Here is a 60,948-nt window from a genome sequence, read left to right as displayed (position 1 = left end):
AGATATAAATCGGTTGGAGAGCAAGAAGTCATACCGTTAGTCTTTGCACCTCTTTAGGATTCCGAGGTGGGTGTAAGCGCTTATTGCCTTAACTCCGAGCAGATTCACTTCAATTCCTCGGTGAGTCACCATATATCCTAGAAACTTGCCCGACCCCACACCGAAAGAGCATTTAGAGGCATTCGAGCCGCAATTTATACTCTCTTAGCTTCGAAAAGTGTTGCTCGAGATCTTCCGTATGTGCGTAAACTTCTTTACTCTTTACTACCATATCGTCCACGTATACCTCAATATTTTTTCCTAGTGTGCCTCAAACATCCTCGTCATCATCCTTTGGTAGGTAGCCCCTGCGTTTTTCAAGCCAAAAGGCATTACCTTATAATGATAATTTCCCGTAGGAGTGACGAATGCGTCTTCTCCTCGGTCCTCAACGCTAAAGGTATCCGGTGATAACCTTGGAAAGCATCAAGAAAACTCATCCGAGGATGTCCAACAAGAGCGTCAACCGGCCTTGATCAATCCGAGGCATCGGGAATGAGTCCTTTGGGCAAGCCTTGTTTAAATCCGTGAAATCTACACATACTCTCCACTTCCCATTCTTCTTTTTCACCACCACGGTACGGGCTAACCATTCGTGATAAAACACTTCTTTGATAGCCCCCGCCGCTTTCGAGTTTCGAGCACTTCCTCTTTGACGGCTTCCGAATGTTCCTTTGAGGACCTCCGAGGTGGTTGCCTCCTCGGCACTACATTTGGATTGACCTCAAATGATGACATATGAAGTTCGGATCAACCCCGGGGCCTCATACGCGTTCCAAGCAAATACATCCATATTTTTCTTTAAAAATAAAATCGGCTCTCGTCTTCTCTTCCGCGGCAATTGAACTCCAACCCGGAAGAACTTTTCAGATCATTGTCTATGATAATTTTCTCCAATTCTTCACACGTTGCTTCATCTACCTCGGCTACGGGAAGAGACTTTGATTGCTATGCTTCACCGTTAGCCGAGGACGGGGAGTCGTTCCAGTCGACGCGGAATTGCACTGTACCGTGACACACCGTCGAGCCACGAGCTGACTCCCAAGTAACTCCACCACCGATCTCCAGAATGAAATTTGATTTTGACATGCAAGGCCGAGGAAACAGCCCCTAACGCATGCAGCCAAGGTCTCGCCACAATAGCCGTATAGGGAGAGTAGGCATCGACCACGATGAAATCTACGTCTACTACCTCGGACTCGATTGCACTGCAGCCTAATCCGTCCCCGGAACGACCGCTCTCCCTTCGAAGCTTATCAAGGGTGAGTCATATGGCATAAGATCTTCAACTCTTAACTTCAAGCCTCTAAATAGGTCCGGGGTACATGATATCTCGCACCACTACCTTGATCAACCATTACCCTCTTTACATCATAGTTCCCAATTCCGAGGGTTACCACTAAGGCATCATCACGAGGCCGGATGGTCCCCATCTTGTCCTCTTCGGAGAAACTTAGATCGGCAGGATACTTGCCTCGATCCTCTTCGCCGATCCCGTGACTCCTCGGCCAATGTTCGAGCAACCGACATTACCCCGAAAGGAGCCGAGCCGGTCCTACTGTGTGCCGCAAAAATGACGTTGATAGTGCCTAGAGGAGGTCTCGGATGAAGGACCGTCGTGGTTTGCCACTCCCGATTGGTTTCCTCGCCGTTGGGTTGGTACAGAAACCGGCTTCAGCTTTCCCTCTTTAACCAATTGTTCCGTATGATTCCACAAAGTGCGACAAGTCCTCGTGGTATGACTCTCTCGGTGATAATGGCAAAGTGGAGATTTTGGTTGCGTCTCAAAGGGTCCCCCGCCATTTTATTTGGCCATTTGAAAAAAGGCTCATGCCTTATTTTCTCCAACGGCTCGCCGCACCGGCTCCCCGAAGACGTGTTGACCACTTGTGCGGGGTATGTGGCCAGCCCGCTCTCGGAAAAATCCCGCGTAGGCCTATTGTTGTTGTATCGGTCCGACCCGAAATCCCTCCTTTCTTGTGGGATAACCTTCGCCTTGCCTCTTTCCCCGCCGCCGATCTTCCTCAACCCTTTTGTACTCGTCGATGCGATCCATCGGGCCGACGTACGCTTCGACAGTTTCTTCGTTAAGGATTTCCTCAAGTCATGCTCTCGTTGGTAGGCCGACCTTGAAGGTCCTTATTGCTACATCGTCAAAGTCTCCGTCAATTTCGTTGAACATTTCCCGCACCGGTCCGAATATGTTTTCGTGGTTTCCCCTTCCCTCATGGCCATGGATAGTAAAGAATCCAATGGACGAGGAACTCTTACCGCACGTGATAAAGCGAGAACCAAATGCCCTAGTAAGCTCTTTGAAAGAATCAATGGAGCTCGCCCTTAAGCCGTCAAACCATCTCATGGCTACGGGCCCTAGGCTAGAAGGAAAATCTTGCATAACAAAGTTTCATTCCCGGAATGCACCGCCATTCTCTCGAAGTGGCTTACGTGCTCTACAGATCCGTCCGACCATTGTAAAGAGTGAAGGCCGGTTGTGTGAAGCGCCGAGGCAACCTTCCTTCTTCCAATCTGCGCGCGAAGGGTGACCTGGAGATTTGGTGCAATGCTCTTCCCATTGCGTCATTTCCTAAGCCCCTGTGGGGGTAGTCTCTCGCCACGTCTCCCATGCATTGTCTTCTTCTGGAAGAGGCATATTCACTCCGGGGGAGTTCGGATCTTTGCCCCGTAATTGTCATCCTCGGATCCTTCCGAAGAAAGAGGGTCGCAGGCCTTGGAGGAGTTCTCCTTCGCCTCTCGTGGCGCAATCTCCTCTTTAGGCCGTCAATCTCCTTCGCATGGCCCCGGCATTTCTTTCATAAGGAGCTCGCCTTCCTCCTTGCGAATGACTTGCACTTCGATGGTATGTGTAGTATGTACACTTCCCTCTGCTTCTCTCCGTGATCGGATGCAAGGAGAGATCCTCACGCCGAGAGCCCACTCGACTCCGCACCGCGTTGTGGTCCCGATCCTACCATGATGTCCTAAACTTCCTTAAAGACTAAATTCCCACGTACGGCGCCAATTGTAAGGACACAATTCAAGTTCCCAAACTACGACCGGGAGAAAAATGGGCTTGAAAGACCTTTCTTTACAATGAATTTGTAGAGGATGGGCTTGTAATTTAGATTTCAAGGATGGTTTAGACAATTACAAAAAGAACGGGCTTGGGCCCAATAGAACGAACAAAGAATCGTTTGCAAAGAGTAAGACTGAGAAATCGTCCTCGGATTGTGTCCGAGGATGGTTTCGAATGATATTTCTCAAGTTTGGATACAAGTGTTGATTATCATTTACTATTGGCTCTATCTCTTTTACTCGAAAAGTCCCCCTTCTTCGTATGCCTTTCCTCCTATTTATATCCTTTCCTTTCCCTTCATCACCTTCCACTTTTCTCGGTTGCAATCCCCCTTTTTGGATACTTGTCCCATCCATTCTTCCCTAAAGCCCGCCGGGATTGGGACCAAGTTCCAAGCTCGATGTCTGTGTCCCATCCTTCCATCTATAGTTGCTGTATCAATTTACGTAGCTTTTAATGTATGGGCGGTGGTAGCAGCTTTATTTTTAGACATTCCACCGTTCTTTCTCTCGCCCTCCACGTATACCGTGCATCCCCATAATTGTAGGACTCATTATAATATAACCCAGGGATACCAAACTTCTCTTTCTATGTCCTCGGCCTTGAAATCCGAGGACAAATCTACTCCTCGGACGTGTTTGGATATGTAAATAGTCCACGACCATTTTGATGTCTTCGGATTTTGGGTTTCCAGCCCAAAATACTTCGTTGGGCCATCCTTCATATGCTATTGGGCCCAATACCCCTAAAGTTAATATCAAAATTTTCTTAAAATAAACTATTAATTATTAGCTTAAAAGTATTTATTAACGTGACCCTATATATATAAACTTACAGATATCACAAATTTATATCACAAATTTATTTTTTCCCCGAAATCGATCAATCACAATAATACCATTTCTGTGTGTGACTATGATTTGTCATAAAAATTGGAAGGCACGGTCAAAATCTTTCACCAGATTTCGAGAGGTGAATCGCTGGTGAATGGTGGTGTATAAAAGAAAGGCATTGGAATTTGAAGTATAATAATTAGATTGATGTTAATGTGTTGTGTGGGACAGTTGGTTTAGTGCTTTTTTTTTAAAGAGAGAATAGAAATTTCGTGTCTGACTTGCGCTGTTTCCCATACTGTCATTACCCTTTGGCTTTGGTGCTCACTTTCTTTTATACTGCATAAATCTAGGGAAGTACCAAATGGCTATATCTCACTCAATTTCACAAATAATGCATGTTACAAAATTTAACTTTTTATAGAATTTATAGGGTTTGATTAACGATGCTGTCAAGACTTTTATTAACGATCTTAGAAATTTTTTTGCATCACTTTATGAAAATGAAAAGTATAAAAAAAATTATTTCTTTTTTATATATAAAAATTCTAAAAATATTTCTTAGACGTATGTAATTAAAAAATCTTTTAACAAATCTAATTTATAATATATTTGGGTTGTGTCTAAAAACTTGGATTTAGATTTGAATTTGTATTTTAAATTAATAAATTTAACAAATTCAATTTATAATATACTTAGGTTACGTTTGGAAATTTGAATTTGGAATTGGATTTAGATTTAGATTTTAAATTAATAAATTTGACTTGATTCCAAATCCATTTGACCTTAAATTTTAAATTAATAAATTTGAATGCCTTGATTTCAAATCTAACTCCTTAAACGTTTTTAAATTGAGAGATAAACACTATAGAAGATTTTTTTGAATAATTAATATAATATATAAATACACATTTTAATCCAAAACTCCTAAGCCAAGTGAGTATAGTCCAATGGGTATATGTTTAATAATGTTAGTATTATTTACTCATTCTTTTCATCATTATTTAATGTAGAACTTCACTCACACGTATATATTCAACATATTTTTATTTTAATCACCCAAATTCAAATTTAAATGCCCATCATGTCATCCAAGCACACTATATATTTTCCTTTCAAATTCTATTGAAGTAATCAATCATGAGTGGCACTGTACTAAAATTTTCAATTACTTTTCTCCCACACTCTCACTAAACATACACATATAAGTTGTAATGTGAAAATGTTCGGTGACAAATTTTGTGCCTCCAAGATTTTCTTATTAGCAAAGGGACATCTCTCTCTCTCTCTCTCTGAAAGAGAAAATCACTTACAAAGAATTATGGAATAACTTTTGATGGTTATGAGCCTAATCGTATATCATAGTTATGACTCATGACCATGAATTAGTTATTTCAAATTTGAAGATGTTTGGTAACAGATACAATTTTATCTATAGTCTAATTGAAAATCATATCGTTAAGGTACTTTTAAGATACTGTTTATACATACATACATATATATATATATATACACACACACTGTATTGTTTTTTCATTGCAATGATCGATTTGGTTGTTCCCTGTCATTCAACCAATAATGTTTGATCAATCACCTTTAATTGACATAGCCAAAAAAAAAAACCAACTTTAGTTGAAAACGATCAAATACTTCTAATAACATCATGACAAAAGTTCATTTCATTTGATTTAGAAAGAAACTAAACAATGAAATTGTGAGGAAACCCAATAGCTTATTAAAGTCAATACAACCTGAGCATGCATTGAAGTGACTTTATGAGGATGCATATATTAAAAAGAAAATAACTCTCTCTCTCTCTCTCTCTCTCACACACAAACACACTCATTACTATTTCATAAATGACTGTCTGATCAATTCAAGAATTTAAATGTGGTCTTCCTTCACAAGTTTGTCATATCTAAGGCAGGAATCTTGATGCCAGTGGAAATCGAGAGGGGGGGCCTTAATTTAAAAGAAGAAGCAACCATTACCCTCTTGTGATGAGACTGTGACAAATCAACCTGGTGAGCAAGTCTGTCCAACTCAGCCTCCCTAAATCCTTGCTTCGAAATGCACTCAAAAATTTTCTTTTATTGCTTTCAAGTTTCAGTGAGCAAATCTTTATCTCATTTGTTTTACCGACAAATTAATAGTCATAACTTTGCGGAGATGTCCTTTATGATTTCTTTTAAACTACATAAAATGGCCCATAATTTATACCATGTTTTAGATTTAGCCTCAAGTTGTTAATTTTATCAATTAAAACCTCATTTACGAGGCCTCATACAACAGGCAGCTTCAAGGGGGATATCAAAGGGTTCTCCTTATATTGGAGGGGACCAAAACTAACCCATCTTTTATTTGCAGATGATAGCCTAATTTTTTACAGGGCAACTCATAGGGAGTGTGGGCATATTTTGAACATCTTGGAAAGATATGAGAAAGCATCGAGGCAGAAAGTTAACAAGAATAAAACAACAATTTTTTTCAGCAAATCAACCAAGGAAAACGACAAATATGACATCAAAACAGCCTTGGGGTTACAAGAGATAGAACACTATGAGCAGTATTTTGGTCTACCTTCATTGGTTGGGAGAAGGAAGAAACAAAGTTGAAAAGGAAAACTTTTGTCTCAAGCGGGTCGTGAAGTTTTGATTAAGGCGGTCATCAAAGCTATCCCAACCTTTACTATGGGGTGCTTCAAACTACCATTGGGGCTTTGTCACGATATTGAAGCTTTAATCAAGAAATTTTGGTGGGAACAAAAGGGGGAGAGAAGGAAAATTCATTGGTTGAAATGGGAAGAATTGACAAAATCAAAACTTGAAGGAGGAATGGGGTTTAGAGACTTGGCTTTGTTTAATGATTCACTTTTGGCCAAGCAAGCTTGGCGACTTTTAAAAAATCAAGACTCACTGTTCTATGAAGTTTTTAAGGCTCGGTTTTTCCCAAAGTGTTCAATAATGGAAGCTAAAAATTCGAGGGGGGGGGGGGTCGTATACATGGAGTAGTATGTTACATGGGAGGGATGTCTTAAAAAGGGGGCGTAGATGGAGAATAGGAAATGGGAAATTTGTGGGCATATGGGGGACTAATTGGCTTCCAAGGCAGCAAGCTCCACAAGGTCCGTTCACCAATCTGTGATTCATTGGCTGAGGCAAGAGTGGAGATTCTTATTGATAGTGAACCGAGGCAGTGGAACCACAGTATGGTTGAGGGAATTTTTGTACAGGAGGAAGCAGAGTTAATCAAGAGTTTACCATTAGCAACAGAGGAATGCGATAATTGCCTCTTCTGGCCATTCACACATAATGGGGTGTATAATAGCAAATCCGGGTACCGGTTTCTTAAAGCAGAGGAAGCACCAACTGATGCTACGGTGCAGGAGGATTTGGATAAGGCATTATGGAAGGGTATTTGGTCCTTGCAAATCCCAAATAAGATGAGAAATCTACTATGGAGAGATTGTCGAAATTCTTTGCCCACCAAGCAGAATCTGGTACACCGCACAGTCATCGACGACCCACTTTGTGACAAATGCAAGATAGAACCTGAAACTCCCTTTCACGCCCTCTGGTCTTGCAACGAACTCGACGTCGTTTGGGAGGATGAATCTTTATGGGCTTGTCGTCAAACCAACACATTTATGGACTTCAAAGAACTGCTCTCTTGGATGATTACTTCGCACCAAAAAACAGAGCTGTTCTTGGTCACGGTGTGGACAATTTGGACATTGTCCACACCGGAACCGAGTCAAGAATAACCAGCCTTGTTGCAGTCCCAATCAGCTCGTGAACATGGCCAAAGAAATCCTATCGGAATTTCAGGCGGTGCAGAAACCATCTCCACCACAGTCCACACCGACCCGGGTTCATTGGAGAGCTCCTGTCTTGGACATGGTGAAGATCAATTTTGATGGTGCAATATTCAGCAAGGAGCAAAAATCAGGGATTGGGGTAGTTATACGTGACACATAGCGAGCTGTCTTGGCCTCCTTCTCCAGGAACTTAAGCCGATCTTACTCACCGTTTGAAGTTGAGAGTATGGCTGCAGCCATTGCATTGCAACTAGCTTCGGACCTGGGCGTCCAAGATGTTATTTTGGAGGGGGGATTGTCAGGTTCTTATGCATGCCCTCAAAAATGACAGCCCCTACTTATCCCTAGCTGTTATATTTCTTGATGACGTAAGGACAAGGGCAATTGGTTTTAGGAAATTACACTACTCTCATGTTAAGAGAGAGGGTAATAGGGTTGCTCATGGATTAGCTCGTTTTGCTTTAAATATTTCAGATTATAAGGTGTGGATGGAGGATGTTCCACCACAATTTTAGTCTTTTATTTCAGCAGATGCTATTGGTTTTCAGTGAATAAAAAGGCATAACGTTGATTCTCAACCAAAAAAAAAAAAAAAAAAAAAACCTCATTTATGAAATTGTTTAATTTAAGGTCTCTGTCCATCTATGTTATTCATTTATGTTATTTTATGCATTGAGTAACAAATCAAATAAAAGTTGGAAACATTCATTCAGCTATGCATTTTACTTAGGATTTGTTTATAAATCAATTTAGCAGTCATTAAACAAAGAAGACAAAGAGGAAAATCTCTTTTCATTTAGTGTACGTTTGGATATTGCTTATTTTGGTGAAAATTAAATACAATAAAAAAATAATTTTCAGTTACTGTTCACACTCACAAAACACTATTCATTTGCCTTAATGCACTGTTCATGGAACATGAACAATGCACCAGGTGCTGGTCAAAAAAAAAAAAAAAAAAAAGCCAAACGCAAACGCATCTGTCCAAAACGCAAATCAAACGGACACTTAATTTATTGATAGAAAGAGAAAAATCTATTTAAAAACTTTTTTAAGGAGAGAAAGTAATTGTCAAAAATTGAAATTGATTACTTAGGTGAAACACATTTTATCAACTGTTCCCCCCCTTTTTTTTTTACTTCATTACTGCCCAAAATAATGTAAATGAAAAATGAACATGGACAAGAACTTCAAATTAAAACGGTTTCGTAAGTCTAAGTCTAGGACTTTAATTGGCAAAATTAAAAACTTAAGGCCTACTATGAAACAGAGTATAAGTCTTGGCCCTTTCACATATCCCCCTTAGACCTTAGTTGCAAATTGATGGACCAGCCAATGGTTCCCTTGTCAACTTATCAAATCAAAATCTCAGTTTCACAAGCAAAATAACAATCTTCATCTAATCCCTTATTACCTTTTCTCAGATAGTGGGGGACATCTATCTAGTTTTGTAGGCCAGCAAAAAAGATAAATAACATGGTCGTGTTGCCTTAACTGAAAGCTAAGTTGGTAATCAGACTTATCAGGAAAGAGGTGGGGAAGAGAGAGTGAGAGGTGCATAGAAGTAAACTGTATAAAGGAATTATGAAAATGAATAAACCAACTGTGAGTCAAAATAGACCCAAAGGATAGCTCAATTAAGTGGCGGTCACTGGTGAAAAATTAACATTGTTTTGTTTAATTTGGTGTAGTACTTTCATTGAAGAAATGGAAGCATAAATAATGATAAAGTATGGTTTTGAAGTCTAGTACTGTATATCAACTTTGGAAAGTATTATTATCTGGTTTGACAAAGATCAGACAATGATATAAAGTTTAGAATCAAACTTAAAAATATAATAGTTTAGTGAGAGGAAATTTCTAGATGTTTGGCCCTTTGATACTCTTTTTTCCCAAAAACAAGAGAAGAAAGGGGAAAAAATGCAACCTAAAGCAGACAGTTATCAACAATGAGCGCAAGAAATGCCATTGCTTCATTTCTTGTCCCTCTATGATATCTCTCTTTATGTAGCTTTTTCCTTAAAAGATGTTTGCTTTTTGTTACACTAATGACTGTTTAAGCCTACTTTAAGGAACGCTGGGTTCCAACCCAGTTATCCTTGCAACCTAAGGACCCAGCATAGCATTCAGTTTAAGCCAAGGATATGGGTCCTTGAGGCTCAAGCTCAATCACATGGATACCAAGTGTGGAGGCTGTGGAGCAAGATATTAGCAATTAGATGAGTTCACTTCACCATGTCTAATATAAATATCCCATTGGCTTGGCAATGTTAACATTGTTAAGAGACAAACCATTTAAAGTACAGGGGACAAGGCCTCATGAAAAAAGGGTAAAACAAAGGTTCTTGATTCCAATATTTGTCTCCCTATATTTGGGGTTGAAGATGATCAAACTTACACTTTGAAAGGGAAATAAAAGAGAGAATATACTTTATCCCATGTAGTAGTGTAGTTTACTTTACCTCCTTAATTTTTAGAATGTTGTACTAATCCCACTTATACCTTTGATTAAATTGCAATTTTATACAAAGGGGTGTGCATAAGTTAAATTAGGTTAAATTTGGAGTATTTTTCAACCTAAGGTAATCTCGATTGGTTGAGAAATATCCAAACTAACCCAACCCATCCTATGATAGCTCTAAAAACTAGCCAAACTCAACTCTTATATGTCGGGTTGGACAATTTTATCTGGTCAAAAAAAAAAAAAAAAAAAAAAACCTACATTTGATTTGCCTATTGAGGTACGAAAAATGCTATGTTTGTAACACTTTCACAATAAATTTTAAGTAGTAGGCGGTTATTGACTATTATTGGTGGGCAAAAAAAGTGATTCAAGTAATGGATTTAAATTTGAATTAATAACAACTTATCATCTATGATTTTTTGTGAAAGAATTGTAAAAATATTGTGGAAGTAACACTTCTCGTTGAGATACATTATTCAATAAATTATTGATATTTACACAATTAAGCCTAATATTTTAACTTCATCAAAATTAAGTCTCAAAATACTAAAATAAATCAAAATAACATATTTAAACTAAGTCTCATGATCCAAAATACATCAGACTAACAAAACAAAAAATCAACCCAATGCATGAGGTTAAGCTTGTTGGGTTTATGGGTTTGATGGACAGCCTAGTCATATATTTCATCCAAGTTGACTAAAAATGATAAAAGAATAACAAAAAATACCACTATTTTTTTAATAAAAGGTCCATTTTTTTTAATGTTATGAATATATCCTTCTGTACAATTTTCCCGCCCATTCAATGTTTTTTGTTTGATTAAATTAATGAGCATTGAACCTTCTTCTCAAATTAATAAGCATTGAAAATAACTTGACCTCATGCATTGGGTTACGAGGAGGGTATTTATGGGTAACTAAATTATTTTTAATGCTCCTTAAGATAATCAAACAAAATATTCATTTAAAGTGTTTTATTTGAATTTTTTTCTTTTTTTAATCAAGCTTTGAGTTCAGCCACTATCAAGTATCAACCATGGAAAATATTAAAACACACGTATATAAAGATAGAAAATGGAAGGAAAATTGGGTACTTTCGTCATTTTGAAATTATTTTACCATTAATTTGGATTGAACATATGACATTATAATTTAGTCCAAGGTAAAGGGGGTTTAGTGTAACATTCAAAAAATCAAAGGGGGCAAACTAATATTCACCATAACCACATGAGTTTTTAAAGTCTGCACTAATTTGTTGAAGTTTGGGCCATATTTATTGTATTGGTTCTTTTTTAGGCTTGATGGGCTTGAACATAGGGTTAGATTCATCTTCAACTTCCAGCTTTTTGGGCCATGCGTAAAACTTCAAAGTGGTCTTAATTAGGATTAGCCATATGTCCAATTTTCAAAACTGTCCAAATATATCTAATAAATTGTAAAAAATAAAACTAAAACCAAGTTCTTTGTGAGGAGGTTGTATGATATAAAGTTATTAAATGGTAATCACTAATCCTTAAAATCCCTAAAAACTAGTATCCAAAGTTAAACATATGGCCATGATTAGACCTCTCATGACTCCTATGGCCACCAAAAACCCAGTAGAAATACATTGTTATCAATGTAATAAATGACACTCACATTTAATTATGTGATCACAAGTCTTAGGGCTAGTTATTTTTAGGTTGGAACATGAGAATCTAATTAATAGGTACCAAAGCAATTTCAATTTCAAAACCGTGACCATGCCTTTCTTTTTCCCCCCAATTTCTTTGTGGAAGGTGTTGGGTCTAGTTTCTCTGAAACCTTTTTTGCTTTGGCGTATAGACTTCATCTAATTCTAATCCATCAAGATAACTTTGTCATAAATACGTAGAAGTTAGAAAAATCGACAAGTAAACAGTTAAAGTCTTAAAGACTCAACCTCTTTCTCCTTTTCTAACCAAAATCCAAAATAGTCTGAAGAATTTAAAACTCTATTAAAGTTATGTATCAGTTGGAATCTCGATCAATGCCAATAATAAGTGGTATCGGAAATTCTCCCAGAAAAAATCTTAATGAGGGCGATAAATATTGGATTTTTAAATGAGTAATATAGGGGTGTTTGGTAATATTATATAAACAACAGTTTTCAGTGTTTAAACACTATTATGCCCCCTAAAAAACAATATTACATGTATTTTCACACACTTTTCACCCACACATATTTCCACAAACAACAACAACGTTATTATAAATCACTATTGATGACTCTTTTTTTGCCTTAGATGGCATTACTTCATTGGCAACCCATGTCACATCAACAAATTATTGATATTTTGGGTAAATCTCTTTAAAACTCAAAATAAGCTTATATTTCATGGATTGAGTTCACATGGCCCACAAGATCCTTACTTCAAGAGGTAGATTTATGGTCTACATTTCCTCTTCATCAGTTGGGATCATAACACCATAACATCATCAATATCAACATAGATATCAGGCTTAAGCAATTAATCAAAGCTCATGGCCTATATTACCTCTTTTACACTCATGGCAAGCGGCTTCTTTAACAAAAGCTCATATTTACGCAAAATGACAACAAAACCCAAGATACATCATCTCATCTTCAACTTATGATCTAAGCTCATGAGTCTCTTTGGGAAAATTTTGGGAGTCGTGGTTTGGAGGGCTAAGAAGTATGTTCAATAAAACTTCAGCGGTTTAAAGTTGATAAAAGAAACGCGTTACTTGGCGTGTCTTCTCCAACTCTCTGAACTCTGACGAGTCCGTGTATAGAGAGTAACATATGGTAAGCATCTCTTATCACATAACACTTAAAATAATAAAACTCTCCATTATTCTTTTCCTAAAACTTAATATTCATCATGTGACAAATACTCAATATCTCCAACTATCTGAATGCTGACAAAATAACTATCCATTCAATCCCCAGTTATTCTTATACAAATTTAGAAACTTAATTATATTATTCCACATAAATCTTATTATTACTTTCAGCTAAAATGTAACTCAAACATATGGCCTAATCTGATTTACTATCTTTAATCTCCAAATATATAAAATATTCGATATCTCTAATACTCAGCTGCTATTTGCCATAATTAGACCAAATATTCATCTGCCAGCTGCTAGAGCAGAGCATTAAATCCTCTTCTTGCTCACCAAGATTAAGTCACAACACAATGATGAGACCTTGACTAAATCTCTAAAGTTTCATTAACTATCAACCAATCATTTTATTATTTACTAAAAATGTGTTGTAATAGAACCTTTGACCAAAAATACAAACACCCAAAAAAGAAAACATTTCTAGCAGAACACCAGCAGTGTGCTCAGCACTTGACACCTAGCTTAAACTGATGTCATTAGTCATTTAATGCTAAGATTCCAGCAGCTAGCTGCTATACCCAAATTGGCAAGATACCCTTAAAAGAAATCTTACAATAAATGTTGAATATATTCTCTAGCAGTTTGACATCACCTAGGTGGCCTCATCTACTTCTGCCCCAAGCAACAGCTGTCTTATGACAATTGTGACAACTTTTCCTAACAGTTGGGACAGCTTTTCAGAACAGAGGTGACAGCTGACTCAGCAACCTTAACATTACTAATTTTACTTATTTAGCTTAAAATTAAAATCAACTAAAGAAATTATCTTTTTCTTGCTAAAATACTTTCATTTTCTACTGCTCTTTCCTCCAGCAGCTATTACTCAAAATAGCAAAAACATCTTAAAACTAAACATGCTATTTTTGGTCAAATCTTAGGATGGATTTTCTGAAAATTCATTGCTAATTGGGACAGATTTTGGCTTAGTGTATTTGCTAAAAAACCCATTAAACTCAACTATAAATAGAACCCCTCATTAACACACCAAGGGGACACCAATGGAGAAGAACAACTCTCTCATAAATTTCTCTATTCTCTCTCCCTCTAATTATCTTCTTAAGCTCTTAATAAAGTTCTGAGCTTCTGAGTTTTTTGTTTCCAAATTAGGAACAAAACTCTTCAGCCTTTAGCTTATAAATACCCTTTATAAGCCCTCATACATCCTCTAGCAGAAAATCTCAGCAACTTTGCTAAACACACTACAACACCATTACTCTCTTATACTCATTCTCTCACTCTCCATATGCTGAAAATACATCTATCTTAATACCCATATCTCTAAACATCTCTTTCTTCACTTCTCTTACACAATCTCATACACATTTACTACACCATTACATATAACACAATACAAATCTTCTAAACTCCACTCTCATACCCTCTCACTCTAAAGTTCTACTGTTTTGCTGCACATAAACACATGTCAATATTCTTCTCCACCTCTCTTACAAGCCCTTCTCATAGAAGGCACAAATTTATCTTACATGAAGCCCTTCTCTTAGAAGGCACAAATACTTCATACAAAAGTCCTTCTCATAGGAGGCAACACCATTTATAACTTCACAACAACTAAAAGAGCATTGTTAAATGGGGAAACTCATTTAAGTGCAGGATAAGAGGGGCAAGCTTAACTAGTCTTTACACATAGCTGGACATACTCTCTCTCCCTCCAGTTGCACCCATTTTTCCCCTTCAATCTTGAAGTTATCATGGCAAACCGCCTCTCTACTGCTGGAGTCATTTTGCTGAAATGCTGTCAACTCATTAATACTATACAGCTGGAGCTACAAATCATTAAAGATAAGTGACTCTACTTCCATATCTTTAAATTTACATCATTGAGTACATGATTACTTCACCTTTAAATACATATTACTTTATTTCAACTACTATTACAATTGTTAATCAAAGCTATTATGTCAAACACATATTACATATTTATTTAACCATTATCATGATTCTTAGACCTTGGCTTTAATGGTTTTGTAGGCTTAAAAGTACGTCGGTAGCCATTGGACCACGTGGCCCAATGTTGAGTTCCGGATACAACTCTCTAAACACAACATGGGCCTAGCAAGGTCATCCCTCCAGCGAACAACATGTGGCCGAGCTTTGAAAAAAGCCCCCCAACAATCACTTATCAAACGGGCCCATAAAAGTAAAAGTTAATGTGTGTTTGAATGATAGTAATTTTTAGTACTTCTTTTACAAAATAAGGTAAAATTGTATTTAAATGTTAAGTAAATCACATTCACCTTCTCAAAAAAAGTAAATCACATTCAACAACCTTGAATTAATGTCTATAAATTAATAGATTATTGACAAAATTATCTTTCCATTCAAAAAACTTATATTACACTCGTGATTGAATAATTAATCTTTCTTAACGTGTGCTATTAAGATGTTTGTTAATAAGACTCATAAATCTATGATGTGTCCCTTTAAGGAAAAATGTTAACAATTTTTTATAAGTAACATGTAAACAATCAATAAATATTCAATTACAAGTTGTAATACATATTTTTCAAAAAATAAAAAAATACACTTATGATTAATTCATTAATTGACACTTAAAAAAATGGTATGATTGTGTGTGCTTTTCTTGATATTCATACACAATTTGACTTTATATAAAAATATTATTTAATTCATAATGGAATCTATTATTAATGTAGAAAAAAAAAATCAATTTGAGAATGTTAAATTTTCGGAGTTTCTATGAAAATTACTTCACTATAGAACATCATACAAATTTGGAAATTTCTTACAAGAGCATATATATTAGAAGATTAAAAGAAGCAAGCAAAGCAATTAAGGCAGTGCTCATTAATCGAAAAACAAAGAGTGAAATATGGGATTGGGCGTATTGACCCAGGCAGGGGCTATTAATGCAAAGCCAAGCAAAGCCAAAAGTTTTGAAATCGGGACAGACACCAACTTCTATACTGTTTGGACATTATCTTCCTGGAAATTAATTTTCTTGGAAAATGAGGGAGGTCTTACTGTTGGGTCATTATCTCACTAATTACCATACTAAGTTACTAACATTAAATGTCATCAAAGTAATAGTATGTACTCTGTATTGGTTTCCTACAATCTTAATTTTTGACAAATAAAAGCCTGCAGAGTGTTTGTTTGTTTGTCTGAAAAACACAGATTTAATCAAATGTGGCTCATTATTTGCTAATGCTTGTGCAGAACACTGATTACTAGTATTTGCTAATATCATGGCCGTCTATCTTGTTGACTTCCACTAATCAAATACTGTAGAAAAACTTCTCAAATTAGTGAAAACCTTGTCAAATTGTTGCCATTGATTTTTATCAATTGGTATCCTTGAAGCAATCTGATCAAATTCATAGCAAGAGCATTCTTCAGTAATGTTACAAAAAAAAATCATTTCCTTGGTCTGGCAAACTTTTTCTTGAGATTTCATTTCCAATTCCAAGAACTGTTTAGTGGAAACTTTGAAGATAGAAAATTTACAAAATAGCAAAAAATTTCCTGACCCTTGCTAGTAATTAATCACATTAGTATTTCATTTTCTTTTGAATTACTATACTTAGCACAAAAGCATTTTTATGGTACATTTTGTAGGACGGTTCTGTGTCACATAAATATGGCACAAATATATAGCATTGATGGTGGATTGGTAGTAGTAAAAAGTGGCACCTGGAAATAGCAATTGTTAATAGACAAATAGTATATGCTAATCTTTCAAGTAACATAAATTAAAGTAATAACTTTGCATTGCTTACCGTGAAGTCAAGCTTAAAAAAATCAGTGGCACGAGGTTTAGAAGCTTCGCCGCTCGGACAAGAATCTCGGCTCAGAGATTTAAGAGGCATCTATGCTAATTGCTAAACCAGAAACAAGTCTCGAACGTGGAGCTTTGACATTTTTTTTTTTTGTTCTTATATCATATGTTTAATTTTTTTTTTATGGAGTATTATGATAATACGACCATTAGTGCCGAGTAGCAGAATTAATATCTCTACATATATAAAGTGTATGATAGTTTAGAGGAGAAAGGGTTTGAATTCAAATCATAATCCAAATTGAATTCAAATTCAAATTAGTTTCTAATTGTAGTTTAATTTTATGTCAAATATTTATTTTAATTTTGGTGTCATTTATTTTAATTTTGGTGTTAAACAACCTGTTCATAATACTCATTAAAAAAATCGAGATGGCCACCCCGTTTACCTAGGTAAAATCACCCCATCATATCATTACTATCAAATGATTCCGTGTACAAACATAGGTTAAAACCTAGTTACCAATAAAAATTAAGGAGAAATCATGAGATCTAATTCGGTTAGCCACCAATGTAAACAAAAAGGGTTTTAACACATAATTCAAATGTCCAATAAATTTCAATCTATTATTCAAACATAAGGTATCAAAGTGTTGCATTCATGTTTATTCATGTAAAATGTTACATGTTGTAACGGATCAAAAAAATTAAAAGATACTATGAACTTGCAAACATGCACCACAATCCAAAGACAAGTACATAAAAGCGAAGATCATACATGATTTAGTGCTATTGAAGATATACATCTTGGCGTGTCGTTCATGCAAAGCCTTGTGAATTTAGATTTAAAATTATAACAACCTTAATGGCTTGTAATGCTATAAAGATATATATATATATATATATATTATACAATAAAGAGTTTCTAGTCTAGTCTAGTCTAATCTAAGTGTATATGTATGTGAAGCTCTCTCCTAAAGACTTGAACCCGACCCTTGCCCCCCACACCCCACAAGTACCCCACCAACCATTTATACTTGTGAAGTGACCACCGCACCAAGGGTGCGCGACAGTACTGTAAAGAATTAATTATACTCGAGTTATCAACTTTATATTTATTGTACTGAAGAATTGATTTTTCTATCGGTTTATTTTATTTATTATGTAAAAGTACAATTATATGAATAAAAATTTGTTGGTGGTAAAATAATATCATCCAAACAAAGCCAAAGAGTGAAAAATTTTAGCTTCATATACACAATCTGATAGGATATATAGTTATTTACTAAAGTAGCTAAATCATACTTTACTATAAAAATAATATCTCCCGCGGTCTCATGAAACTGATGCCTCATTTATGAAATCCACGTGTCAGTAATATTGATCTCACGAGACATAACTAAATTATTCCCAACCAAAGAAGAAAAAGAAAAAAAGAAAATGCACCAAATTTAGGTAAAGATATGTTCTATCTTTTGGCAGTAATCTAGCTAAAGATCACATCAAATTTAATATTTCAACTATTCATCAGACCACCCACTACATTTCTTCTTCTTGTTATTTTCTCCTCACCTGTATGTTCTCCTTTTGTTTTTTTCTCCAACATTTAGTTTGCTCGGGAGAGAGAAATTTAAACTCTTTTGTGCTGTGAGGTAATAATGTGCCCCATCTGAAAGAAAATAAAAACAGAACTTTAAAATTATTTTGTATAAAAATTGAAAACTTTGTAGCCAGTATAAAGCTGAATAGCAGGTGGGTTTAATTTGTATGCCAAATAAAACTTGTAGTTTCTTTTTTTACTCTCAAAACAATGAATTTATATTCCATATTCAAGTATAGTCACCTAGACTGTACAAAAAAAATATATAGTCACCTAGACGTAAAGGACCCTTTTTTTTTTCCTTAAATAACGGACCTGTTTGGGTTCTTTTTCTTCAACCTTGCTTTCTATTTAAAAATTCAAACATTTTTTTTTTAAATGTGTAAAAGTGTTATCAAACAAACTTCAAAAATGAAATTATTATTGAAAAAACATTGGTTAACTATACTTTTTTTTTTTTTAACGAAAGGGGTTGACTGTATTATGAAACACAAAAAAAAAAATCATTGTTTTGTAAAATTATCTCTCGTGTTCAAAAAAAAAAAAAATTTATCAAGCTAAAAGATTCAACAAAATAATTACATACTTTTTTTTTAGGTTAGGATAAATAAAGTCGTTTGAAACAATATGTTTGTAAGTTTTTCTTGTTGTTTATAGCGAGCAAATTTCAAAAAATTTAATTTTTTTATTATTATTGAAAATACAACCAAATGGACCCAATATTTGATTATTTTCAGCCCAAAAAATAAAAATTTCACAATTGATAAGGCAACGACGATATTGCAGCAGATTGGTGCAGGTGCGAGGATATGAGTGTTTGGACCAAGCCAAAATTCTGCGCTGGATTTGTACCTATCATATGAAAATGACTATCTAGTTTAAACACTTACCCAAAAAAACAAATAAAAGAATATCTTTGTTTTAAATGTTTACCCAAATAATAATGACTATCTTTCTAGTTTAAAATCAACGGTCCTTGATTCAAATAAAATCATGATGTCAGAACTCGAGCACAAGACTATAGTTACTATACTGCCGTGTGGAACATGATATTCCTCTTATGCGCTAAGAATAAAATATACTCATGTGAGTCTGTGAAATGGTTTGCATTGGATCATTTTCTTTTTTTGCATATTCAATTACCTAAGCAACTCATAAACGTAGACATGGAAAAAAGTATTCCATTTATAACGGAGAGAATGCCGTTTAAGCAAAAGCTCCTTTCCACGCATATTTTTAATAAAAAAAAAAAATTGGGCATCAACTTCATGTTTCTCAAGTGTCATTTTAGTCCAAATACATGAGGGTTTGGTTATAAGAGTTTTAAGAGAAGTTCACAGATTTTTTTACCACAAATTTTAAACCATTAATCTTAAATGGTGCGGTGTTATTGGTTTCAATTTAAGGGTCATGTTAACGAGTGCTCTTAGAGTATTCGTTAATAATTAATTTCAAGAAAATTTTTAATACCACTTTTATGAAAAATGAAAAAAATTGTTAAAACATTATTAAAGTATTGTAAAAATATTGTGGGCATAACAATTTTTTAAGTTTAAATCTAAAGTGATTAGTGATTCATTATTAATCTTTAAAAACTTAAAATTAAATAATTTAGAGTGATTGGTTTTTTTTTTTTTTTTAAGAAGAAAAAGTCATCATTTTTTAGTTCCTGATGATACGGTTAATTAAGTGGTGACGTTTCGGTTTTTAGTTTAATCATTTCATATGACATCTAAGAAAGTAAAAAGTCACTTCTTTAAACTTTAGGTACTAAAAAATGCTCATGATTGAACTTTATTTATTTCACCCCTTTTGAATAATGAATTCCTCAATTACTAATACTTTTAATTTGTCTTTTGTAATAATAGAGATTTTACTCACTATTTTATTTTTCTATTTTTTCTAGTCATAGAGTATGAAATAGATTTCCTAAAATGGAACACCAAGCTTAAAACTAGGAATTTCCATGTCTCATTAGCTTTCTCTTATGCGCAATAGGAGGGGGACTGTTTCCTTCATAGCCCATCAATCTCTCTACACGTGTGTGCTTTGTGCACAGAGGGAGAAAGAGAACTAATTTCTTCCATAACAAAAAGTTCCAGTCTCATTTCTCAAAAAAACTACAATGGTATACATACATATGATATCCTTACATTAAATCAAACATTTAAAGATGATGAAGAACTATCATCTTCATTGTCTTTGATCTCCTTCTCACATTCTAATAATGAAGATAAACAAGGAGTGCTATCACTATCTTCCTCAACTTCTAATGAGGAAACACAAGGAGTAGTAGAAGAAGAAAATGAAGAAGAAGTATAAAAAGATAAAGGAGAAGAAGGAGAATGAGAATGAGAATGAGAACAACTACAAGTAGAAGATGAATTAGCAAACGCAAGACTAACCAACAAATCAACAAAAGCTCCAACTATATACCCATGGTTGCTCTTACCATTCACTCTCAAATACCAACACAAAAGCTCTTCAAGGCCTTCCCAGTCTTTCACTCCATGAGCCTCCACCATTTCTTCCATGGACTTTCGAAAATCCACAAAAGGGTCTTGGGAATCCATTGACAATACCACACTTTCCTTGAATGGAAACCCGCTTTCCTTTGCCTCTTCCAATATAGAACTTGTCTCTTCTGGCTTGAAAAACAGCCTCTCTTGTGACCTTAACCCTCGAATCACTGTCTCTACTGGGTCCACCCCTGAGTCTTCAGAGGTGGTTGAAAAGCTAGGTGACTCTGATGAGTTAGTGAAGCAAGACTCGGTTGTGTCTACCACTTCAATGGCAGTGTCTAAGAAGATTGAGTTCATGGTCTTGTAAATGGTGTCATTGCAGTTGGTTCTGAAAGAAAGGGTTCTAGGTTGTTGGTGACAATACCAAGGCCATGGAGGCCTTGCAATATCTGTGCTTTTGAAAGGAAAGGGAAGCTTCATTTTCTTGCCCATATCTCTGAATTTCTTGGTGAGGAATGTGGGAGGCTTTTTCCTATTTTTTTCAAATGAGTTTTGAAGCTCTAGATGTGAGAGTGAGATGTGAGTTATTTATGTGGCAGTAATGGATAGTCAGAGAGGGTTAATAGGAAGCTTTAAAGATTGGCAACACATGTGGGGGAAGAAGTTGAAAACTTGAAATAAAGGAAAAGAAAATGAGACTGGTGGGGACTTTATCATGTGTATTAAATTATTAGCTTTGGATGGAAGTAAATGCCCAAGTGACCTTCAGCTGAGCACATTGAATAATATAGTACTGCCTACCACTTGCTTCAAAGTGAAGTTTTTTATGACTTTACACCCTTTCTCTTGCAATTGTTCATGTCATGTAGCTCACGTTAACAATTACTAACTTGTTGCCCTCACGAAAATTTGAAAAATTAAGGTCTTCTGGCATCCCTGCTGCACATCTTCAACTATCCCTTGCATTTTCTAATTTCTTTTAAGTTTTAAGAATGATGAGCAGGAGACCCACAAAATTATCAGCACCCTGGATTGTGATTTTATAAAGATCATTAGTCAATGAAATCTAGCATGCTTGTCTAGAATTGTTCATAATGTATAAGAATTTCTTGTTTCAATGTGTGTATTCTAACCTATGATTTTTTTTTTTTAATTACAAGTTAAAAATTCTACTCTAGTCTTTAAGTGTATATGTGTGTGAAGTTCTCTTCTGAAGACTCCAACTCTGGCTCTTAACCCCCCAACACCCCACAAGCGCTTATACTTGTGGAATGACCATCGCACCAAGAATGTGCGGTGGTCTTTCTTCTTTCTTTTAAAATAATCAAAATTTTATAAGAGAAATAAATGAGTATGACAATGGAGTTAATTGATAATACAACATTAATCACGAACAACTATAAGGAGGGATGAATGTTATTAGAGAGTTTTTGAGCATTGGTCGACAAGGAACTCTGTGATGCCCAAGTTGGTAAAGGATTATTCTATTGAAAATGATTGTCAAGGGGATATTTCGTAAGGTTAGACATCCATACCTTTTTCTAATGACTTTACTTCCCTTTTTATGCACATCAATAGAGTGGATTATTCCACCATTGTAATCTAGGTTTCAAATTTGAAACATAATGTCCTCTTCTGTTTTTGAAAATATCTCATAACGGTAGGAAGTGTCCAAAAATCTCAGTTGTTGTAGTTCGAATTTATAAATGTTGTCATATTATTAAGGAATTTGCGGACTTTGTTGTTTTCCTATTTAGGGGAGCTAGTAGCCAAGTTCCAATTGCCTTGGTACCATGTCACATTCATTAATGACACTAAGCTCGGTCTTGTCGAAATGACACATCATAATTTTTTCTATTAAGATACATGACATATTGCAATTAATAGAATACAAATTGAAACATTCTTTAATAGAACAAAGGATTTTTATTGATTTATCATTTTCATATTGTTAATTTCCGCATTCTATTCACTTTTTGAAAGCCAATAGACAAGTGTTGTAGCTTCACCCTTTAGGTGACAATTTAAGAAGCCATAAGTGTTTGTTTTGTTATTAGCTTACAAGAAGAGAAAATATTATGAGTAATGGAGATATGTATAATTCCTCTCACATGGAGTTATTATGTGAAAGACGTTACACTTATTCTTATTACACAAAATTTTCCCCTACTAGACCATCCATATGCTAATCATGACTAATAATTTCCTCAATTTATCCAAGCAAGTTAAGAAAACCTAACTTAAATTAATAGGAAAAGCTTATTTCTATTAAAATGGGTTTTTATTAATTTATATTTTTAAAAATGTCAATGGTGAGATGGCCTAGAAAGTGACAACTATGTTGCAAGTACCTTCTATTTGATAGTTGGGAAAAATTACTTCAGGAAAAGGAAAAATTTTGGTGCCACAATAAAATACACAATTTTGGCCACAACTTGTCCATATGGCGAAATTATGGTTGGTGGAGAGATTGCCACATGGACAAATTGTGGCCAAAATTGTGCATTTTAGTGTGGTACAAGAATTACGGTAGGGAAAGAGTAACTCAAACTAGCCTAGGCCTAAAGTACTCTAAAGATGGTAATTGAAAATGAACTTTGAATGGGTAACCGTTATTAAGCCTGATTTTTCAGTTAAACGTCAACGGTCACACGGCTTTGTGTTTTAGACGACTCAGCTCATTGTACTAATAAACTAATAAAACTAACTTTTTCTTTTTTATTGTTCTTATGGAGAAATATTGTCCCCCCACCCCAACAGATCTAGTTTTTGGATTTTCTGAACACTGTGACCTGACCCACATACATTGATCGCTTTTGCAGAAACGAAGATTAAATGGGTTTGCAATGGGATTTTTGAAATTTAATGCCATTCAACAACAATATTTGAAATAGTAATCTTTCTTTTTTTTTGAGTAAAATTGAAATAGTAATCTTATAAAGCTGGAGACTAATTTATAAAATGGAAAATGTTAATAAATACTCTAAAAATATTGGTTTATGAACTATTTTTTGAAATGCTTTTATGAAAAAAATGATAAAACAACTAATATTGTTAACAGCTTTTTTAATATAGTTATATTAACAATTTTTCTAAGTATATCTATTAATTTGACCCTTATAAAATTACCATAGTCACCCAAAGAGGTGAACCAACCAAAAAATAAAAGTAGTCACATAGATATCAATCTCTGTTCTGACTGTGACACTGACCATATCTTAATTACCACCAAATTAAGATGAAAGGACGAGGAGGAGTTCATTTGGTGAAGAAGAAAAAAAAATTTTAAATTGCACTGAATTGAATTGAAGAGGATAAAATTGGAGGGAAAAAGAAGAAATTCACAAAAAATAATATGGGGATGAAACTGTTGTGGAAGTATCTATAAGACGTAACTCTCTTTCACGTGGTTCAACTGAATGCCAGAGGGAAGATGGAGACCCTTGCAAAGACTCATTTATTACTTATCCTATTCATGAATTGGTGGGATCTTCTGCAGCAAAGAGAAACAGAGAGAACCAACAATAATATAAAGAAGAAGAGGGTTTTGCCATGCCATGGCTGGCTTTAGTTTTTGCAACCCCTTTACATTTAATGCCTTGGTTGCATTGTTTCCAAAACCTCTAAAACATAGGTCACATCCATCTATTTTGTTACTTGTCATTGAATTGCAAACTCGAATGCAACTTTCTGTTCAATCCTAAGGTTGAGATACCCGATCATGTCAACCATAGTTTTTTTTTTTTTTTTTTTTTTGAGAAATAAGTTTTTCTATATTTGTGTGTGTTTTTTTGGTGGTTGGGGGCGGTGTGACTTTGTGGCTATACTACAACACCATGTGCATCTAGCTAGAATATCTAGCATTTTAAGAAGGGTCCGGTTAACCAATCCATTTTTAGAAAAGTTTTATTGGGAGTTGAAAAAATTGTCAAAATTTTTTCAATTTTCGATAAATTTTTTCAATTTGTAAAATCCTTTCAAGAAACCTCCTTAAGATTTGTTGTAGTGAATTCACTGAAAAAGATTTATGTGGTTTCAAGAACAATTTAGACCTATCACCATGCATCCTTGATGTGATAGTCACTTCACAAGTATAAGTGTTTGTGGAGTGTGGAAAGTAAGGGCTGGGGTTGAAGTCTCCAGAAGGAAACTTTCCACACATATACACTTAGATTAAAATTTTAATCTTGTATAAAAAAAAAAAAAAAAAAAAAATTAGAGCTCAAGGTGTATAGTGACATACAATGGTTTTGGTTGTTTTTCCTCTAGGCATGAGGATGATTTCTTTTTCTTTTTTCTTTTTTTCACTTTGAGCTCAAGAAAAAATAAAGGATCAAAATTGGATCTAATTTGTTTTGATATAACCTCCTTTCTTGCCCCTAAAATTTTTCTAACAAAAGCCGGATCACATATTGTGGCAATTTAGCTCAAGCGAAGAGTGTCCTATTTGAGTGAAATTGTAACCCGAAGGCACAATTATCCAACTTCAAATGGTTATATTTTGCTCATTTAAAATTCAAATCATGTCAAATTTGTATCCATTTTGAAGTGATATTAACTTTCTAACGAGACAAGTATCCCTCAAAAATTCATTATGGTACAAAAGATATCGGCAAAAATAATCGTCAAGTCTTCATTTTTTAGCAAATCGAAATCTTGTCATCTTAAGTGAATAGTTCCTAATGCAATCTTAACTGTAACACAATTTTATTGCTAGAATCCAGTTTTGACAAAAAATTTGCCAACACATCTTTGAACCCTATTACCCTAACACATCCATCAATCTTTGAATGCGACTGTCTCCTAATCCTCTAGGGTTGAGATATTTGATCATGTTCACTTTGATGTTTGCCAGACATAATATGGGGGGTCCACTTTTGTAGAGATAAAGAGATGTGGTTTCGTCTCAATAGTACCACAATACCATGTATGTTATACTGCATTTAGGAGACCATGGACCATGGTATTACAGATTGAAGGTGGTCCCTTAAAACAAAAGAGTATCCCTACAAATTTGAGCAGGTTGGATTTCATTTCAGCCTTAATTATTTATTTTGATGAACTTACAGATTTTAGGAAATAAGATTCACGTCCAATTGCAACCACAGTCCATAGGACAACACAAAAATTGCAGTGGGTGTTATGCACTTATGCCCCACCATTACATGCACTTTTTTTGTAGCTAACTGGCACTGTTTGAGATACCACTTTGCCTGGTCAAGAAACATGGGCTCATAGAATGACCAAACAATAAGCTGAAAAATTAGTGTCCCTTTTTTCCTATATTGTAAGCAATTTGAGTGTGGGGTAGGGTATCTTATATGGGTGCAAATTGCCTTGTAAATTTTATGTGGACATAGTAATGGGTAGAAGGGTTCCTTATCTATAATCCTGCGCTCTAGGGGACCATGTTTTAGGATATAGAGTCTAGACGTAGGAGTTCCTTCTATACCTTAATCTGAAGGAGAATTTGCCATTTGAAACTTACACATAATGCCAATAAATTGTGGGTTTTTTTTTTTTTTTTTGAAAAAAAGAAAAATGGGACTTGTCTAATCTGTTATTTGCTTCACTTATTGAATAATTGTTGCCATTTTGGGCGAGACAAATTTATGCCAATTCAAATCTGCAAAATTGAACCAGGGTTTGGCTTATTGTTGCCATTTGTCTCGAAATAAATACGAATGTCGGGATTTTTAAATTATTGCTTCATTCCCTAGAATACAAGCCACAGAATCCTGCCTATGATGACGAGCACACAGGGAAATCTAATTCATAACAGAGATATATAATATTTGTATGTCTCATTTGGATAAAAGTAGTTGAAGAGAAATATTTGGATATGAGTTTTTAGTTTAAATTATTGGAATAAAGAATTAAATGACAATTTTTATTTTGTTGATGAAATTTATGAATGAAATTATAAAGATTTGAAAAAACAAGTGGATTTGAAACGATTAAATGTAAATTATTATTTCAAATCCATAACATCACTCACCCAATCGTGTCCCCAATAATTGGTCTTTAGTTAGAACAACCAAGAAGGATGAACTGGACTTTTAAATTTTAATTAGACAACTTCTTATTAAAATTTCTCCCTTTGTATGTGTTTTAAAATCTTAGGTCAGTACATGGTGCTCCGCATCCATGAAACTAAAAGTGGTTGTATTTCCATCATTTATGATAAAATATTGATTGTCCATGTTGATTATTCAGTAGCTAATGAATTATTATTACTGTTTTTATTATTTTTTAAGAATCAAAGGTGTTTTTAAAAAAAAAAAAAAATTTAATAAGCCTATCTATTGGTATGCAAATGCCTGCATACCAATAGATACCACAACAATTACTATGCCCCCTAGGCCAATAAACTCTCCAATGATTAAGTTAAGTTACTTGAAAACGGTTGGAATGCAAAGCGTTTTGGATTACAATTGCCTCCCTATGTAAGGAGATTAGTAGGAAATTTATACTTGTAATTCCCACATTTTCTTGTTAGTTTCATAATCATCTCCCAACCATGCTTTCAGTAGATATGACACTATCCTGTCTGATTTGTAAGACTTAAATACATGCCCACATGGGCTATCGAAATTTCTGCTTGGAGGACATTCCACATCCCATTTAATGCAAGGTGATGTAGTTTAGAGCGTAATTATTGCTACTATGATTCTATCTGACAACCTGGTCCACCTTTTGAAGAGGGTTATAGAGATCGATTTTCTAATGGAGAATGTAAGAAACAGTAATCAAATACAACAATTTTCTACCTATGGATTTGGTATATTTGTTGAATATTATTTTCATTTTGTTCTTCCCTTTCGTTCTAACCCCCACACATGGTATATGTATTATAGAAAAGGTAACTCGACCTTTCTTCCTCATAATCCACAACATAGGAATTGGTTTTCTTTGATGGCACTTTACAACCTTTCTAGTGGATGAGAGTTTAAAATACCTACTGGTATGTTAAGAACAAAACTATGAAAGAGTTTCCAATGTTCAATCAATCGAAGGGTTTTTTCATGTGTTTTATTTGCAATTTGCGACTTTTTATAAGTGGAAGGATCTCTCTACGTCACTGTTCTTGATCCCCATTCTATATTAGGCACTCGAGGACAAGACGTGGTGAAAACAACACAGATATGTCTAGTGTTAGTCATTGATTGGCAGGCCCTATCTAATTGGGAAGCTAACAATTCATTTGAGCCCTTGTTAATAGATCGTGACTGCTTCTCCAAAAAAAAAAAAAAAAGATCGTGACTTTACCTTGACTTTATCCTTGTAAGCTAGGTGCATTTTGGCTGTGCATTTACACACCAAAAATGTAAAAGCTGCTGCCATTTTTTTAACATAAAACTTTTTGAATTGACAATAACAGTAGATATGCTGGTGGGTCCGATAACCTAATAAATGAAAGCCTCAATTTAACAAGTACTTAGTGTATTAATAAAGCTTGAATTTTTTATTATAATCAATTAGTTTTTTTATAAGTGCCGTGTAATATTCAGTTAAAGAAGTATTTGTTTATTTGTTTTTTTTGCTTTTTAATACAATGGAACCCATTAAATTCTTCCTTATCAAGTACATTCATATGCCCACTAACGAAAACACATAGATTGATAACAACGCAGTTTAAAATCTTTATATTATAAAATTTAGAGTATCCTTGCCAAAATCTTTACACAGGAATGTAGAAAGCTCAAGTTCATCATTGGTTCTTGTATTCCCTAGCTAACCCCTTTAATTCATACCCACCTAGCCTGGTTGGTTGGTAATTTCACTAATTTGAGATTGATCATTGGATTTGGATATGGGGGGATGGACATTACACCCCAAAAAAACATTTAGGTGTTCTTGTCTTTCTTGGACTCTTTGAGCATTCATGTACGGAGACATTGTTGCGATTCACTTGGCTCTCTCTGCCAAACATTTAAGATCTTGCAAAATTAAAGGATATGACCGTTATGATGCTGGTGGGCTTCAATAAAGTCTCACTTCATTCATTCATCTATGGCATATCTTTTTTCTGGATTAAATACTCCAACGGCATGTTATGCAATTCAACTAGGGTATTTTCATTCAAAATATATGGGGGGAAGTATTTTTCAACCGGACCCATTTTTTAGAATCAAAAAACCTTCGATCCAACTTATCTCATTAATAGCTCTAAACCAACCACACCTACCCAATATAAACCAACAGGACAGTTCTCATTCTCTTTGTTTCTTTGTTTTTCTACTGTTTTGTTTCACCGATTGTTGTTAAATATTCAGTATCTCATGAACTATTCAGAGTTCGACTAAATGATTACAGGTGTCTTAAATCATACCTTACAAAGTTACAATCAAAACTCCAAATTAAATAGAGATATGCTACGTTCATAATATTTTCATAACAAGCTATAGGTGGTAAGTTGTTATTGGTTTTAATTTGAATCCACAACTTAAATTACTTTTTTACTAAACCGTAACAGCTCATAACAATCTGTCACTTAAAATTTATTGTAAAAGTATTGTAAAAATGTCATGGAGAGAGCATTTCTCAATTTAATATGTTTCATTATAACTATCTTGGGTGAGAAACAGTAGGATAATACCTAAAACAGCTGGGAGACAATTCACAGCATGAGTTATCATCCAAACATTGTGTTTGGTATGGGGTAGTTCATATTGTTGAAAAACAATGTCAAAAGATTGACCATGAATCTAACTCAAGTGAGCAGAAGTTCAAAAACATGTCAGCCAAATCTCATGAAACCTCACACCAGCTGTCAGACTTTCTGTATAACATATCTGGATAGAACTAGGACCAACCCACCAGTTGCATTGACCATGACTCAAATAATAAGATAAGAGTAGGTCGGCAAATCTTTTAACCACTGTTTCCATACCAGGGAGGCAGGGACCTTATTGGCATGAGTAACACCAGTCACCAAACTTTCTTCATACCATAACATATATGCACATAAACACACAAGGAAGACTCTGAAACCAAATTAAAACTTAAAAGCAAATAATTCATAACTCAGAAGAGTCATGCTAAAACAGATACTGGTCCAGGGGCGGAGCTGCACTTTAGCAATGGGGGGCCATGCCCCCCCCCCCAAATTTTTTAAAAACTTCATAATGTATGTATATTTTGCAATTATTTAAAATATTAGACCTTAAAATCAATATTTGGCCCCTGCAAAAAAGAATTGAACAACTAATTGTTGGGTTCCAAAAAATAGTTGTTTAAGAACAACAAACTATCCACCTTGTAACATAAATAGTTGTTACTTTCAAATTTTTAGTATTTTCCTCTCTTAATTGGTAAGTTTTTTTTTTTTTTGTTGAGTTCAAATAGTAAGTTTTTAATAAAATAAATTTCTCTTAGAGTTATTTTATTTGAGACTAAGTCTTTTTGTTGTTTTTGTTAAGTTTCAAATTTTTTGTCAATACTTAATTAGTTAGTCACAAAGCATCAAATGAAAAAAAAAAAAAAAAAAAAAAAAAACTACACTGAGAATATGTAACGGTAGAGAGTGACAATACTTAAAAAGCAATTTTCTCTTGGACACACACACACATATAATTTTTATATTTAATTTTCAATTTGGGACTAAGTCTTTTATTGTTATTGTTGTTGTTAAGTTTCCAATTGTTTTTCAATGCTTGATCTAGACTAAACATGTTGAATGAAAAAAAAGTAGAGGATAATTTAATGTTAGGGGATAAAAATGTAGTTGTGTAAATGTATATATGAATATGTAATTCGGCCTCCCCAAACTAAAAATCCTGGCTACGCCCCTGCAGTTACTAGTCACTAATCACAGTCACATTATGAACATCCCTAAGCAACTATATGATTTCTAGACACAATGATCAGCAGTTGCCGGGAAGCAACAAACTACCTTGACACCCTTAGGGGCCGTTTGGATTGAGGGGGGAAAGAGGAAAAGTAAAAGAGAGTAAAGTAAAGTTTGCTTAAAATATGCTTATTTTGGGCCAAATCTATTTTACTCTACACTACTCCCCCTCCCTCTGTCGGCTAAATAACAAGCATGCATCTCATGAGAAGTCATTTTCGTTCACTAGGGAGAATCAATTTAAAACCCCACCCCATCTCCTTCAACCCAAATATATACACATTTCAGAGCCAACATAGAGGCCAAGCTGAAAAACCAAATACCAATTCAGATTCAAAACCCAATACTTACAAGGTCAAATTTACATTACAAAAGAAAATAAATAAATAAAATTACAAGCAGAAATGGTAGTGCAAAGCATTGAATGCAAAACAAAACGATCAGATATAGAAAATGTACAGGTAATATAGAGGAAGACTACCAGTCTAGATCTTTTGCTCTGTCAAATGGTTCTAAGGCCATTTGAAGATTTGAACCACAACAAGAATAGTGAAAAGTTCCCAAATTCATGCAAAATTTTATGTTTCTAATCTACCTCTGCAAAAAATTAGTTTCATCGCTTTTTTTTTATTAAGGATCCATATAAGGGGCCAAAAAAATGTGGATTGAAGTAGTAAGTCAAGTTTAGGATGGAGAAAGCCTTCTCAAACCCAAACATGTCGTAACCCCTATTAAAATTTTTGAAATCTGTCCCAAAAATGTACTATTTGTATTTAAAATATCCAAACCCACTAGTTTATCTTACCATAAGTAAAGATGAACATGTTGCACTAACCCTAAATTGAAAATCTAAAACATTATTTAACCAAATTCAAGTATTAATCAGCATTATACCACTAAATTAAATAATATTTATCATCTAATACATAGCATAATCAAATACTACAACTGAGGGTGGGGCTAGGTGGACAAGGAGAAGCTAGAATTGGATTCATGCATGATTGTGCACATTGATGATGCCAAAAATTGTTAGTAAGCTACACAGTCCTTGCACACTCTTAGACAAAACCTGCACAACAAAGAAAAAAAAGAAGACCCTACGGAGAGTATCGATGTGGTACCGGTCAAATACATTCCGAACGTTAAATTAAAGAACTTTCACAACTCTAGAATGCCAAAGTTAGGGTAAATTATGCATACCTTATTTTCTGAGGATTTTAGGTTTTTATAGTAGTGTAGAACCGACCTTCGTTTCTTGGCTAAGAAGATGTTTCCTTGTGGGGATGATCCTCATAAATGTATGTATTTTGCGGGATTTTCCCATATTGGGATGCCATTGACTAGGGTTAATCGTAGGGTGCAAGACATTTCCATTTAGGGCTCCTTGGAGACCACTTAAGCCATGTAGATGCCACGTGGCCTTGATATCCATCCCCCTGTGTCCGTTTAGTTAGAATCCGTCCACTATGGAGGATCAATCTGTCTTATATATTCTCCGTCTAGTGCATTAATCTGTCATCTTCTCCTTATGTTTTGATCATCCATTATCCTAGTATCGTCGCCTATGGTAGGTTTTATTGAACGAGTCTGACGACCTTAATTTTATCCTCTTCAATTGCCCCCTCACTCTATGGGTCTGTCGCCTTATTTTCCAGACAGACCTGTGAAGTGACGATCTAACTCAACCCTCAGGAAGCGCATTTTGATTGACAGGCTAGCCTAAAGCCATTAATTCAATAGGGGCACATGGCATGTTTTTAGTGGTTAATCACTCAAACTGAAGCTTCTATTCATCTTCCGTGTCATTCCCTATATATATATGTTGCTTCTCCCTTTCATTTGCAACAAATTTCCAGTCAGAGCGCTATTGTCCTCTTCTCCCTTCCCCGTTGCTTTCTTCGCGTCATTCAACTATAAGTATCCTTCACCTTATGATGAACTCTTTTTTGCTATCCACTTTAAATATTGCATGCCTGTCGCCTATGTAAACTTGTAGAGTCTTAGGGGTTTATCCGTCACATGTAGATGATCGATGTCTAGTGAGGCGTCGAGTGAATAATCATGTGTCTGCGAAGGAGCGGGCTTCAATGAGGTGTATTCGTCAAGTCAGGATGACCTCGACACCTTTTATGATGAAAGGGTTCTGTCGGCCAACTCTCCTTTCGCGAAGGAGGATGAGGACTTGGATGTGGTCGGATCAAAGGGTGATTCAGGTGGAGATTCAAACAGTGAAGACGTATGCTATGCTGACCCTCCCATCCAATCCATCATAGGTCCTAATGGCCTTAGGGAGTTTCTCCTTCTCCCGTTATGGACGGTAAATGACTTCAATTCTAGCATCAAGCAAAAACACTTCGAGATCCTTAGGGAAAAATATCAGATTCCCGTCGGCATTCCTATCCGTCTACCTTTCAAATCTGAGAAGTGCTACTACCAGGGTGCTGAAGACATTGAGGTGTATGAGCAAATACTTAAGGCGGGACTTAGATTCCCTTTAAGTGCTCTTCACCGCTGTCTACTTCAATACCTAAGGCTAGCCGTTTCCCAGATCTCTCCGAATGCCTGGAGAGTATGCCTGGAGAGTCTTCCTTGGCGTGAAAGTGTTATATGGAGTCTTGACTAATAGGGAATCACTAAGATGATGGTGGAGGAGTTCTTCCATTGCTACTGTCCATTAGAATCACCCAGTCTAAGGGTATGTACAGTTTCTTACTAAGGAAGCCGGTGCTTAGGCTAATGTGTGACACCCCTAATTCAAACAGAAATTGGAAGAGCCGGTACTTCTTCATTCAGGGGGACGACTAGATGTGTCACCCTAACGATCAGGAGTACATGCCTGCGGACAAAACTTGGGGTATAATGCCTCCATCTGGCCGGTATCTATCTGGTCTAAATTTTGTTTCTTATTATTTGTTGTATTGGCCTAACTGTCCCCTTTTTGCAACTTGAGACTGTCCAAAGGTGACCCTGGAGCAGGGGAGTTTTTTGAAAAAAAATCTTAAGATCAAATTGACAGAGAGGACGTGGGCAAAGCTTGGTACCTTGGACACGATCCACTGGTATTATGACAGTCCTAAACCTACTGCAACTGTCCGTCGCTTCGATAGTCAAGCATGCAGACATAAGTCCGTTGTTCTTTACTTTTTCTTTTATTTATAGTAATTTACCTAACTCTTTCTTTTCTTCCATTTTGATGTAGAAATGGAAGACAGCAAGAGGGGGGCTTTCATCAAGCAATAAGCTGCTGCGCGAAAGAAGCAAGAGGGAAGCTTGCCTCCCAAAGGAACGGGTCTAGTCAATCCATCCACAAAAAGGAAACCGTCAGACGAGACCGACTGTCTCCCAAAGAAACTCAAGGCGGCGACGGGATTAGTCGTCAGGGAGAATCCTGACACAAAAAAGCTGCCTCCTCCGTCTAGTCCAAGGAAGGGTTAAGGCCTCATGACGGGTCAGGGTCCCGTCACTGAAGTGCGCCCCGTCCTCCTCCGTGAGGACTCGTGGTATGCACTCAAGTAACTTTCATCCATGGGGGAGACGGGTCTTTTCAGCCTTGCACAGGTATGTATACCCATCCTTCTCTCCTTGTCGTCATGTTGTCTCTGGTTTTTTACCTTTGTTTTTTATTCTTGCAAGAGTTGCTCATGATGAAGGGTCTAACGGACCGTTGTCTGTCTCAGGAGACGGTGGTGGATCGTGTGAGGGCAAAGGCCAAGGCGACAGAGGCGGAGTTGGGGGAGCTGAAGGCCTGGAAGGTGGTCTAGGAGAATAAGCTTGACCTGACAAAAAAGCTCTTAGACGAGTCAAAGAAGCAAATGGAGGTGCTGAAAAGAGGGCTCAAGGACAAGGAGGATGAGCTTTCCAAGTCAAAGGAGCAACTCCGTCAAGCTAAGGGGGACGCAATAAAGGAGTATCGTAACTCTAACGCCCTTTTATATGAATTGGGTGGCTCCTTCGCCGACGGCTTTAACAACTGCCTCCGTCAAGTCAAGGCGTCCTTCCCAGAGCTGAACCTGTCACACATCTCCATCGACGCCCAAGGCCAGACCCCAGCCCATCCTGTTGATCAAGAAGATACCAACGAGCTATTTGCAGATGACAGCACTCTTGGCCTCCAAGATGACGGAGAGACCGCTCCTCCTGAAGATTAAGTCAAACCCGTCGAGGATGAGGCCCGTCCACTTGGGGGGAACCAGATGGCTGAAGAGAGAGACGAAGAGACCCCGACTGATCCACAGTAGATTATTTTCTTTTTATTTATGATTATTATGTTTTGTAAAGAACTTTTGGGAGGACAATGTTCTTACTATTTTTCCGTTGCCTATTGTTGTTTAGGCCTTGCATGTAGACTACTACCCTTTATGCACCCTTTTCATATAATTTTTTGGTATCCGTCGCTTGAATTTTGATTGTATGTCTGACAATATATGTTTGCAAATTCACCTGTTCACTTTGTCGTTTCTGTCCACTTTGGACTTTGCATTTTGATGGTATCTTTTGTAACAGATTTATCCTCTCTGAGCACTTAATAATGAACCCGTCCTTTCAGGGACTTGGTATTTTTAAGGCATCCCTTGGGATGAACCCATCTACTCGTAGATTTGATAATAGATCCGTCCACATAAGGACTAGATAGTCTCATTTCATCCCTTGGGATGAACTTGTTCACTTATGTAAATAATTTCAAATCATCCTTTAGGATAGGTCCGTCCACTTGTGGACTTAATAAATTCGAATCATCCCTTGGGATAAACCCGTCCACTCTTGGAATTGATGATTTCAAATCATCCCTTTGCATGAACTCCTCCTTTCGGGGACTTAATAAACTCAAATCGTCATTTAGGATGGACCCATCCACTTGCGAACTTAATAAATTCAAATCATCCATTAGGATGGACCCGTCCACTTGTGGACTTGATAAATTTAAATCATCACTTGGGATGAACCCGTCCACTTTGGACTTAATAAATTCAAATCATCCCTTGGGATGAACCCGTCCACTTGTGGACTTAATAAGTTTAAATCATCCCTTGGGATAAACCCGTCCATTTGTGGACTTCATAAATTCAAATTATCCCTTGGGATGAACTCGTCCACTTATAGACTTAATAATTATACACGTAGTTTTGTAGACATACACATGACATATCTGAATAACTCATCTTATTGTGATAAATATACATGTAGAAATTGTTCTTAAAGAATGAAAAACTGCCATTCGGACTTAAAAAGTACTGTGAATAGTAAAAATTAACTAAAAAGAAATAAACTGGAAATGAGGAGTGTCGTTGTCCATGCTCTTGTGTACTGGTAGTACTTCTTCAGGTGCTCTGTCAGCTGGACGTTCTGGACTATCTTGAGGTAGGTTTTGCGTGCCTTCCTGGTTGAACCGGAGGTTGTGGTTCCCCCTACAATCATCCTTATGTCTCCTAGGGGTGGCCTAGGATGCTCGTTTTCCCTCCGGGCGGCTTGCTCTTGTGGTTGGTCCGTCCTTTCCTTGCTGAAGAATCTTTGCAATTTTCCTTGTCTGATAAGGGCCTCTATTCGCTACTTCAAGTTGTAGCAGTCGGATGTATCGTGACCGTGATCACAATGAAAACGACAGTACTTGTCTCTGGACCTCTTACTGGGGTCTCCCTTCAGCTTGCCAGGAAATATCAAGGCTCCTTCGTCCTTGAACTGCATCAGGATTTGATTGATTAGGACATTTAGCAGGGTGAAACTCACGAACCTTCCAGTGGGGGGTTTGGAGCGCCTATCCTCCTGTCTGTCTCCAGTCCTTGTTGTCTTCCGTCCCTTGTCCTGTCGTGCTTCTTCTTGTCTTTCCCTCTTCTTGGGCTTCTCTTATTGGGCAAGAAATGCGTCTTCCGCATTCATGTACTTAATAGCCCTATAAAATACATCAAACATGGTTTTCGAGCCATTTTTGTATAAGGAAAACAAAAACTTCCCCTTATGTAATCCATTGATGAATGCAACCACGAGTATCTTGTCGTCAGCTTCATCAATTGAGAGGGCCTCCTTGTTAAAGAGGGTGATGTAGGACCTCAGTATCTTATCCTCCCGTTGCTTAATGTTCATCAAGCATGCAGTGGACTTCTTATACTTGTGCCCCCTGATAAAGTGCGAGGCAAACTAGGAGCTCAACTCCTTGAAGGTACTGATGGAGTTTGGCGTCAACCTGCTAAACCATACCCTTGAGGGGCCCTTTAGTGTGGTGAGAAAGGCCCTGCATATGATCTCATCTGCTACGCCTTGCAGGTGTATCAGGGTTTTGAAAGACTCTAGGTGATCTAAGGGATCCCTAGATTCGTCGTAGGCCTCTACCTACAACATGTGGAACTTCGATGGAAGGGGGAACAATGTGATGGATGCAGTGAATGGTGAATCTGTTCAATGGACCAACTCGTCGGGGTCGCTTGACACCCGTCCTTTGAGGGCGTTCATCATGAAGTCCATTCGTTCTTTCATCATCTGCATCTCAGCGACCATGTATGGTGGAGCCGTATCTACGGCGGATGGACGGCTTGTATCTTGTCTGCTTGGGGCATTACTGCCCTCTAACCCTTCTTGGTTCCTTCTCTCAGCGCTAGTGTCTTCTTGGTCCTCCTCCTGAGTGTTAAGCCCTATGTTCTTTTGGTGCATTTGTTCCTCTAGGTCATGGTTTTGCTTGGTAAATCGTTCTACTCCCGCGGCGAGAGTCTGAACCTGTCTCTCGAGGGTAGTGGTGCGTAATTCGTCTCCTTGATTATTATTGGTAGTTGCCATCGAGCGAGTAAGTACCATGCAACTCTTTGTCTATGAAGCAGTAGTACGGCTTTCTTCTTTCCCACAAACGGCGCCAACTGATGATGCTGAAAATCGTTAGTAAGCTACACAGCCCTTAAACATTCTTAGACAAAACCTGCACAACAAAGAAGATTAGAAGACCTTACAGAGAGTACTAGTATGGTATCGGCCAAATACCCTCTGAAGGTTAAGTTATAGAACTTTTACAACTCTAGAGTGCCAAAACTGGGGTAAATTATACGTACTTTATTTTCTGAGGGTTTTGGGTTTTTATAGTAGTTTATAACCGACTTTCGTTTCTTGGCTAAGAAAATGTTTCCTTGTGAGGAAGATTCTCATAAATGTATGTATTTTGCAGGATTCTTTCCATATTGGGATTTCATTGACTAGGGTTAATTGTAGGGTGCAAGACATTTCCATTTAGGGTTCCTTGGAAACCACTTAAGCCATGTAGATGCCACGTGGCCTTAATATCTGTCCCCCCTTATGTCCGTTTAGCTAAAATCCGTCCACTATGGAGGATCAATCCGTCTTATATATTCTCTGTCCGATGCATTAATCCATCATCTTCTCCTTATGTTTTGATCATTCATTATCCCAGTACCGTCGCCTATGGCAGGTTTTATTGAACAAGTCCGTCTACCTTAATTTTATTCTCTTCAAACATATTGCTCAAGAATGTTCTTATGTTGTGCTTCACATGTTCTCAACATATTTGGATATTGTCTAAACACCTAATACAATTAATAAAAATACAAAATTAAATACTATCAAAGAATAAAGAGAAATAAAAATAACACAATCAAGTAAACCAAAAGTTAGTAACTGTGTAACTTTCTCGGTCAAATTCTTAAGTTCTTCACACAGACCAATATAAAAACCTAGGTCTTCTATAGATTTTTTTTAGAGAAAAGGGACACAAACTTTTTAGTACAGAAATCCATTTTTTACAATAAATTAATTATATCAATATTTTAAAAAGATAAATGGATATTCAAATCACAGATTCGAGTACCTATTGTATAAAACTCGAACCCTTATCAAACTTAAGCAGGTTTAAAAGTTTGAACCTAAACTTTTTCCATATACAATTAGAAATAAATTCAAACCCATCCTATTAGGGTTGGGTCAGGTCAGAGAACCTGTTAAATCTGATCCACTACCATCCATCCCTATGGGTGGAGAACAAAGAAAAAGATTGAGCCATAAGTAGTACCTGGAGCCCATTAACCCTTATTGATTAAAAAGAAACTGAGAGGATTCAAAACCCCGGTCTTAAAAGCATCCAAAAACCAATATCAGGCATTCTGCTTGTGTAAGACACTACGAAGATGATGATTTCCTTTTCTTAATTGATTATTTATTAGGAAGAAATAACAAGATGGTAAAGAGAACAAAAGGTATGCATCCCATGTGCAACAAGAACGACCAAACTCACCAAGACAGGCTAATATACTGGAGGTGAATAAGTGTCCCCAATCCAACATCAATTAGCCAAGAAAAGCAGCCTCGGCATTTGCCAATCCATGCAACCACAAAAAGCTAACCAATATTGTACACAATATTCAAAATCTCTCAAAAACTAAAGGTTCATATAGAAATTTAACATTGATTCGGATGCCAGACTCCAGTCCCTTCTGCACTGTTTGACCAAGCAATCAGAGACAAAGTCATCCCTCGCTCATTGCAATACTGAAAGCTAAACCAAAGATATCCACGAATATCACTTCCAATTCTATTTCATAATATCGAGGTTCAAGATGGCTAACAAGATCCTATATTCCTGTTTGATTGTGACCAACAAAAAAATATAAAACAGAGCATATTATCCAATGTAAACTGTGCCACCTATTTAGTCGAGGAAAAATTATTCTAAAACTTCTTTATCTTTTTGGGATAAAGTATTAACAGAGACTATTGATTATAAATTTATTTCATTAATTAGCAAAAAAAATGAATTTATCTCTTCAAGAAAGCCTTACTGGTAGGCGCAGCCTGTTCACTCAGACAATGCTCTGAACACGGATGTGTTCTAGAGAATATTAGAGACTATTTATAATGAGTAGAGAACCTTATTTAAGCTTGCCAGTCAGCAATGGTGTTCACAAACACTTCAACCCAGTAATAATTAATATTAATAAGAGAATAGAACTGGTTTTTAGGAAGATCAGAAGTCAAGTTTCATCTCACTTCATCTACAATACCTTCAATTTTATACACAAAAACAGCACTCTTCCAAAGCATTCAAGTACAATGACATTCAATAACTTAAGGTACCATTTGAACTAAAGAAAGTGAAGCATGTTAACATGGATTTTTTTTTTTTTTTTTTTTTTGGGAGAGAGGAAAGGGGGGTAGGGTGAATTTTTTTAATATGTCAATGTTGAAGACAAATTTCCCTCTGATCGTTATATAATGTGAGTGTCGTGAGACATGGATAACAACTCTTCTTTATCAACATATATGAAAGCATCTGTTGTTTCTTTCAATAGCATAGCCCTCCAACTTATAGAATTTGGGGAAAACTATGCTCCTGGGCATGAGCATAGACTCTTCTTCTTACCAATTGTCCAGCATAAGAAATTTTTTTCATTTCTTATAAAAATGAGATTATTAGAACAACTAAGGGTGGATTGCAGTTCTTATTTCTCCCCATATTTCCTGTTGTCTTAACGAAGGCAGAACTTTTATCCACAAAAGCTTAAATCTTGCCAGCTTTGGCTACATAATAAGAGCAACCAATCCAAATCCCTTATAACACAAACAGAAAAAATTACGGTATCAACAGATGCATGATGATATAGCCAAATAACAGTGAACCGAGTTGATTACATTTTTTAAGGGCTAACTATTACTGATGTCTCCATGAATGTATCAAACACGAAAACTATGAGCTTGACTGATAATAGACAGCATAACCATAATTTTCTCAACTGCCAGTGCCAACCAACTAGAGTCCTATAATTCCTTTGTCTGCCAGAAAACTTCCAAGAACACCATAAACAAAAAGAATCTGAACCATGATAAGGTTACATTCTATTGATAAAACAAAAGGACAGTGAACCAAGGATACCTTAACAAGTTAACATTAAAAATTTAGGCTATGACTTGGAGCATGTCTTGGTTCAATGATTATATCATAACAAGAGCTACAAAAGTAAACTCGAAGAATTTGTCCCAACTATCTAGAGTCGAATATATGAATACAAAATAATATGAAGCACTTCACAGTGATCTTTATAGCTAACTTTCCCCTACAATAAGCATTGCCGCATTGGCATATCAGCATATAATTTTACTAAAGGACATGGCCTCTACACAAACCATGCAAAAACTACTGTCATTAGGAATCAAGTGAGAAATACAATTATATAAACACCTAAGAGGGTGTTTGGTTCGCTGTAATGTGCCTTTAATGTGATGCACATTATGATAATGTGACATTAAGATTTTTAGTTTTTTTTTTTAACATTACCATAATCTAAAATTACAAAATATATCACATCACCTTAATCTCATCACTTTCCTAAACAATGTAATATTGTATTCTTGTATTAAGATTACATTAATATAAGATTACAATAATGTAATATTACGATGTAATGTAACATCACGGCAAACCAAACGCCCACTAAATGTAAAATTGATGGTCATTAGTTTTACAAATAACTGGTCAGTAAGTGATGATTTTCTTTCTAGGAATATGCATCCAAGACTCACAGCATAGACAAAAATATAACTTTTCTGCCAGTGACATTTATTTATAAAATAATTAAGCTTCTCATACCAACAGCATCATATGTCCATATTCAGAAAGCAATTTGCTAGTAACAGAAGAATACTAGTCAAATTTGAAGTACTTACCTGTGAAATGCAACCCCCATACCTGAGTAAGACCAACTTGTCCTAATGCCATTACCTGATGTTCCTGGATAACAATTCCTATTATGAATGCATCACCATCATAACACAGCTGTCATAAAAATGATTGAAGGAACTAGTTTAGTCATTATTAAACAAAAAAAGAGACCTATGCTCAACAGTTTTGAACTATGAAGACCAGTCACCATGCCTCTGTATTTACCACATTGATCATGAACAGTTGCACAACTAGCAATTCAAAAACTGGCCCTTATCTCCCCAGTGAAGCACAAACAGCAACTGCCCGACCATAGATTACACACACAGAACTACATAGGAACCCCATATTGAAGTTGCCAGAAGGACCAGCTCTTATTACAAAACATCCAACTAGCATTGAAAGAATTCCGACGATGCTATAAACAATGGAAATCAAATTAAATAATTAAATTCCCTGTTCATCACAAAATAAGTAGTTTGGGCAATGTGCACCAGTCCAAGATTCATCTTTTCTTAGAGCACATCTGGCACATAGGAAAATAACTCGTAATGGAATAATTATTTCTTTTGTATAGCTATTCAATTATCTGATTGCATTTTGATTTAAGGAACAGCTATTCAATTATCCAGTTGCATTTTAATTACAAGGGATAGCTATCCATTAAACTGAAGGATTGTTATTCCTACCCATGCTCAGGTCTCTCTCTTTGTCTCTCTCATTCAAACACACACACACAATTTCCCCATACTCCAAAGACCAACAGTCAACAAAACCTCTTTATCAACACCTAGAACATTCCTTTTCAAACCATAACTTATGGTCTAACCTTTGTCACCGATGACATTCAACAATAAGCTGCCAATATTCTCAACTTAGTTGCAGTCAATGCCAGAACCTCTGATTTCAGAGAGACATCATCAGTTGAGCACTAGAGATGGTTATATTGATTCCATCAACAATGAGTAGCGAGCAATACCAGTGTTGCAAGAACTCTTGACGACGATGCTAGTATAAGTATGGACATGTACGGTTTGTAGACCGACAGTGCAAGGTTATGGAGATCCAATGGTGGTGCAATCTTCCTTTATGGTGAGATCAACAGATGGATAAAGTTCAATGAGGATAACATGAAGAGAAGGTCAAAAGTGAGGAAACGGAATACCTATTCAGAATTCTAGCACAATGTTAAAACCAAACAAGTGAATAGGAATAGTTATTCCATTTCATCATCTTATACTCCTGGAAAAATTGGTTCCAATGCCTTGCAAAATCACCATTCCAGTGTACCAATCCATCCCTTGAACTAAGAAATAGCTATGTTGAAAAATGTATAAGTTCTTCAGTACTTCCAATCTGTGGCAAAGACTTACCTTCATCATTAGAATTTTCCTATTATAAACACCAACCTCAACCTTCAGAAATTTCAACTAAAATAATGCAAACCAAATACCAACCTGAAGAATTTATACACCCTCACATATTAGCATGCACAGATACTTCTATTTATCTATTCACTCCACGAGCAAAACAAGACATCACCTTCAACCTCAGCATCAAGAACTGGTAGCCAATAGCCCCTCTTTCAAGAAAACACCTCAAAATTTCTTAGCAAAATTTCCATTCTTTCACTAAAGAAAATCACAGACACCAAAGCCAAAGTCCAAACCACAACTCTTTCAACAATTCAAGATTCTCTGTGAATTTTCTGCCAGCTTTCTTTCACCAAAGCAAAATCAAAGCCATTCCATTCACATCCCTAACATCTCCCAAAATTCCAACTCCAAACAAACACTACTTATAAATCCTAGAACTACCAAACTCCACAATTTATACCCCCCCAAATTCTTGTTTCTCATTAACTTAGCAATAAAAACAAAAATTAAGTGAAACCCAAGTACCCAAATGCAAAATTAGAGAATTGGAAGAAAAAAATAATTACAAATTAAAGATAGCAAACTATGATAAATATAGAAAATTGATTAACGACGACCCAAATAAAATGTGTACAAGATTTACTTTTTAAACGAAAAACAAAAGCAGAAATCTACAAGCAATAGATTTCACTAAAGATCGGAAATATCTAATCCATACAGAACACCAGCATACTTTTCAATCGGATTAACTTTGCCGAAGTAATCTTTGGTGATCTTCTGAAACGCGTGCAGGGTCAGCAAACTATCCGACCCGGCCTGGTGACTCTTCCCGATGACCCGACCCACATTAAGGGCCTGGGAGACCCGGTCCAGCCCACCGTAGAGACTCGCACAGTACCGCATCAAGTGTTTCACATCGTAAACCCTAGCACCAAAGAAGACTCGGACGAGTTCGAGAAACTCGCGCAACTCGCTCGGCAAGACTCGCTGAGTCAGCACCTTGACCAGGTATCCGAAGTCGTACGCGCTGTGGAAGGTGACCCACTCGACGAGGTCGTTGCACACGAGCCCCGACGACATCATCAACTCGGCGAACCGGGTCGACTCAACGCCGAACTCGCGGTTGCGCTCGAAGTCGATCCCCTGGCGCCTCAGCAACTCGACCGAGTCGTGCGCGTGGGCGTCACGCGCCACGTCGAAGTCGTTGAAGTTGAACTCCCATATGTAAAGCTCGTCGGTCCCTAGATCCGGCAAATTCCCCTCCGAATCCGACAGCGTGAGCCCGATCTGTATCAGGTTCAACCGGTCCACGTTCGCCTTCAGCACCACGTAGTGCCGGTCCGGCTGCCGGAGCTGAAAACCCGGCCCGTCGTCGGGATCCGACCCGTTATTCGGCGTTCGAACGACGATTCCGGGAAACTCCGTATCCATCGCGATCAACGGGTACGAATCTATAACGGATCGGATCAGACCGAACTCCGATTCGAGATTATGCGACCATACCGATCTTATCACCACGGGTCTATGAGGCTGAATCTCTGGTTTCGCAAAACACATTGTTCCGGGTCTCCCAAATCGGGTCGGATCTGGATCTCTGTAATGGTAAGAGAATTTTAAAATCAAACAAAGAAGAAGAAGAAGAAAAAACAATAAAAAGTTCTACAAGTATTGTACGGCTAGGGTTTGAGAGAGAGGAGCAGTTTTATTTTATAGAGAAAGTGCGAGTCGTGGGATTTTATTTATATAATAGTCGGTTGAAAATTGAAAATTGAAAGCCAATTTTGTTTTTTTTTTTTTATATATATAAGGAAAGTTGTAGCGTTGAGGTTTACTGCGAGGCGGTTTTATATAATTTTTTAGTGAAAAATTATTAGGAAGGCGGTAGGTGGTGGGGTCCACAATTTGTTGTGGAGATGATGTGATGGGATGGGAAATACAGATAAGTTTTTATTGGCTGGCTTTGCTTGTCACTTGTCATCGAGACTTTGTTGCGTTTTTGACTAATTGGTCGTATTTGGTTTCTGTTTGGCTGAACGAGAAAAACCTTACAACTATACTTTAAAAAGAATTTTAGGATAATTATGTCCGAAATTTAGGGTGGTTGAATTTTACCTTTTAAATTTTCAAATTTTAGAATTCCTGAGATCTAGGGTGTTTAAATTTTACATCATAAATTTTAAAATATTAAGGTATAAAAACACTTATAAATTTTATGGAATAAAATCTAAACACACTTAAAATTTAAAAGGTAAATTTCAAATTCTGAAATTTCAAATTCATTTGGAAATAGTTTATTTAGTTGTAACTGAAAACTTTTTACTAAAAGTACTGTAGATAAAGATAAAAACTAACTTGAATAGTATAGTATAAATCATGAATAGTAACAAAAATAAATTAAATAATAAAATAAATTAACTTTAAACTCTAATATCGAACGTAACTCTCAATAGTGTAGATTTCAAACACTCACAAATTTTAAATGTGTAATTTTCAATTTACTTTTTTATTATTAATTCAATTAGTTTAGAATCAAGTTGATGGGTCCATTAGAATCGATGACAAAGTTTAAATTTTAAATTAATTGAACATATATTAGCAAGAAATCTTGGAATAAACGAAAGCAGAGATTGAAATTGAAGAAAAAAAAAGTAGCTTTATTTTTTGTTGTTTAATGCAAACTCAACAAATTGATGATTAAAGATGTTAGTACGTATAAGACAAACGCGCCCAAATATTGTTGCCATGCCGTGCGTTTTGTAATTTGTAATTTGTAAGTTGACTGCCTTCAAGTTAAAGTTTCTAGAAAAGTTTTTTTTTTTTGCTGAATAAGTTTCTAGAAAAGTTGGAAACGTAGATGTGCTTATTAGTCACCAGAGATCGAGCATAGCATATGCTTATGCAAAAGGAGAATCAAGTTCGGGTTCTATATTCTTCCAATTTATACTACAAAATCATATATATATATATATATATATATATATAATTAATTAATTAAAATTGTAAGTGCACAATTTGTACCCGGTCCAATCACTAGATGGACTCAGGCCCAAAAAGCTTTATACAATGAAATTTGTAGAGTATGGGCTTGAAACTTAGGTTTATGGATACTGGACAAATGGTAAACTGGTTAGATTGCCGCTATTTACGCAATCAATGGATTAATATAACCAAAAAACTCACCTCGGACGTAAGCCGAGTACTACTTGTATTGCTTTTCTTTCTTTAAGCAAGAGATTACAAATGAAGTTCAAAAGTCCACTCTTCTCTCTTTCTCTCTCGTCTTCTTATATCTATCTTCTTCTTCCATTTTTCATCCACGTGTAGCACAGATCTTCCAAATAGATATTTGTCTCATCCATCACATTCTTGAAGTCTTCAAACAATAGCTGGAAGGCTGAATATTACTGTTCAGAGGTCATTTCTCCATTAATGCGGCCAGCGAGGTAGGTGCAGGGTCTTTAATGTGGTGGTAGCAGCTTTTCCCTTGATCAGCCTCGTATATTCTTCTTTCTTGTAACCATATGGTACATATCTTTACCCACCAAACTTTCCAGAATTCTCTCACCAAACACCATGACGTGTCATACAATTTTTACTAGACTCCGCCGAAGAGATGCCCCTCCTTGGACAACACCACCAACTTTTCCAACAAAAGCTAGCTTGTGCCCCCCAAAGGCTCTTCTCGGACAGGCTTACACCACCAAATCAGGCCCAAGACCCAAATGCATATTTTAACCATTTTACCCCCACAAAAACTATATAATATTTTTTTATAATATTATAATTACAATAATGAAAATATGATTTTTTTTTTTAGGAATATGAAAATAAGAATTTAAACAATTGTTGTTCGTATAAACGAAAACAAGCAATGCTATTGAAAATAGGAATTTGAACCATTGTTCATCATCACTACTGTTAAATGTTTATGCGCATAAACACAAGTTACAACCTAGTTTTTCTATTTATATTAAATATCAACATTTTCTATTTGCCTAGTGTGATTTGAAATTTGACATTTTACCCACCTGATATTAATTCAGTTAGATTTTCTTAACTCACATCTGTTAAAAAACATAGATAAATTTGTGATTTTTCTTCACTTTTATGTTTCTTCCAAATACATAAAAATACAATATCAAAAAAAATCTAGCGGAATACTTGCATCATTGGATTTCAAACCACAAGTAAACAACTTAAATTTCAACCAAACCACATATGAGTAAATTATAATTTGCCCTTATTATAATCTTTGCTTGAAAATACAACTTAAAATTGAAAAAGTATATATATATGCTAAACATACATCAAATGCTTAATTAATTTATTTTTAATAATTTTATTTAAAATAATATTATAAATAACATTAGTATGCTATTAAATTAGAATGGATATGCTTGTATGTATGTCTATATATATTTTTTGTGTTACAATGTTTGTAAAAGGTTTTTTTTTTTGTTTAAATATTGAACTGGATGAAATGCATATGCATTTTGTATCATATATATATATATATATATATATATATATATATATATATATATATATATATATATATATATTCAAATTTGTATATTACTATATATGACTAATATTTAGTTAATTAATTTTAAGGTAAATTATATATACCAACCCCGATGGTGCAACCTTTAAAATGGAACTATCCTATGATATATTTTGTGATACTTACCTCCTTTATGATTTTTTTTTTATATATAATACATTTATATCCCTTGTGGTTTGCTTATAAGGTGTTTTCGCTAACTTTAGCAAAATTTGATAATATGGTATGTTCCAACATGAAGGAAAAAAAAAAATGTAGAAATGATGATTCTAACCTCACATTTCTGATTCTCTCATTTAGTTTCTCTTGAAAATCCTCATTTAGCATTGTATATGTTTGCAAGGCATAAGCTTTAGTATAGAACATTTTTTTTTTTTTGTTAATTCTTTCCCAATGGGTCTTGTACGTGCCCTATTCTCGGCTAAAGGGCCAGCTACGTGGTTGGACTCACAATTTACTTATTATGGTGGGCCTATGGATATCCTACAACGAGAAGTTCCTTATGACAAGAATTAAAGCTAAAAAGATCTCTGATTAGGCTAACCAAACAATCTTGCTCTCAAGTCTGTTCTCTCTTTCTCCCTCTTCTCTGGTACTCTACTTTCAAGTGTCCAACTCCTTTCTCTTTTGCTTGCTTCCTATTTATAGCATTTCTTTAGTGGGTCAACAATGATTACCTTTAGCATTTTTTCGTGCGGGTGGGGCTCACTAGGATTATTTAGAACGAGAGAGGGGGTCCCACTTTGAAAAGAGGAACGCTGCTTGGTGGCGATATCCCCCAAGACATTACCGATATACACCGAAATGAATCCGAGCATGGCTAGCCCCTGAGGATGGAACAGTCCTCAGTTCAACCTATCGAACAACAAAAATTGGGCCCACCGGGGAGCCATTATCCAACCCTCAACATTTGGGTCTATTAGTAATGGGCCAATGACCGTACAGGTCTTATTGGCACTTACCAAAGTCACCAAATTCCACTTAAAGTTATCAAAAAATGACTCGTAAAGCAAACCACAAGGTAGATGAATACCTGTTATGTGGCGTTTGGTACGGGGAACTCACATTATTCTTGGCATCCAGATTCCTAAGAATGTGATTCTTAGGAATGTAATGTAGCTATTCCTATGTTTGGTTTCATTGAGAGATTCTTAGGAATGTGAGATGATAATATTTGGTGTATTCCTAGGAATCTTAAATGAATTATTTGTTTTTCCCATTTTATCCTTAGATTTGAATGTGAAGTACCAAGCCCTTCAAAAAAAAATCTTCCTTTAAATAAAAATATATATAAACTATTAATTAGTCATTTAAAAAAATATCTTACTCTAAATAAATAGATAAAAAACATTATATAAACTATTAATTAGCAACACATTCATTAAAACTGTGATATAACATTTCAAAATGACAAGAATAATACAAAAATAACTATTAGCAGAGTTATTTATCCTGTTTATGTTGTTTTGGCGGGAAAAGATAAAGACAAGAGAGAACATATTGATAATTTGTTTTATAGTTTATCTTAATTGCTTAAATGATAAGAAAAAAGGGTTAAAATTGTCAATTTATAAAAAATACAATTTCTTTTAAGCTTGGGAATCTGGATTCCCACCTGTTTTAAAGGGAATCCACATTCCTACTGAGAGGGGTTTAAGGATTCCTCTGGCATCTAATTCCCTAGCGTAATTTGTAACCAAACATGGGAATTTTTAAACATTCTTAGGTATTCTAAAACATTACCCCGTACCAAATGTCCCCTTAAAGCAAAGTAAACACTTTTGGGATTTGGACTAATGTCAATAAAGTTTAACATATTTCAAAATTAACCAATTTGGTCACCAGTAACCGTAAAAGAGAACAAAAAATGTGTAATAGTTTAGGAACCAAGTTTATCAGTTTTAAAATGTTTTGGACATAGTTAACTATATTTTACCATGATATTTATAATTTGTTAATTTATTCTTAATTTTAAAAGTTAATCACTTTTAATTAAGAGAATATAACAATGTCAAACCAATTTTTTTTTTTTTTACATAAATATGACATGCATGATTTTTTTTTTTTTTTTTTTATCATGCTAAGACTTTTTTTTATATATAAAAAAAATCCTTGTCAAATTGACTAGAATCCACCAAACCAAACCAAGCCAAGCCATAAATTGAGGAAGACCATAACCATATGTTAAAGGGCTTGACTTTGACACCTTATGAATTATGAATGAATAATCCTAACAGAGTAGGTAAAAAAAAAAAATGAGTCGGCACTCAGTCAGCTTTAGCAGGCGCCAGCATGAAGAGCGTGTGAAATGTGTATGAAAGAGGCCGTATACGTTTTGAATATGAAGAAAATAGATAATTGGGCAACTTGTTCAAGCCGTTACTGTCAGTGATTCGTTTGTTTTGGAAGCAACAAATACAAATCAATTCAAAGACGAAAAATTGGGGCCGAACAGAAGCACCTAGCAACAACTCAAAAGCAAAAGGTTTTGTCACCCCTTTTAAACGTGTCATTTTTAGATTGAGAGATTCGTCCCCCCTTGTTCACAATACTATGTACATGTACACATCTATTATTTCTGATACTTTTTTATATCAAATATATATATTTTTTAACTCTTAATTTCTGAATGACTCCAAGGGTGTAGATTCCGAATCTTTCAATCCCATTCGATTTTCTGTTTTTGAAAAAACTCTCAACCTCATCCCAATACATGACATTTCCAAAATCATCTTAACCCCACCCCACTTGCTGTATGGTTTAGTGTTATTAAATCCATACCGAACCACTGGTAAAACTCGGAACCAAAACATTATTTGGAATGGTTTGGTGTAAAATACCGGATGTGCAATGGCCGAGTGGATAAAACCACGTAAATCAACGAATTGCACAAATTAATCTTCCTAACACGTGGATAAAAGAAAGAATACCGTTTGAAACTATGAAAGAAGACTAATCTGAAGTCACAAAACTCTGAATTGAATTATTGAACTATTAAAAATTAAAAGATAAACTGACTGAATTGAATTATTGAACTATTAAAAATTAAAAAGATAAACTGATAAAGATATAAAGTCATAAAGACTACAGAAATAAAGTAAGAGTTGTTAGTCCATGAGATGAGAATTGAGATTAAAGAGATAAAGTGATAGTAATAAGATAGAAAGAGATTTAAAAAAAATAGTGATAAAACTATATAAAAGACCTACTGATAAAGTGATTAACTTAAAAAAAAAAAAAAAAAAAAAAGAACTTCTAAACTTTAAGAGGGTCAAAATTTGTCCGACTAAAAAGTTAAATAGAATATTTTTATTTTATTTCATTTTAGTTGTTTTTTATAATTATAAAATATATTATTTAATTAATTAATAAACTTACAATTCAACTAGTGAACCAATCCTTGTCCGCATTCGATACAGTTTTGATAACTATGCAAAAAAGCCAACCCAATTAGTAAAGATCAGACCTACTAAAATTATTGAAATTTTATTTAATTATTTAACTTTGTTATTCAATAAATCAATACAATCCTAACTTCATCAAAATTAAGTCTTAAAAAAAATACCAAAATAAATCAGATTAACAAATTTAAACGAAGTCTCAAAATCCAACAAAAAAAAAAAACCGTATATTTTTCCATAAAAAACCAACTAAAGGTGTTGAGTTGGATTGGATTTAGATTTATCATGTTGGTAGGTTGCATGCACATCCAAAATTGGTAGGTTGAATGCATATCCAGAATTAAAGCTCGAATCTACATCTGTAGGTTGCATGCACATCCAGAATTGATAAGGTTGCAAGCACATCCAGAATTAAAGCTCGAATCTCTTTACTCTCCATTGAAAAATGATATTATAATTCATCTATATAAAATGTTAGTGTTGTAAACAAATCAAAACCTCAGCAAATTGAAAATTTGAAATTGAACCGTGTCAGCTTAAAAGACAATTTCTCATGTAAGGAACGACATCAATCTCATAGATAATATACACGTATGTTATATGTAAGAAAGTATGTAAGAGAATTAGAGAAGTGATGCATACATCAATTTTATAATCGAATTTCTAATAAATTTGAGATGCTTTTTTGCTTCAAAAGGCTAATGCAAAACAAGAGGATGTCCACTGAACCTAACACACGATTTATTTAATTTGTTCATTTTAGATGGTTGAAGCAGATTGATTTTAACATAATTAAACCCAACCCCACTTATTTTTCATTCCTTGATCCTAGTGCTATTCTCTTATCAGTTTTATGTATGCTTCCTAGAAACCAAACATTGACATAAAATATGCAATAATTTTCACAAATTATTTTACAACTGCCAGAGTGATAACTCTAAAATATGTTGTGCTGCCAGTCACAATGACACTAGTTTTTCCCTCTTATACTTCATAGAAACAAAAGAAAGCAATCTTAGAAAAAGAAAAACAAGTTCAAAAACATTGATTAATGTAGAACTGGGATACTAGTTCAGGGTATTTTAAATATTTGACACACATGAATCCCATTAATTAAACAGCATTTTTCAACACAGTTAAAAGAACATAGGATGACAAAACAAAGTTGAAGCCCTGGAGAGTAGTATAGCAAGAGCCTTCTAGGGCATTTTCTTCACTTCAACAGGAGCAACACAGCATTACACACTATATATTGCATATGCAATATGACCCATGATATCTATATGATTTTGCAAGCTAGAAGTAGGTGCCTTCTGGTGGCTGGACCAGCTTTCTGTTATGTGGGGCTGCCATCTCCTTCTTCAGCTGAGTCAGTATATCCTCCATGGTGTACTCTCTCTGCCAGTTTGCAAGAAGTCCAAACTTCTTTGGTTCCACCTGACCAGTTCAACCATCTTATTATCAAACTTCAAATGGACTAGTTTTCTTTGATAGAAATAGAATGGTGATTGGATAATAAGTCATGGGAACAAGGACCAATTATAGTATGTAGAGAGTAAACTACATAAATTGTCTCCCACCATATATTCTATGATAAATCCACAGCAGCACTGAATGATCAGTTAAAGCACATAGTGGGATTATAACTTACCACTCCAGTTTCATGGTTAACGCAAGTCATATTGATCCGTGAATGAAAGCGCACACTTGGGGGCTTCTCTGGGTAATCTTTATCACAAAAGAGCTTCAACTGATAAATTCGACCTTCATGCACCGTCTGGCCAATAGAGAGAGAGGTTATTGCACCAGAAAGCATCGCATATCAAAAAAAAGAAGAAGAAACACTATCAAACAAACATAAAATGCTACTAAACAAGCACAAAATATAAGCAATAAGGCTAGAGGAAGTCTAGAATCCCTTAGCAATCAAGATTGGCTACAAGTCCTATTTGCCCCACTATGTAAACATAGTAGACTATTCCCACCCAAAAATAATAACAAAAACATTATGAACAAAAGGCTAAAATATTATATTCATCCTTAAAAAAAAGAGCCATGTTCTATTTTCATCCTCAAAGTTTAATAGGTTCTATTTCCATTCCTAAAACTTTAAAATGTTTACATTTCGTCCTTCCTAAACTTTAAAGTGTTAGTTTTATGCTATCTTTGGAAGTTTGGAGGGAGAGGAGAGTAGATGGGAGGAGAGTAGCTGGGAATGGTTATCCTCCACCTTGTTTCGATGCTTTAAAGATTAAGTAGGGGAGGAGAAAAATTAGCTTTTACATAGTTTGTAATTTTGTTAATATGGTAGAGGTAAATTTGATAATTCATTTGGTCAAGCAATTCTATGCTCTACTCTCCCTCCAAATCTCTCCAATTTGGGGGAATTAAAAATGAGAGGTTAGAAATAGTTAGAACCCCTCCAAATCCCTCCCCCTCCTCCGTTAAAAAACATCCAAACAAAGTAATTTAACTTACTCTCCCTTCCTCTATTCTACTCCCCTCTACTTGCCCACCATTCAAACAAGCTATTAGGGTGAAAGTAAATCATGGATGATTTTTCAAGGACCAAAAAAATTAAAAAAAAAACCTAGACTATATCCTTTTTGTTCATGAAATATAGTATAGGTAATATTTTCATCCCTAAAATATATAATTTTTTAGATATGCTGACAAAAAATTTATCAAAAGGACAAACTGTGTAACATTTAAAATTTTTAAGGACGAAAATAGTTCTTAAACTTTAGCAATGAAGAAGAACATTCAAGGTTCAAAGCACCCCCACCCCCAACTATCGAATTATGCAAAAAAAAAAAAAAAAAAAAGACAACCCAAAAATAAATAAGTAAATATAAATATAAATTGCCTGAATAAAATATATTTGTTGTGCTGTTTCACACAAGTGTTTGTTCATGCCTACCTCAAATCTTTCCCTACGGCTAGGCTCTGACACACCACCTAAGCACCCAAAGTGTGATTGCTAGCAAAGCCTGGGTGTGATTGCCTAGTGTTTACCTTATTTACTGTTATATTCAAGATCCAATCTTTTCATTACCTAAACCCTTAAATCAAGAAATCTAATTTTGTGTTAAATTCTGAAGATCCTACACCAAAATTGGTTTCAAAATCCGTTTAAGCTTTTGTCCAGAATCAAAGTTGGTATTAGAGCAGTTTCCACTATGATGTTTCCATGTCATGTGAGATCCTATACATGTCAATTGACTTGGCATACTGGTAAGGTGATTCTTAAAGAAGAAAATTTTCCACGATGTCTTCAAGATTCTTTTCTTGAAAATTTTATACTCTTAAGCAAAGTGACATGCAAGTGATGAGGGACTGTTTGGTATTATAACTCAAACTCACATTTTTACATTTTAAACAACTTTACACACATTTCCACACACTTTTTCACCCACACAAATTTCAAAAATCCCAACTCAAACTACTCTACCAAACACCCCCCCTGATTATGCAAGAAAATATAAGAAATTATTTAAAGTCCATATAGTAGAAAGTGAATGTATGACTATTGATCAATTCAAGAAAGGGCTAAGCTATGAAATTAATAAAGATATTTTCAAGTATATTAATATCTAAACCATGTTATAGAAGTGGCTATTCAATTTGAGTTGTTTGTAAAATTTATGGAGAGATCTATCATTTTCAAGCTTACATGCTAAATAGCCAAGACTGCATGCAAGAAGGATTGCACAACAGGAGCAGCCAATTGAAAGTTCAAAACAAAGGGCTAAAGTGCCACAAAGGGAAGCTGGAAAGCCATAACAGGATGTTGAATCAAAACAACTAGCAACAAAGGTAGAACAGCTAGAGGAGCAAGTAGTAAACTCTAAACAGCTGGCACAAGAGTCAGAATAGCATGCAACAAAGTCCAGACAACCAGAAAAACGAGCAAAAGAGCCCAATCAGCAAACTGAAACTCTATACAACCTAAAGATGATTCAAAACAACCTGAAAGATTCATGTAGGAAACTTTCTAGAAGGAAACTCATTAGTTGCTTGATGAGAACTAATGTACACTTTTGGCTCTTAAAGTTTGGGGTTGTTTTCATTTTGGCCCTTTACATTTCAAAATTTTAATTATGGTTCGACTTCGTTTTCAAATTGGCACTGTCAAACATTTTTGTTATTAATCTAACCATTAAGCGCCATATAAGCAACATCCATTAAGCCATGCCACCCATTTAAGCTAGGTATCACCAAATTACTAAAGGAAATGGATGGTATGGCCAATATGAAAACAGAGTCAAACATGTAAAGGGCCAAAATGAAAACAACCTTAAACTTTAAGGGCCATAAGCGTACTTCAATAAGAGAACTTTGAAGGACATAAGACCCAAGAAAAAGGCCTATTTAACCTACCATTGTGCCAAATACATCTCAGCCATATTTTTTTTTATAAGTTACATCTCAGCCATATTATTCTACAAAAAGCCAAGATTAGAACAAAAGAACTAAAAAAGATAGTATGATGCAAGAAGAAACATAAGAGATGGAGAATCGAGTTCCAATAATTAAATATGGGCGTCAAGTTAAGGCTGTATCATTTGCAATGATGATTCCCATTATTGATTTTGTAATTCCTGAAAAGTATAATGTTCCCGCTGGATAGGTTGTTCAACAGTCAATATAGTTTTAAGCACCAAAGAAAATAAGAAAAATCAGAACACTCAACGTCAAGCTTTTTTATCCTATGTCAAGGATGCTATTCAAAAGGTCAGGAATTATATACTTCAACATTTCAGAATTCAAGATCGAGTTTTCTCCAACATGGGGGGATTGATGCCAACAGTAAAGAGGAATTCAAAGAAAAACAAGATTAAGTCCAAAAGGATTCATGAATTGTGTACTAGTTTTGATGCAGGGCCTTCTTGACACCTTTCATAGGTTAATTTAGTTATTATTAAGTCTTAGCATTAAGTTTTTTAGGTTAGAAAGTTGCTGGTTCATTTTTAATTAAGTTTTATTAGAATGAGGGCAATTTGAAAATTTCTAAATTTCTGAAACAGGCCATCCTTCACGCCAAGTTATTAAGCAACTCAAGAACCACCCTTTTCCTTATGGTCAAAAGGAGGACTAACTTCACTGTGCATCAAAAGCACAAGTCATATTTTCAAATGAAATTCTTATTTGAATGAGCAAACAAATGCAATTTTTCATCTACTGTAGTATTTTAAGCACACACACAACATCGAGTGGGAGAGAGAACAAAATCCAATTACATTGTGAGGACCAATAATGGTTCCAGTCCAAGAACGCATGTAGATGTCGTCTCCATCGTCCATTCCATAGCTGACAGTGCCATCTCCGATCCCTTTTTCTCCACGTTCAAGTTCCTCCAACAATCTGAAGTTCCGAGGGACTACATGGAAACACAAACATTAAAAAGTCAGAAGTTGCAAAGTCAACATTAGTAAAATAAAAAGAGGAGAAGGTCCTTAAATATTCAAAGTCTCACAAAATCAACATTGGAGATTTCATAATTTAAGTTCAGATATTAGAGTATTGAACTCTCCCATGGTTTTCCTAAAGACAAAGAATGATGATGCAAAGATTCAGCCGCAATGTCAACCCAAATAAAGCTTCTTCGCACATGATCTATTTATAGTTAACTTTATCATATCTGTTTGTAGTTTTGTATTGGATTCTATATGCTGCGGTCTCAGCAACAATCATGTCCATTTTCAAAAACAAAGATTCAAGCCTTACATATTAGATTGTATCCCAAACTTAAATTAAACTCATACATCTGGCAAACTTCAAATCTTCTTTTAAAATGTTCTCACAATATTGCAAAATTTTCCATCTCTATCATCATAACCATCCCCAGGATGTCTCCCATGTATAGAAAATGTACTTGCAGCGCTCATATATCAAAAGGCAAAACCTAGGATTTCTAATTTGATATCATAGAGTTAGCGAACAATTTGTTCAATCCATGGTGCATCTAATTGGTTAGGGACTAACAATTCCCTTAATTACCCAACTGCAGGAACTGGTGTTAATTGTACATGTCAAAATGTTTTATGTTAAATTCAACTTCATTCAGCGAAGCCAGCACTAAGCAAGAGCATTGTGCACTAAATATCCAATCAGGAAAAAAAAAAAAAAAAAGTCAAAGAAACAAATAGATTGACCCCAACAACCAAAGGAACGTACATATTCTCCAAAGCAATTTGCTATCACGGTCAAGGACACTATCCCTCGGTTGCTCAGACTTCAAGAAAGGCAGCCCAAGGAATGTTTAATTCTTAAGCCTTGTATTGTTTTACCAACTACAACAAAAGTTTATTATAGCATTACCAGATCCTACAACAAGTTACCACATATCTTTATCTCAAAAAGTTTTCATCATTGCTAATCAATCCAACGAAATCGCTATTTTGTTTGCCAATTCAATTCAAAAAAATAGAAAAGTAATATGAAAGAACCATTATAATTTCCCAGCAGAGCCTTGCATGGTTGCTAATTAGACATTATTTAGTACACATCAGACAAAACAGTCAGACAGCTTCTTAAAATCACACTCTTTATAAGTGTGTGACACATAAATTAAAAAAAAAAAAAAAAAAACACAACCATCGATTCTAGACAAAAAAAAAACATATGATATTGCAATTACACAAATCTGAACTAAACTTAACATAAACAAAACAACCCAGAAGCAGATTTACGAAAAAAAAACAATAACAACAATAAAAACCTTAAAGTCCTCACAGACCCATCACCAAAAGGAGACAAATTACACACACAAAAAAAAAAAAAAAATCAAAAAACACAAAGTGAGCTCTGACCCACGATCAATTGTGCACTACAAAACACATAAACAACCAAAATCTATGAAACCCAGAAGCTGAATCCTATAAAAATTGAAGAAAACAACAAGGATCAGAGAAAATAAAATAAAAATCGGTGATGTGGGGGTGAGGGGGGAGGGGGGTTTGAGGTGCTCACCCACGACACTGGATCCTCCTGAGCCAAGCGTCATGGATGACTTGCTCGTGGTTGAATCTAGCGATTGTTGTGGTTGGGATCCGATCGAAGTGAGAGGCTTTTAAAGAGAGGGAGAAGGGAGAGAGGATGAGTCAAGAAGGTTAGAGAGAGAGAGAGAGAGAGAGAGAGAGAGAATCTGAAGAAAGGGAAGGCGACTAAGGCAAAGGTGAGAGAATAAAGAGGCCAAAAATGATCTTAATGGGTTGAGAGATAGATAGATAGGTTAAAAAAGCAAGTTTGGGTGATGGGTAGGATTTTTTGGAATAAAGTGACTACATGTTTTTTATTTATATATATATTGAGTTTTATTGACACCCCTATTTATCTACTTTTTTATTGTGGGGACTGGAGGTGGGTTTAGTGGCCCATAGGTAATTCTAAAAAACCAATCATTTTCATCTCTAAAAAAAAAAAATCCAATCATTTTATAATAAAAAAATTCAAATTTTTAGAATTTTTTTTTCCTTTTAATTCGATATAAATGTTCTTGTTAGATAGAAATATTATGAAGTAACAATTAAATTATAAGCCTTGTGATTTTTAATTTTGTACTTAATATCTTTTTTTTTGGGTACTATATTTATATTTAAACCTAATTAATAATCTATTTGATATTGTTATAGGAGATCAAATTTTAGCTATATAAATTTTGCATATAGCTAACATGTTTGGCAATTAAATTCATTAAAAAAACACTTTTGAATGTGAGAAATTACACCCAAAAAAAAAACATAATATATAATATAAGTGTTTTTATATTTTTGTACTTAAACCTTATTAGTTCAATTATTTATACTATTCTTGTTATCATTATCGAATCATTGTCGCCATCATCACTGTTATTGTTAATATTATATCTCTTCTAAATCCCCTCCTATCTTCTCTCTCTAAACTTACATGCTAGTAAGCTTATAATGGGTTCATGATTGGGATTTTTTTGTGTTGATAGGGATGAGAAGTTCATCATATAGCCATTGTGGAGAGTAACAATGGGGTGGGTAATGCTATGGTACAAGATTTGCTATCTTCATTGATTTGGTTTTGATATGTGGGTCATGTAGTATGGTGAGGTTGGTGGGTGAATATTTTGGGGTGACGATAATGGTAGTGTAGTTTTGATGGTCAGTTAGTGGAATTTAGGTTGAGGCAACAATGTAATTGTAGTAGATGATTTGTTTGAATAAATTGGGAAATTTTAGAGTTTGATTTTTTTTTTTTAAATATTGGGTGGAATGAGCTCGATGGTGGTTCAATGCCATTTATGTGTGGTATATCTCAATAAAGAATGATGTGGATATCATGTATCATACTGCAAAATAATAAGTGTGGGTATTTATGTTAACACCATATTTTTTTTGAAGAGCTGAAAAAATTGTACAAAAGAGCTTTAAGGACTAGTTATAACTTATAAAGAGGTTACTTTGGCCATATACGATTCTTTCTAGCAAGTAAATAATTTTTTAAAAAATTTTTAAAAATATAATTTATGAAAATGAAAAGGCAAAAATTTTAATATTCCTTTTTTTTTTTGGCCTTCCCATTAATACCATTCTTCATTTATATATTTTCTTTAGCCTAGTTATAGCTTTGTGTTCTTCAGCCCAGTTTGAAAATAGCAGATGGAATATTAAGATGAGGACATGATTGGTTGTTTATTCATTGTTGACATTAAAGATGCTTGGCCTTTTTATTATTAAATAAATGCATAGGCTAATTAAAGGAGGTAAAGACTCTTGTAATTAAGTGATTTTTTTTTTTTAATGTTTACAACATAGACATTCACATTTTAAATTCTCCTCTTATTATTTTAATTATCAATATAGGAGGGCTATTTAAAAGTTGAAAAAAGAAAATGGAAACAGTGAAATGGCAGAAGAGAAGTAGGTGAAGTAATTAGATGTCATTGGAAATTTGATGTGTGTCTGACAAAAATTATTTTTGCCAATTTATATTTACTATTCAGTGTATTTTTGTTATTATTCATGGGTCTCATTACACTTTTTAGTATTATTTATGAGTTTCACTGTATTATTTTATCTAAATTTTTTTTTTGGGTATATGAACAAGTTTATCATATTAAACTTTCTATTTGCATTTTTTTGATTTACCTGTAACACTAGATAGTGGAAAACCACACAATGGCATTTGTCATCCAACGTTTATGGTTTATTTATTGTAAAAATGCTATTTCATTAAGCTTAATACATTCAATTTAATATGAAGCCTACATGTGTACCTTATTGAAATGTTTGCAGTGAATGCACAAAATCTTTAACAAAGAAAACCAGTTTAATCCAACAATCAACAAGAAGAAGAGGAACTGAAATTGAGTTTGAGATACAATTTTCACCTAGAATCACCCAACTAGATTATCCTTAAATGTTGATTCCCGCAAGCGTAGTAAAACTCAGTGTGAGATAATTTTTTTTGAACATATAATCTCCAAAAATTAGACTATAACAGTGACCTTCGTGTTAAATGCACTTCGATATACAAAGCTTATAGAATAAATTAAAAGAGCAAGAATAAAAGATTTTATCAGATTACAACATTACATGATAGTTTCAGTTTGTTAAAAGCTTGGAAAAATGACCCACCCCAGGGAAAAAAAAAAAAGTAGTCAACATCAAAAAATACTATTCAGAAAAAGAAAATTCAAAAACTAAAAAGTGAGATTTCCCTCTTTTTTTTTTTGGATGAACCGAGATATCCCATTTTTAAGACATGAGTCCCACGAAAGAATTATGATATGTGGACCTATAGATAAAAGTAGGACAGGGATAAGATTTAAATGTCTTGTCCTTGAATAGTACAACAAATAAAAGCAAGAATGTCAAAAATAAAAACAGGGAAGAGATAGAATAATAAGGCAAAACATTTTTTTATGGGGGGTGGAAATTCAATTTATTGGAACATGTATAAATCATCACGTTGGAAAAATTTATCTGTCCTTGAACAAACAAAATAAAAGCTAAAATTATAATTGAGAAAAACACATCATATTGCTTTATAGGGTCCGTTTGGATAGAACTTATTGCTGAAAACTGAAAACTGAAAACTGAAAACACTGTAGCAAAATAATTTTAAAATGTGTAAATAGTACCGCGGGACCCATTTTTAATGAAAAAATGGCTGAAAAGTGAAATTTGTGGGTCCATGAACAGT

At 35.1% G+C, this 60,948-nt stretch overlaps 3 protein-coding genes across 3 annotated transcripts; all 3 read right to left on the bottom strand.

The window, feature by feature from the left end:
- Positions 1-20,551: 20,551 nt before the first annotated feature.
- Positions 20,552-21,656, bottom strand: LOC142610115 (transcription repressor OFP13-like). The gene has a single exon (XM_075781841.1). The coding sequence runs from the start codon at positions 21,426-21,428 to the stop codon at positions 20,634-20,636; it is 795 nt and encodes a 264-aa protein (XP_075637956.1). The 5' UTR covers positions 21,429-21,656; the 3' UTR covers positions 20,552-20,633.
- Positions 21,657-43,391: 21,735 nt separating this feature from the next.
- Positions 43,392-44,621, bottom strand: LOC142609439 (putative CCR4-associated factor 1 homolog 11). Its single transcript, XM_075781024.1, has one exon. It carries the CDS (start codon positions 44,362-44,364, stop codon positions 43,498-43,500), a length of 867 nt encoding a protein of 288 aa, XP_075637139.1. The 5' UTR covers positions 44,365-44,621; the 3' UTR covers positions 43,392-43,497.
- Positions 44,622-51,787: 7,166 nt separating this feature from the next.
- On the bottom strand, positions 51,788-58,082 carry LOC142609438 (ubiquitin-conjugating enzyme E2 variant 1D). The gene is made up of 4 exons (XM_075781023.1): positions 57,745-58,082; positions 56,013-56,152; positions 52,424-52,549; positions 51,788-52,209 (listed from the first exon to the last, which is right to left on the bottom strand). The coding sequence occupies exons 1-4, from the start codon at positions 57,776-57,778 to the stop codon at positions 52,069-52,071; spliced, it is 441 nt and encodes a 146-aa protein (XP_075637138.1). The 5' UTR covers positions 57,779-58,082; the 3' UTR covers positions 51,788-52,068.
- Positions 58,083-60,948: the final 2,866 nt, after the last annotated feature.

Source organism: Castanea sativa, chromosome 9 (genome assembly GCF_040712315.1).
Source record: "Castanea sativa cultivar Marrone di Chiusa Pesio chromosome 9, ASM4071231v1".
Taxonomy (NCBI): domain Eukaryota; kingdom Viridiplantae; phylum Streptophyta; class Magnoliopsida; order Fagales; family Fagaceae; genus Castanea; species Castanea sativa.
The sequence above is the reverse complement of the archived record's forward strand: the minus strand, read 5'-3'. Positions and strand labels throughout refer to the sequence as shown.

Bases quoted from the DNA above. Each gene is read 5' to 3' on its own strand.
- LOC142610115 (XM_075781841.1), bottom strand. From the start codon at position 21,428: ATGGGCAAGAAAATGAAGCTTCCCTTTCCTTTCAAAAGCACAGATATT.
- LOC142609439 (XM_075781024.1), bottom strand. From the start codon at position 44,364: ATGTGTTTTGCGAAACCAGAGATTCAGCCTCATAGACCCGTGGTGATA.
- LOC142609438 (XM_075781023.1), bottom strand. From the start codon at position 57,778: ATGACGCTTGGCTCAGGAGGATCCAGTGTCGTGG. The intron at 52,550-56,012 runs GTAATTGGATTT...TCTATTGGCCAG, and splicing joins CCATTATTGGTCCTCACAAT to ACGGTGCATGAAGGTCGAAT. The intron at 52,210-52,423 runs GTAAGTTATAAT...TGAACTGGTCAG, and splicing joins TTAACCATGAAACTGGAGTG to GTGGAACCAAAGAAGTTTGG.